We start from the raw sequence: 64,833 nt of genomic DNA, 5'->3' as shown, positions 1-64,833 counted from the left end.
ATCTAGAAATATGTATTTACTTCCTTTTGCAAGTTCTGTATATAGTATTTAGTAATATTTAGTAAACTAATTTTTGATAACTAATTTTTGATTCAATATTTTATATACATTATACACTTATATACTATTTGTAAATATGACTTAAAACTCAAAATAAAACACAACAAAAATATCTTTTTTTTATTGGTCGTGCCAATAACTACTCTAGGGATGTCCGAAATGTTTTTATTATAAACAGATGAAGAAACTCATCCGTTTCCTTATGTAGCACCATAATCTCATACGTTTCCTTATATAGCACCGTAATCCTCCACCATGTTCAGGCTGCATGCTTCTTCTTCTACGTGACTCTTGCTTTCCTTTGTTTTCGTTCAAGTTTTAACGTTACAGTCATAACTATCCTTTACTACAAGTTGCATCTTTGCTTTTTCAAGTCTACCTTACGAGTTACGAGTCTCTTAACTTATACACTAGGGATTAACCCGGGCTACGCCCGAGATTTTTATTTTTTTCTAATTTAAGTTGTTAAATTATTTATATTTAGGCTATGATTTATATTTATATAAATGTTAAAATGCATGTCATAATTAAAATTTATTTTTAAATTTTAACACGTTAAATTAACATATTTTTTACAATTTAAATATTTTTTTATAATTTTATTGGCTATTTAGTTATCATATTTAGCAAAACTATCTTTTGAGTGTTGGAATAAATGTTTTAGAGATTTTATTAAACTGCAGAGTATTTTTGGATCGACCACATGCTCAACATTCGATCGATCCGTAAAAAGATGGTCGATCTCCTTGGCCAGGTAAGTACAATTTTAGCAAAAATATCTTTTATTTTCAAATATTAAGTATATAACTATTCTTTTTAATATTTTTTTAATTGTATTTTTGATTAAATTATTGTATTATAATGGTTATGTAAATATTTTTTGTGATGTTTGAATTTTTGTTGTTCGTATACTTAACCTAGATGATATTGATGTTTAACAATTTATTGTTTTCTGGGAATAGAAAATAATGATATATCAAAACGTATCTAATACTTGTTAAATGATAGTATAATGTAAATTACATCCATTATTTGAAAATAAACATTTGTTGTTTTTATTTTTATTTTAAATCAGAAATTATTTTTATTTAAAAACATTATTCATATATAATATAATAGTTTAAGTTTGGAAGATTAATCTATATATATAAATTATGTATATTTTTTAAAACATAATTTAAGATATTATATATTGAGTATCTGAATAAAAGCTGAATTTCTTTGATTTTACATCCATTATGGAGATAAGCCGCTTAATATCTTAATATATTTCCATTAACATTACATCCAAACATAATATATTTCCATTTTCCACTAATATCTTAGATATTTAAGTTTTTGATTCAAATATTTGCTAATTTCATTTTTTATGTTGTATGTTTACATATTATTTTCTTAAAATAAAAATGTAAAATGGTAATCTTACATATGTTTAATGTAGTATTTCCATTTTTATGTTGTATGTTTTACATATATTTATTATTTTCAAAATTATATATAATGTTTTTTGTTTTCTTTATAAAACGGTAATGTTACATTATGGAGATAAGCCGTCTTTTTTTAAGTGAAAAATAGTAATCTTACATATGTTTAATGTAGTTTTTACATTTTTTTTATGCTGTATGTTTACATATTTTTTATAATTTTCGAAAATAAATAATATTAAAATGTAAAACTATATTTTAATGCCATGTGTCATCTTTCGAGATTATATTATATATTTACTTATTATTTATTTTTCTTTATATTGTGTATTTTTATTTCTTATACTTTCTATTTACTAATAATTTTATATTTTAAGATTGATTTATATTTTAAGATAGATGTTTAAATACTAATGTACTTTTTCTATTTTTTTAAATTGTGTATTTTCTTTTCTTATACTTTCTATTTGCGTAATATCTATATTTTACATTTTAAGATAGATGTTTAAATCTTAATATACTTTTTCCATTGTTTTTAAGTTGTGTATTTCTTTTTCTTATATTTTCTATTTACTTAATATCTATATTTTACATTTTAAGATAGATGTTTAATATTTAATATACTCTTTCCATTTTTAAAAAATTGTGCATTTACTTATTATTGTATATATAATTCATATATTTATATATTTATAATATTTACTTATTATTTATTTTTTTATATATTGAGTATTTCTCTTTTTTATACTTTATATTTAGTTAATGTCTATATTTTATATTTTAAGATAGATGTTTAAATCTTTACGTATTTTTCTATTTTTAATGTAAAACGGCAATGTTTAATAGAAGAACTTGGACAAATAGTCAAACATATTTATGTTTAATGTAGTATTTCCATTTTTATGTTGTATGTTTTACTTATATTTATTATTTTCGAAATTATATATAATGTTTTTTGTTTTTTTTTATAACACGGTAATGTTACATTATTGAGATAAGCCGTCTTTTTTTTTTAAGTGAAAAATAGTAATCTTACATATGTTTAATGTAGTTTTTCCATTTTTTAATGCTGTATGTTTACATATTTTTTACAATTTTTGAAAATAATTAATATTAAAATGTAAAACTATATTTTATGCCACGTGTCATCTTTCGGGATAAATTTTTTCCGCTGATGTGGACGCCCTATGGAGCCTCAAAAGCTCCCTTTTATTAGTAGAGATGAGTATTTCTCTTTTTTATACTTTATATTTAGTTAATGTCTATATTTTATATTTTAAGATAGATGTTTAAATCTTTACGTATTTTTCTATTTTTAATGTAAAACGGCAATGTTTAATAGAAGAACTTGGACAAATAGTCAAACATATTTATGTTTAATGTAGTATTTCTATTTTTATGTTGTATGTTTTACTTATATTTATTATTTTCGAAATTATATATAATGTTTTTTGTTTTTTTTTATAAAACGGTAATGTTACATTATGGAGATAAGCCGTCTTTTTTTTTAAGTGAAAAATAGTAATCTTACATATGTTTAATGTAGTTTTTCCATTTTTTAATGCTGTATGTTTACATATTTTTTACAATTTTTGAAAATAATTAATATTAAAATGTAAAACTATATTTTATGCCACGTGTCATCTTTCGGGATAAATTTTTTCCGCTGATGTGGACGCCCTTGTAAAACTATATTTTATGCCACGTGTCATCTTTCGGGATAAATTTTTTCCGCTGATGTGGACGCCCTATGGAGCCTCAAAAGCTCCCTTTTATTAGTAGAGATTTACATTTTAAGATATATGTTTAAATCTTAATATACTTTTTCCATTGTTTTTAAGTTGTGTATTTCTTTTTCTTATATTTTCTATTTACTTAATATCTATATTTTACATTTTAAGATAGATGTTTGATATTTAATATACTCTTTCCATTTTTAAAAAATTGTGCATTTACTTATTATTGTATATATAATTCGTATATTTATATATTTATAATATTTACTTATTATTTATTTTTTTAAATATTGAGTATTTCTCTTTTTTATACTTTATATTTAGTTAATGTCTATATTTTATATTTTAAGATAGATGTTTAAATCTTTACGTATTTTTCTATTTTTAATGTAAAACGGCAATGTTTAATAGAAGAACTTGGACAAATAGTCAAACATATTTATGTTTAATGTAGTATTTCCATTTTTATGTTGTATGTTTTACATATATTTATTTTTTTGAAATTATATATAATTTTTTTTTTATAAAACGGTAATGTTATATTATGGAGATAAGCCGTCTTTTTTTTAAAGTGAAAAATAGTAATCTTACATATGTTTAATGTAGTTTACCATTTTTTAATGCTGTATGTTTACATATTTTTTACAATTTTCAAAAATAATTAATATTAAAATGTAAAACTATATTTTATGCCACGTGTCATCTTTCGGGAGAAATGTTTTCCGCTGATGTGGACGCCCTATGGAGCCTCAAAAGCTCCATTTTATTAGTAGAGTGAAAAATAGTAATCTTACATATGTTTAATGTAGTTTTCCATTTTTTAATGCTGTATGTTTACATATTTTTACAATTTTCGAAAATAATTAATATTAAAATGTAAAACTATATTTTATGCCACGTGTCATCTTTCGGGAGAAATTTTTTCCGCTGATGTGGATGCCCTATGGAGCCTCAAAAGGTCCCTTTTATTAGTAGAGATTATTAAATGGTTTACATACGAAAATTAACCACAATTAGTTTCTAAAAATTATTAACCACAAATATAAGAATTGGTAAATGATAAAAATAATAGTTTCAATATTATGGTATTAGACAGCTTTCCGCTACGACCAGATAAGCAATGATACACATAGTGCTTGGCAAACAAGTTATTAATCAAACATATATTATATTATGTTTTTTTATGCCCCATAATAAATTTATAGTAAATTAAAAATTAAATTAATGTATTACTCGGTATAGCAAATGGAAACAATATATGAGGTAACAGAATAAGTAAAACATCCACTAATTGTATACTGAAACTGAATAATAAAATTTTATTAAAAATACAAATACATTCAATATATGCAAAATGTAAAATAATCGATGTCTTGAGCACTAAAATTAATCACAACAATAGAAACTCGAATATACTTACTATATATATAGAAATTGAGCAAACATTTAACAATGTATACCATTTCAATCATGCGTATCATGTTAATACAAACTTATAATCTCTGACAATAATAATAAAAATAAATTATTTTAGTTAGACATATCACATATGTAAAGATGATATATAAAATGTTCTCATTAAAAAACATAACAAACAAATAAAGATAATAACTAAAATAATATAATGTCAAAAAATATATTTGACAACAAATAAAAATACAAAAACAAGTGACAAAAATAAGCAAACATCAAACGTTAAGTAAATGGATATAATGTCCTTCAACATTTAAATTTGAGAAATACTTTAGGATATCACTTAAAAAGTTTTTGTCACAAATATAGACTCTAAGGATCAAAATGACCAAAATATTTCATTAAATAGGTAAATATGCACTTATACCCATAGGGTTAACTAATCCAAACTTTGGGGTTTAGAATTAAGGGTGGAGATTTATGATTGAGGTTTAAAATTTTATAAAATAAAAAATAAATATTAAAAATTTGAAATAAAAATTTTTAAAATATTTTCAAAAAGTATTTTCAAATTACAAAAAAAAAATTTTAAAAAAATATTCGAAAAAAAAAATTCAAAAAAAGTTATAAAAATTCAAATTTGAAAACATATAATCTAAAACTATAAAAAAATTATTATTTTTAATTTTTTTAATTTTTATATATCTAGGATGTTAAGGTCTTTTTACCTATTAAATGAAACATTTTGGTCATTTTCCTTCTTAGAGTCTATTTTTGTGGCAAAAACTTGAAAATTGTCTATTTAGGAGAATTGCCCTTTAAATTTTCCTACTAGACAATAAACATTATTATACACATTTCTTGCAAATGCAAACCTAAAACACAAACCACCAAATCATACAAAAAATAAAATCTGAGATCTCAACTAAAATATATCCCGCCCGTAGGGCGGGCCGACAAGTGATTACCTAAGGCTCCTTATGTATTTTGCATTTAAAGATTACAAGACCTGTAGTCTGTAACTAAATCTTAACTATATTTGATGTTACGTTTAAAAGCAAAATTATGATGCATATATTGGAAAATTTACTTTTCACACAAGTATAAGCTAGACAGTTATAAGCTAGAGCTCAACTCATAGTTATTTCTACATTCGTATGTATATGATTTTACTTAACTCATATTCTATTACGTGCTATTTAGTGACTAGCTAATGGTATAATTTTTACTTCAGTCTAATAAACATAATTGTTTCATAATGCTCGTTATTGTTTAACGTGTTGTTTCATAAAGAATATTTTTTGAAGTATATTCTTTTATTAATGTGTGAAAACACCAAAAAATACATATTTCATTAACAGTTAGTAGATAAACATTGAACAATTTTCAAGCTTCGTTTTTAATATATATTCGCACAACTATGCGGGTGATTATTTTCATTTTACACACATAATTATTTATTTTATATGATTAAATCTATATATTTTTAATATTTACCATATTATTAATTGTTTAATATAACATTCTAAAACACAGTAATTTTATAGTTCACATGCAATTATTTAATTATTTGTTTTAAATTTTCAGTGATAGCATATATTTTACATCATGTGATACAAAATTCTATATTGAAAAATCTTATTGGCTAAGGATAAAAAATCAATTGAAAATTATTATATTAATTAATATCACAAATTTTGATTACAAAATTAATTAGATATTTAAAAAGTTTTTTAGTTAAAATAAAATATACATTTAAATTTTAAAGAAACACGAAATTAACTAAATATTTAAAAGTTTTGTTTTAATGAAATGAGAAATATATATTTATATTGTAAATAAAAAGAAGAGAATTTGCCAAAACTAACTCACAACTTGATTTTAACTCCAAACCTATATCCAAACTTGAATCAAATGCAAAACTAACCTAAAAGCCTTGTGAAATTACAGCTCAGCCCCTTGTGACCAAACAAAAAAACAGAAGCTATTTTTACGAATATAGCCCTAGTAAGTCGTCTGAGATGTTGAAAGTCGTCTGGACGACTTCAAAGTAAGTCTTCTGGTGTAGCTGATCTTAAAAAGAATTTATAAATGTTTCAAAAAATATTTTGATAAGCAAAAAATTAAAATCATGTAATTATAAACAGTTTTAAGTGATATAAATTAAAATATAACAAAATTGAATTGTTTTCAACATAGATGAGTGTAGGTAGTGAATCATGGTATTCTTTGGTCTAGGGTTTGGCAACATATGTTGTAGTATTGTATGTATTCTTAGGGTTAGATTTTGGAAAGCTTGAATGTTTTTTTGAAAAATTAATTTTTTACCTATAATTGTTTATTTTTGTGTATAGCAAACACTTTTGAAGTTTAATTTGATTTTATGAAGTGTTTAGTTAGTTAATTAAGTTTAGGAGTTATGTTTAGGGTCTAGACTAGGCCTGGGCGTTTTTAACTCAACCCGAAGTACCTACCTAGACCCGAACCGGAAAACCAAAACCGAATCCGAACTGTTATACAAAAATATCCGAAAGGGACTTATGAGCTTAGTACTTTGGTGTTTGGTTATAATCCGAACCGAATCGACATCCGAACTAGGATCCGAAGATATCCAAAATTAGTTAAATATGTTAAAGTTTTTATATATTTAAGATGATTTAGATATTTTAGGATATTCAAAATATTTTTTTAGTTTGTTTTAATTGTTATTTTGAATACTTTTTAATTAATTTAGATAGTTTAACTAATTTTTAATTAGATTTGTAAACAATTTATATATTTTGAAAAAAAAATTATCAATTTTTAAGGTTTAAAAAAAAAAATTTTGGACTATTTTAAACATTGGTTACATCCGACCCGAACCGAAACCGATCTGATAATTAGTAAAATCCGAATGGTACTTCTGAGTATAACACCGAAAATCTGAAAATCCGAATTATCCGGACCGAAACCGAACGGTACACCGAACGCCCAGGCCTAGTCTAGACGACTTACATTTCAGTCATCTAGTGAAGAAATTAAAACAGACGACTTACATGTAAGTCGTCCAAATATTCCTGCCTAAAATTTTTTTAAAAATTATTTTTCCGCTTAAATAATTTAAACCAGATGACTTACTTGTAAGTCGTTTGGAAAGTCTTCTACTTTAGTGTCCCGCTAAAAATATTTTAATTTCCTGCTAAAAACATTAAACTCTTCTGAACGACTTACAAGTAAGTCATCTAGGAAGTCGTCTGAATCAGAAATATTTAACCTAATTGGATTTTTTGTCTCCCCATATAAAGAAAAATTTACACATTCTCTCTTATCCTATCAAATGGCTGCAACAAAAATGTAACCTTCATCATTCTAAAACATTGACGCAGACGACATCCACGGAGGTCATCTAGCAAACTTCCAGAGAAGTCGTCCATTTAGGTCGACGCGGATGACTTCAATCTAAGTATTCCAGATGACTAAAATATAAGTCGTCTGGTCAACGCAAAGGTTATTTTTGCAATTGGCTTTGAAATCTGTTATTTGAGACGACTGAAAAATAAGTCGTCTACTTTTGTTTGGTTAAAAAAAACTCCAAAAAAGCTAGACAACTTACATTTCAGTCGTCATAGGTTAGTTTTGCATTTAACTGGATTATTTCATAAGTTTGACTTTCCTGGACGACTTACATTTCAGTCGTCTCCAAAAAATTAAAATATCAATATTTTTTTAAAACTAGACAACTTACAATTAAGTAATCATAGGTTAGTTTTGCAATTGAAAAAAAAACTTCAATATTTAATTATATGTAGACGACTTACAATTCAGTCGTCCGTTAGACGACTTACTTGTAAGTCGTCCAGGATTTACGAGGTTTGACCAAAATCTCAGAATAAAATCATAGACGACTTACATGTAAGTCGTCGGGCGGATGACTGAATTGTAAGTCGTCTAGGTATAATTAAATATTGAAGTTTTTTTTTCAATTGCAAAACTAAACTATAACGACTTAATTGTAAGTCGTATAGTGTTAATAAAATATTGATATATCAATTTTCAACAGATGACTGAAATGTAAGTCGTCTGGGAAAGTCAAACTTCTGAAATAATCTAGTCAAATACAAAACTAACCTATGACCACTAAAATATAAGTCGTCTAGGTTTTTTGGAGATTTTTTTTGTAACCAAACAAAATCAGACGGCTTAACTTTCAGTCATCTCAGAAAACAGATTTCAAAGTCAATTGCAAAAATAACCTCTTCGGTGACCAGACGACTTCCAGGTAAGTCGTCTACTGCCAGACGACTTCCCATGTAAGTCGTCTGACGAACAGATCTGGAAAAAAAATCGATTTCATACCTTAAATTGGTGAGATAACTTCCTTAGCACACATAAGGCTTTTCCAAGCACATATAATCTCAAACGAAAGTGACCCACCCATAATCGTTAGCTTCTATGACTTTATGAACCATAAAAAAATATAAAATCAAAATCTTGGGTTTTTTTAGCTCAATGTGGAGAGAAAGTGAGAGATATGTTGTGTTTAGTTCATAAGAATGGAAAAAGAAGAAGGGTAACTCGATTTTGGGAGCATTAAGAGCTTCAAATTGATTGTTCATGGTGGTTAGGGTATTGATGATAATGACAATCTTGTAATTACTTGAAGATGATGAGGGTGAGAGAGTAAAAATATCATTTTCGAAAAAGAAAAAAAAATTAATGGCATTTTCGTGAATTAAATGAATTTGTGGGGTGAATATGGCAAAACTAATTTCCAAAAAAAAAGGAGGTTAGTTTTGTGTTTGACTTTAAGTTGTAGGTCAATTCTGCAAAAAACCCATAAAAATATTAATTTTTTTAATTCAGATACAATTTCAGATAAAATATAAGAATATCTATTTGATTTTTTTTATAATAATTCAAATCATTCAAATTATACAAAAATTAATTTAAACAACTTTCTAAAGGTTGGTATAAATAAAAAATCACACATGAATTAAGTCATGACTTATATTTTAACAGTATAGATATATTTATTTATAAATAAAAAAAATTCAAATTAATGTTTCAGTCATGTAATTATTTTTAAAAATCAAACATATTTTTCAGTTATTTTATGTCTGCACCGGTAGCTATACTATAAACTTGTAAAGGATTTTGTCACGTTCAGGGATATGCCACTTCATCACTTTGAAATAAAATAATAGCCAATCATTATTTTTAACAGTGGTATAGAGCGACAAGGAGATGAGCAGGTATCGTTTCCATTAAAACAGCTGGATTTGTCGGCAATTAAAGTCTGAACAATACCATATTTAATTCACATTAAATGTTTTTTTTGATCCAAACTAACGTAAAAAAACATAATGCAATTAACGATTGACAGAAAAAAGCATGATGCAGTTCGACAGTCAAAACTCAAAACAAATTGACTTCCAGTTACAATTAGAAAAATAGTTCATAATGCAACTAAAGACTTACGTATATATCAAAAATTATAGCTTTTTTCTTAGTTATTTTGTGAAAATCTTACAACTGGGTTTATTAGGGGAAATGGTTTTTAGAATGTCGTTTATGTTTAAGTAAAATTTCTTATTTTAAATTTAAATATACGACTAGTAGTTAAACTATACATAAGAACAATCTTTAAACTCCGTTAGTTTCTTTTGACCTTTAAACTTTCGTCTGTTCATCTAATCTTCATATAGTGTAATAAATGAATGTATTAGTTGGTTAATTACTTTAACTGCTCACCTATTGACAGAAGGAAAAAAAGAAAAAAAAAACTAAAACAAGTTGCCTAATCTCGCAAATCCAGAAACCAACTCGGATCCACTTTACCCCGTCTAGATTCGTACTGTGCAAGTGAACTCAAACACAAAAGAAAAAGACGAGAGAGAGAGAGAGAGAGAGAGAGAGAGGGAGACACTATTCTTCTTGTCAAATCCCTTTCGCATGTTAATCTGTAACGATTTACTGTTTTCTTGTCAAGTCTAGAATCGAAAAGAATGTCTGGATCTGAAGTCTGAATCATTGGGAAGAGGAAGCGTGTAGGTCAGGTTGCTGCTACTATTACGTTGAAGAGAAGCAAGTATAACTCCTTTTATTGAGAGAAAGCTCAAGTATCGTTGTTAGTTTCGGGTGAGCAATGGAGTCGCGGATGGATCAGTACGAGCTCATGGAGCAGATCGGGCGTGGTGCCTTTGGCGCCGCCATTCTAGTTCATCACAAGGCCGAGAGAAAGAAGTATTTAATTTCTCCTTCCATACACTTTTTCTCCATATATATTCGCTTAGCTGTGTTTTTTTTTTTCAAATTAGGTATGTTCTGAAGAAGATCAGATTAGCTCGACAAACTGAACGTTGCCGGAGATCTGCTCATCAAGAAGTAATTCTTGAACCCCAATCCTTCTTTTTTTTTTTTCCAGATTCCAAACACGATTTCTTTCTTATCTCGAATTTGTTTTTTATTTCAGATGTCTTTAATTGCGAGGGTTCAGCATCCTTACATCGTCGAGTTTAAAGAAGCTTGGGTTGAGAAAGTAAGTCTTCAATTATTATTTTTATAGATTTTATTGTTTATTTTTTTTTTAATATGAGTTTAAATTTGAAAATGCAGGGTTGCTATGTTTGTATTGTCACTGGATATTGTGAAGGAGGAGACATGTGAGTTTACTTTCTGTTAAGATTTTCTAGTTAATGGTTTCCTTTTTTTGTTGTTTTGTTTTTTAACACAAAGTCAAAGAGTTTGTTAAAAATCTTTTGGTTCTTCTGTAATGTTTTTGGCAGGGCCGAGTTGATGAAAAAGTCCAACGGTGTGTACTTTCCTGAGGAGGTACTCACTTACTTACTTTCCATCTGAAACATTTTTTTATGCTTTATTAGTGATTGATTAGTGGTACTCTATGGTGATTGTCTTTTTCTTTTTATTGATTTGCAGAAACTCTGCAAGTGGTTTACGCAACTGTTGTTAGCTGTTGAGTATCTTCATTCTAACTATGTTCTACATCGTGATCTCAAGGTAAGAAAAACATTGGCAATGCTACTTGTCTGAATCGTTCTGTCATGCTTTATTCTCTTATGGACTTATTTGTGACGCCTGCTCTTTCCAGTGTTCCAACATTTTCCTTACTAAAGATGACGTCCGCCTTGGTAAGCTTAGATTTGTGCTCCACTCAAATGTTTGAGGTATTTTTAAAATATTGTGTTGTATTTACAGGGGACTTTGGTCTGGCCAAAACTCTAAAGGCGGATGACCTAACTTCCTCGGTATGTCTTAAAGTCTCTGTAATTTTCGTATACAACTTGCATTTACCATTATCAGCGCATTTGACATGAGTTTTGCTAACCAAATTCTATACATGAAGATATCTATTGCCTCATTTCGACAACTGACTATATGAGATAATATCTTACAATGGTTATGACAGTCATGGGTTCTATATACTCCTGCCACTGACAATTGGTCTTCAGAAATGGAACTTCATAATGATTATTCTTGCATTGCTCTAAAAGTTTCGTAATTGATACTTGTGTGACAAAGACTTTGGTGTTTTATGACTCTCATGGATTGGCATTTTATATGTAAGGTCGTTGGAACTCCAAACTACATGTGCCCGGAACTGCTTGCTGATATCCCTTATGGTTTTAAATCAGATATCTGGTCTCTAGGTATATATAATAGCCCTATCCTTTGTTACGTTTAAGAATCTTTTTGTTGCGGTTGAAGCTAAGACAAAACTGTATGCTGTTGAACAGGCTGTTGTATATACGAGATGGCTGCATTTCGGCCTGCTTTCAAAGCTTTTGTAAGTTAGGCATTTCGCTTAGCTAATCTAAATGTTTTGCGTCTGTAATTATATGTCTCTATTAGAGAATAAAATCCTAAGGAGCTATATTTAGACTTACGTGTATAACTGAAATTTTGATTGTATGGAAACAGGATATGGCAGGGCTTATAAGCAAGGTTAATCGCTCCTCAATTGGTCCGTTGCCTTCATGCTATTCTCCATCTTTGTAAGATTCATTTTCTAATTTCAAGCTTAATATATTTCTTGATTTGACATTTTGAGATTTAAGTTTAATAATTCCTGATTAAATAACATTTCTCTCTCGAATATATTAAATTTTTTTTTTTTTTTTTTGATATTGCAGAAAAGCACTTATCAAGGGGATGCTAAGGAAGAACCCAGAGTATCGGCCAAGCGTATGTTTTCTTCTAGGACCTGTCCGAAACTGTCTTCTTAAGGGCCTTCTTCCTTCACTTTTTGGAATGAAATTAACATTATAATACTTGTGTTTCTCTGTTCAGGCCTCCGAGATTTTGAAGCATCCTTATTTGCAGCCATACGTGGAGCAGTACCGTCCAGCCATAAACGCAGCGTCTATAACTCCAGAAAAGCCTCTCAACTCTCGTGAGGGCCGGAGGAGTATGGCTGAAAGCCAGAACAGCAATAGCTCCAATGAGAGAGATAACTTCTACGTGAGTGACAAAGGTAACCGACCTGTGGGTCCAAGCAACGGTAATAAAGTCGCTGAGACCGATTCAGTTTCTGTCGATGAAGAAGACATTGTCGAGCACATGCAGCAACAACAACCGGTTGAAAATGAAAATCTCCAGTGCGTTTCAGCAACGAAAACAGATAGTCATGGGATTCTAAAGCCCTCACAGAGTGACCAACGGCCAGAGATGATTCAACCAAGGCACCCAAAGACTATTAGAAACATCATGATGGTTCTAAAAGAAGAGAAAGCTAGAGAAAATGGCTCACCCATGAGAACTCAAGTTAATCGAGGGAGAACATCTGGTGTTCCGACACAGAAGAACAATACTGAAACTCCTTCAAAGATTCCAAAACTCGGTGACATTGCTCATAGCTCTAAGACTAACGTAAATACACCCTCAAAGCTTGCTTCTGATTCTGCAAAGACTCCACCACCGAAGCATCCACAAGTAACTACTCTCTCCCTCTCTTTTTTCTGTTTCCCAAGTTTAGGAGATATGATATGATAAAAATTGAACTTGCAGATGCCAATGATCGACTCTACTTCCAAAATCAAGCCTAGAAACGACAGAATCCCTCTGGCTCCCGCGGCGAAACAGGAGCCGGAAGAGGCAATGTCAGCTAAGCGAAGACAAAGGACACCTCCTACTTTACCAAGAAGAACGTCCTCAAGGCAATTAGGAGGAGATAATCCAAATTTGGTGGCTAAAGACACCACGAAGCTATTATATCCATGTCAGCCGTCAGAGCACGAAAATAATACTCATCATCAACCTCGTGTCCAAGCTGAGCCAAAGAGAACCTCTGTCGGATCTTCCAAAGGGGTCCAGAGTGAAAGCAGCAACTCCATCTCGTCTTCTTTGTCCATGCAAGCATTTGAGCTCTGTGATGATGCTTCCACACCCTATGTCGACATGTCGGAACACACAACTCCTGATGACCACAGACGATCATGTCATAGCGAATACTCGTCTTCCTTTCCGGAAATCTCATCAGAGATGCTGATCCGGAGAGAAGAACACAGCACCAGTATGCGCCTTGCCGACACTGTTCGTGTTCCTGATGTTCAGAACAACATTTCCCAACACCAGCCAGGAGGAAGCTCCTCTCCTCCTCCTGCGTCTAAGGAGAGTGGTAGCCCTCTAACGTTACAAAGCTACGAGCCAAACGCGCCAGGGGATGATAAATTCACAGTCAAAGAATTCGTCTCACAAGTGCCTTCGGATAACAAAACCACAGGCGTTGTCTCTCAGAACTCAACTCTTGAGAGGAGCAACAATCCTTCGGTGGTTGATGATGTCATACACGTAATCCGGCACAGCAGTTTCCGAGTAGGGAGTAGTGACCAGCCGGTCATGGAGAGTGTTGAAGTGGGTGTCCAGAACGTTGACGTTGGGAAACTCATTAACGTTGTCAGAGATGAACTTGAAGTGAGGAAAGTAGCCACTCCCTCCTCTGATACCAACTCAGAGCCTCCCCCTCCTCCTCCTGCTGAAGAGCCAGACCCCATCACTAACTATTCAGAAACCAAGAGCTTTAACTCCTGCTCTGATTTTTCACCACCTGAGACTAGACCAAACTCATTCATGCCTGAAGAGGAAACTACTCCGGTTCCAGCTGTCAAAGAGACGTTGGACATCAAGTCTTTCAGACAGAGAGCAGAGGCCCTTGAAGGTCTCTTGGAACTATCTGCGGATTTGCTGGAGCAGAGTAGACTCGAAGAGCTAGCCATCGTGTTGCAGCCCTTTGGGAAGAACAAAGTTTCGCCTAGAGAAACTGCTATTTGGTTGGCAAAGAGCTTAAAAGGTATGATGATCGATGACATCAATCATAACAACTGTGGCACTTCCAGGAATTGTTCATGAAGGTACGACTGTATTATACCACCATCTTCAACCAAAACTCTCTCTTCTGTTACCTTTTTTCTTTTTTTTTCCTGTAACGTTTAAATTTGCACAAAGCAATAATTCCTTCTTTTGTTTTAAAAAAAAAGAGAAAAGAATCCATTATAAACCATATTTTTTTCAAAGAACTCATCATTTTCGAAATCTTAAAAGTACAGCCACCAATGTTAAAAAAAAATGGTAAACCATTTAATAAAAAAGTCTCGGTGGTCACGTGTGTGAAAATCTGATGTGGTGCGCATACACACAAGTGGTTAAAACTGTTTTGGATAAAAAAGAGTTATAGTGACTAGATTCCACTGCAAGTAGTGCCCCAAATCCAGAAAAAAAATTTAATTTTTTTTTGGAAAGTTATAATACCACTGTGCCGACAGAAAATCGAACTTTCGACTTTTAACATTAGTCTGTGAGAAGGGGAACCACTCAGATACAAGTCTTTCTCAGCAGCCACCGATGTTAGACGTAATCATCTACGTTATATAGAGATTATCAGGGATTATTGCTTGGTTCTTTTTCTTCTTCTCCATGTTTCTGTTTCGTTTAATAATAACTTTTATTATTTAGGACAAACTGATGACTTTGAGTGATTAACTGTTATTTACTTACGTGACTGTTTTCGGGCACATAAATAAATTTATAATTGTTAAATTATTTCATAATTGATATGTTTGAAAATAGATCTCTTTTACAGACACTGGATTTTCACCCGCACGCCTCTGTAGATATTTTATTTAATTTTTACGTTAGGTATTGGATGCTATTTCTAAGACAAAATATTTCACATTAATTTAAAATATTTTTAATTTATAAAATATTTTACGATAAAATATTTCACATTAATTTAAAATATTTTAGATTATATCATATTTAGTTAGTTAAGATTTTATATTATGATTTGTAATAAAACATTTATTTTTTTAATATGAAGTAGTTTTATAAAAAGAATATTCGTGTTTCAAATATTCTATTAACGATTTTAATTGAAAAATTGACATTACTTTTATATATGTGATAGTATATATATGAAAAGAATATCGTTGTCATTTTTAATTTAGGTTTTCTAATACTTAATTGTTTATCTACTATATGATTTGTCAATAATATAGATTGTATACGAAAGATTGATTTCTTTTTTTAGTTATTTTGATAGCAATAAATTAGGGATACCTTAAATTTGGAATGTCTTTGATATTAGGAATATTTTGTGCAGTTAATTTTAAGCTTTAGGTTTAAAATAGATTTAGGACATATTTATTAATCCATAAAAGACAAAGGCATTGGAGTGTAAATAACTCGCAAAACTAAGGGTATTTTTATTTTGTACTCCTCTTTTAATAGATTAGATTAGTAAATTTAAATTTATTAACTAATTATCAATATAACATTTTAAAACATAATAATTTTATTTATTACTTTGAATAATTATATTTGTTATTTTAATCGTTTATTATATCCGAGTGTATCATATAACCAAATCCAATATTTATAACTAATTTGACTTATTTTTATGAAAACATTATACCAATAATTTGTGAATAGTTTACTTTATATATTTATATAAATTGATGTGTGGTTTTTACTTTTTTATTTATTTCTAATAAATATTGAATTTTTTTTTAATATGTTAATACAAAATATATTAGGAAATCTATTGAAATATCTATTTTGGCTAAGATTTGACTAAAGAAATCTATTATTCAAATTAGGAAATACATTAAATGATTAAATCTATTAATTAAAGGGAAATTATTTTTTTAGAGCAAAAAAATAATAACTATTATACTTTCTAATCTCATATACATAGTTATCATTTTTTTGCTCTAAAAAATAATTTTCCCTTAATTAAATTAGGAAAATACAAACATACTTAAATATATGTTTAATAAATATCTCAGTGGCATAGAAATGTAAATAACTTCGAAAATTAAGGGACAATTTTATTAGTACTTCTCTTTTAATAATAGAGATGATTTTACTTATTATCATTTTGATAGATTTAATAATTTTTGGATATATTAAATCGCAATTACTCACTAAACTAAAGCATTATTTAAGTGATTCTAAATAAGCCAAAATTAGATTAGTTTTGTTATTTGCATTTAATTTGGTTTATTATTTCTGTTTCATAATATATTTTGGTAAATTTCATATAAATTGATATTTGTTATTTTGGGAAAGAAGCACAAAAATGTTAACGGTTCGGAGTTTTGGAAATATAACTGATAATCTTTTAAAATTTTTACTAGAGTTTGATTCGCACACGCGTGCGGATGTCGTGTTTTGCCTTTTTATAAATTGTTTGATGAATTTGTAAACACATAGGTTATTCGGATATTTTTAGGTTACTACACATCATAATCCCACTCACCTGAATATAGGAGGACCCAACTCGAACTCCATCCATAAATTTATTACATCCAAATGGAGCATGATTTTGAATGTCTAACTGATTTTGCTTTCCCAAAACCCATGTCTAACTGATTATGTAGCCAAATAAAAAATTATTTGTTAAACAGTTTGATTTTTTTTGTCACGAATGGAACAACTGCATTAAAACTTGTTGAATTATTATGGTTAAAACGTAAAACAAATGATGTTGAATTATTATAGTAGAAAAATTAATGAATTAGTTATGAAAAGTGAAAAAGAAATTTAAAATATGTAATAAAATGCTTAAAATAGGTAAATTATATTTTACACTTATGTAGTAAATGATGTCGGATTATTTGGAAACTACAATAAATAAAGTGGTTAAACTTAATTTTAACAATTAAAAAAATCAGTAAGAAACCACTTAAAATAGGCAAGTAATATTTTTACTTTAGTTTTAATAGAATAGATGAATGGATATAAAACTTTAAGACCAAACAAAAGTGTAATAATTTGTTAACATATTTTTTTCCACTTATTCATTAGTTTTGAGTCGTTTTTAATTTACATGAAAAAAAGAATAAATAAACGATTTTTGTAAGTATAATATATCTTTAACTTAATTAGGCTTCTAATTTGAGTATATAAATTATGATTGATTTACGTACTCATGAAATATATTTTAAAATTTACATATATTTTCTTTTTGTTGTTAAAAAGGTATTTCCTTATATTTATGTTGTATAAAGTATGAAAAGAAATACGTAATAGATAAATATATAATCTACATATTTATAGATATTTCCTTTTTTATTATTTAAGTAGGTGTTGTAAAAGATAAAAAAGGAAAGGAAACTAAAATTGAAAATCTAATTAGATATTTATCAAGCAAAAAGGAAATAAACATAGTTTTAGTAATTACAATTATGTATAATTTTAAATTCATTAAGGTTAATTTTGTAATTGACCATTGTAAGAATTAACGTGAGTTCGACACATATGAAACTTACTTCTCAAATAAGATTATAGAGATTTTATTTCTAGCATTTGTATCTATTTTGTTTAAATCCAAATTAAAATTTACATGATTTTAATAGCTGAATGTGTAACGGATGTGTTATGTGTGCTTTATTTTTTGCTTGTTCTTGTTTCCTTATGTTGAATAAGGCTTGCAATAGCTTTTACGAGAGATCAAGGATGTAGTTAATCATGAAAATGTTAATTACAGAACAAGGGTTCGTCCCTATAGTGAATGGTTAAATTCACCACTTTTCATCAAAGTATCGTGTAAGAGTAGTTAAAAAAGTCAATAAAAAAATTAAATAGCTGAAAAAATAACAAGATCCACATTAACTAAAGCCGTCTGCAAAATTCTATATTCTAAAAACCTAAATTCTAAAATCATAAATCCTAAATCCAAAACACTAAACCATAAACCTCAATCCTAAAATCTAAACTCTAAATGTTAAACTCTAAACTCAAACTCTAAACAATAAGCTCTAAATCCTATATCTAAACCATAAAACCTAATCCCAAAACTCTAAACCATAAACCCTAAATCCTAAATCCTAAAATCTAAACCCTAAATCCTAAACCTTAAACTCTAAATCTTATACACTAAACCCTAAACCTTAAACTCTAAATCTTATACACTAAACCCTAAACCCTAAACCGAAAACACTAAATTTTAAACCCAAAACTCTAAATCTTAAATCCAAACTCTAAATCCTAAACCCTAAACTCAAACCTCTAAACCGTAAACCTTAATCTTATTACCTAGCAGTTGGGTTTGCGGTTTAGAAGGTTTGGGTTTAAGGTTTAAGGTTTATGATTTAGAGTTTCGGGTTTAAATTTTGAATTTTTGGGTTTATAGCTTAGGATTTAGAGTTTAGGGTTTAGGATTTAGGGTTTAAGGTTTAGGGTTTAGATTTTACGATTTAGGGTTTATAGTTTAGAGTTTTGGGTTTAGATTTTAGGGTTTATTGTTTAGAGTTTGGGTTTAAGGTTTAAGATTTAGGGTTTAGATTTTAGGATTGGTATTTATGGTTTAGTGTTTAGGATTTAGGATTTAGGATTTATGGTTTTAGAGTTTAGGTTTTTAGAATTTTGCAGACGGCGTTAATTAATGTCAGTGTTGTTTTTTTCTAGCTTTTATTTTTTTATTTTTATTACCTTTTTTAATTACTCATATATGGCACTTTTATTGGTTATGAAGAGTGTGGTGAATTTAACTATTCACCATAAGAGTAAACCTAAGTATTGTTCTTAATTACATTGATAATATCAAAAGCTATTCATATTCCTTGTTGAACAAAACTTAGGTTCAACCCCTAGAGTGAATCAAATTCACCTCTCCTTCTAGGACCAATCAAAATGCCACATAGATAATTAATTTTAAAAAAATAAATTCATTTAAAAATAACTAAAAAAAAAGAATAACTCCAATTTTAAAAAGCCGCTAGCTAAACCGTAAACCTTAAATCTTAAATTCTAAACCCTAAACCTTAAATCCTAAACCCAAACCGTATACCCATACTCTAAACCCAAATCCTAGACCCTAAACCCAAAATGTATACCCTAAACCCAAACCATAAACGCTAAACCTAAACCATATACCTTAAGCATAAATCCTATATCCTAAACCCAAACTTTATAGCGTCTAGGTTTAGGGTTTGGGTTTAGGGTTTACGATTTTGGTTTTAAGTCTAAGATTTTGGTTTAGGATATACGATATGGGTTTAGAGTCTAGGATTTGGTTTAGGGTATAGGGTTTGGATTTAAAGTTTACTGTTTGTGTTTAGGGTGTAGGATTTGGGTTTAAAGTATACGGTTTGGGTTTATGGTCTAGGATTTGGGTTTAAGGTATAGGGTTTGGGTTTAAAATTTATAATTTAGGGTTAAGAATTTAACATTTCGGGTTTACTGTTTAGTTGACGGCGTCAGCGTTGTTAAAATTAACATTATTCTTTTTTTTAATTATTTTAAAATAAATTTATTTTAAAATAAATTTAATATTTTTTAATTAATTATCTACGTGGCACTTAATTGGTCATAGAAAAAGAGATGAATTTAGGTTCACCCTTTTCTTCCTTGTTGTTTTGTCAATCATCCAGTGAGGAATCATGTCCAGATGCATGTGTTCAGGTGAATCCAAACATTTCCATCAGTTACACATAATATATCATCATTTAAAGAGCTGATTGCATCAAATCTTGATGAATTCAGTCATCATTAGAATTGACAAAGGTATGAAAATGTCCACATAATCTAGGTCAATTCGCCAACTAAAAAAGAAATGACTCATGTTAGACCAGGTATGAAAGACATGTAAAGAATAGATGATCTTGTAATTCATTTAGCTCTCTGCATATAATGAAGGTTGATGTCATCCCTGAAATCTCATGTCTACTCATGGAATGTTTCACATTTGCTAAACCCGTTATCATAGAACAGTTCTGTAGTATATAGAATATCATGAAAGAAACCCTTCAAAATCACATTAGAACTTATGTAGACTTCCACAACTCTATCTCTACGTGAATGTCTTAAACATTTATTGTCCATAACCCCACAAATATTTAAGAATTCTTTTCAGTACCAAGTATTTGAAACCTTATTTTAAGAACACTAACAAATATTAATTTCTTATGTCATTGATTGAACGTCACTAACATTGTTCAATGTACATAATATAACCATGTGTTCAGAGCTTGATTTAGCCAATTTTAACAATCTTGTAGAAACAATGGTTTGACATCGTATCATTGCCACCAGGTACTGCCACACATTCTGAAAACTACTTTCTCGTCATACTTATATAGTCAAACCACTGTATCCAGAGATCGGGCATCATAAGAATGTGTCTATACGAACAAGAGCAATATCATCATCATATTTGGCTTCATGTTTTGCTACTGCGGTAGATCCAGGCGGCTTATTCTTCTTCAAACAATTTACTTCCAATGTCATTTCTCTTTGCACTAGTTAAAAAAATATATTGGCTTAAGACTCTTTTAAAAACAGCTTCTTCTTTTTGATTTTTTTACGTTTCCATTGTCTTTGAACTCGATGCCTTACATAACAAGTCTCTTATATGAAGTGTTTATTCTGTATTGAATGTATTTGCCAACAACGGAGTATTTTATAAAGTTTACGAAAGAGTGTGAGAGAGGTACTAACATAATAAGGTCATGAAATCCACCTTAACATTGATATTATACAGCTTTAATAATACCATACTTCACTTGTCAAGTTGATCGCAAATGCAGTATCTTTAGGCATTAGGAAAGAGAACATACATTGTTTCAGAATCAATTTACCTGACATTTTGATGATGTTTTTGCATGTTAAACACAACAAAATTGTTGAATATTCATATTGGTTCAGAAACGCCTTCATTTTGGTTTGCTAAAGATTGTAATGGTTTGTCCCAATAAATTTTGTCAAACTTTGGGTTTATCTCATCCAACACTATAATACTAGTTTGTTATAACAACTACGAGAAAATAGTGAGGAAACAAATGAATAAACGAGAAAGTAAAAACACATAAATTCAATATGGTTCAGCAAATGTCTACTTCCACTTGCAAAAAAAAAATATTATATCAGTGGAGGTTAACAATATTTTTTGGTTACAATAGATTAAAAGAACACAATATATATGATAAAATTCCCAAAAAAAAATTTCCAGACAAACTATTTTTTGTCCTCATTTAATACTCAGCCTATTTTGATATCCAATTAACACTCAAGATTTAAAACTTGAAATATTTACACCGTGAAACTAGCAGCGTTAACTCGTTAAAAAATCATTAAAATCCTAAATTTAATTGGATCACATGTGTATATTAAATTATTAAGTAAGGATGACTATACTGAAAAATGCAGTAATTTTTTTTAAATTAGTGGATGCATTTATTTATTATGTTTAAATTATAACTAGATGAGAGTCCACATCTTATACACCCTAATATCCATGTTCGAAATTGCGCTGGGCGTAACGTATGCGGTTGACCGGACCTAACCCCGAATCAATTAATTGGCATTTAAGCGGGGATTAATCGAGGTTTTTTATGTATATATATTTACCTATAAATGATATAAATATTAAATACGTGAAATTATAACAAAGAAATTGCGTAGCCTAGTGGTTTACGCCTAATATTTATTACTCGCAGGTTACAGGTTCGAACTTGGAGCAGCTTTTGTTTTGCTATTTTCGACATTTTCATTAAATAAATGCAAAAAGACGATTATACCCTCGTCTTCAACCTCATCCATACGACTTGCAGACTTGAAAAGTTGTATTTAACACTTTTCCTCTCACGATTTCACTGTTTTTTAACTGATTCTTATTGATTTTATCCAAATATAGTAGATCTATTGCATACACAACGATTTCACACTTCAAATTTCGTTTTTTCATGTTTTTTTTTTCACCGCCTAGTTTCACCGATTATGACCTCCTCGCTACGGTAACCCTCCGATCACCATTTAACCGGGCGAAACTCGGCCAAGCGGCCGCGTTACTAATATATATCTAACACATTTTAATGTTAATGTTAATTTTAATTTTTGTTTAAATTAAAATTACTAAATTAGATATAGATTTTAAATTAAACTATTTAACTTCGACAGGTGATGTTTTAGATTTTATTTTTTTGTGTCATCTTTTTATTTAATGGGTGTAAATTGTGGATCAAAATATTTTTTCTAGTAATAACCAAAGTAGAATTAAATAACTTGGATGTGAAATTAAATATTCTTATTGTTGTGGATTGAAAAGAATCTCAGTAACATTGAATACAATAGAAACTAACAACTTCTAAAACATCAACAATATAACATTAGCCAACAAACATTATATACTATTAATAAGTTTGATTTTATAAACTCTGAGATGAAAAACTAATAAATTATAAAATATTAACAATGTATTTGGTTTCATTATACTTATATTATTTGTCTTTTTATGTTATTTTATGTGTTTATTATAGTTTTTCAACTTCCTTATATTTTTAATATTTTCTAATAAGTTTCATTTTTAATAACTTTCTTTATATACCAATAAATATACACTACAATCTAGAAATTTACCCACTAAGACTTTCTTTACGTATTGATGTCCCAATATTTCTTTACTTTAATAATTTTATTGTCGCTTTGTTACTTTAATGCATTTCTAATAAGTACTTCAAAATTTTATCAACTTAACTTTAATCTTGTAATAATCTCCCACCAGATCAATCTTTTTAATAATAACCAGAGAAGCTGGATGAGGATGTGATATATGTTATTAAAATTATAAACTAATTATAAGATAAACTTACCTATGATATTATCATTACAATTTGTTAAAATATATTATTAATTATTTTAAATATTATGATAATTATTATTATTATTATTAAAACTACTGACTCAACATAAAATCATGGAAAATACTAAAAATAAAATAAACATAACTATGATGTTATCAATAGATGTTGTTATTATTCATTTATCAAATATCTATAATATCAAGATAAATATATATCTTAAGATATAATTTTTAATAATGTTATTATAAAATATACAATTACAACTAATGACTCAGCTTAAAATAATGTAGAACATGACAAATAAATCTCATTATATCTTTAAAATTTTGTATATTTTCATGTATTTTAAAATTTCATCACGTTGATTTTAGTTTGGTAAAAAACTCCTATCGAATCAGTTTTTTTCAGTAAAAACTAGAGAAGTTGGTTATGATATAAACTATTAAAATTATATACTAAATATAAGATAAAGCTAACAATTATATTATTATCAGAATTTGTTAATATTCATTTATTAATTATCTTGAATAGCTTGACAAATATATATCTTAAGATATATGTTCTAATAATAGTATTATTAAAAGTAATGATTCACCATAAAATCATGGAAAACAACTATAAGATAAACATATCTATCATATTATCTTTAGAACTTTTTAATATCCATTAATAATTATCTCAAATATCATGAAATATGTATATATAAAGATAGAATTTTTAATAATAGTATAATTAAAATTAATAATTCAAGTTAAAATCATAGAGAACATGAAAAATAAAAAAAACATTTTTAAATAAAAGTATAAAATGAGATGTACCATTCAAAGTGATTATAGACCGTATTACACTATATCTCAACCAAAAAAAAAAATTAAAGATGCAATCAAGAGTAAAAGTGAAATATATGATGTTCCTAAATATTTACACAATTAAAGAGAAATATAATCTTTAGATTAACATATGTTTCTCATCTTCATTCCTCATAATTAGTTCATCTAATATAAATATAGAACAACCTTATTCTCACCAAAGCTAAAGAGGAATAACAATTTTTTTATTTTATCATTACATAATTTAAATTTATTATTTTCGTAATATATAAATCTTTAATAAAAATTAACTATTTCAATATTTATAATAAAATTAAAAATATATATTTAAATTTCGTTATTTTTAAAAAAATATTGTCATTCATTATTCTAAAACTTTGTTCAGAAACAAAACTCCTATTTATTTCTCCAAGAAAAATCATTTTCTGTTTATTCATTTCATTCAGCTTTTTACAGTCATTACTCGAAGTTATGGGTGGGTACAAGCCGGGTACTTGGTATTTTTGATATACTTGGTACTCGGCTTGGTTTATACGAGTAGTAAAAAAAATTACTTGCATTTGGTTTGCTAAAAACGAGTACTTATAATTTCAAGTACTTGCTAAAAATTGACGGACTTGCAAGTTACTTGACTTGTTTTATTACTTGTTACTTGTAAATAATTTACAAGCTTTTAATAATTATTTGTAATTTTTTTTTGCTAATTCGTCGAAATTCAAAACTAAGTAAGTATATTATGCATACAGAATATTTCATTGTTTTCCTATATTTTAGTCAATTCGAGAAATATAATATCTAAGAAAAAAAAGGTCAAGATATATCACATATGTTTGATTAACTTATGGAAATAGAAATATAAACAAGTTATTTTATTATGATTTTAAAATGTAAATTTGTTCATCAACAAAAACGAGTAACAAGCCAAACAACGCCAAGTAGTTACTTTGATTTGAATATTTGATACTTGTCTTGTACTTGCGAGTAATTTAAATAAATTACTTGATACTCGACTTGGTCAAACCGAATACTCCACTTTATGAGTCAAGTATCAATGAAGTAGCGAGTATGAACCAAGTAACGAGTAATTGTGTCCAGCCCTACTCGAAGTCTATATTAAGTGTTAATGTGAATATATCATATGATTAGTTTTTTAATTTATAAGTCAAACTCTTAAGTTAAAGAAATCATCATTTATCTATTTTTATGTTGGATGGACATAATTGTTTTTCGAATCAATTAAATCACAAACACATACACAACCATGATACCATATTTTTGATGAAATCAACGAACAGAAGATACTGGACGTAGGCTAGAATATCTCTTGGTTATCTAAAGAGATCTCTATTCCAATAAGGAAATTGGGTATAGAGTTACCCAAGTAGGACCTTTCCAAATGATATTGAAGTTATCACCAAACAATTGAATTTACCTATAAATCTTTTTTTCTTGTCTCAACCACCTCTACTTTACCTCTTTATAAAGTCATCATCATTATCCTCCAAGAGGATATTAATTAATGGTCAAGCTACCACTACGCTGACACTAGAAACTTTTATGACGGGTAAATGTGAAAGTCTCCTCAATAGTTTATGCACATTTTATTGGACTGTCTGTGAATTGTTTAGTGTTTATTAATTTCTTTCACCGTTAGTAGTTTACGCTGTTAAGCATTCATAATGGACATATCGCATTTTCAACGATATTAAAACTTAATATTTTAATCTGTTTACATGTTTTCGACGCCTTTATACTCTGTAAGAGAAAAGAATATATACATATACTATATATTTACCACCGCAGAACAAATTCGCTTGCTATGGAAAGAAGATTCTTTCAATTTTTTGAACAAACGGAAAGAAGATTCTTAACCCACCTCCAAAATGCTTTACAGTGGGGAAGCTTTTTAAAAATTTACAAATGATGTCTGTAAACAATGTTTTTTTTTTGGAAAAATGTCTGTAAACAATGTTTCGGAACTGTCTTAAACGATCATAGCCAATATATGAAAATCCTTGTGGTTTTTCCTTGGCGACCACAGATGCCTTAAATATCAAAATGCTAGATTGTTTTATGGGTTAGAAATTAATCTTGGTATTTTTCGGCCTACAACTTATCATGCTTACCCAAGAAAAAAGAAAATCACAGCAAAATAAAAAATCAAAACGACCTTGTTAAGTTTGCTAAAATTCGATACGAATAAAACATATTCTTCCTGAAATCTGCATTATAGATAAAGTTACAAAGTTTGCACAAAAAAGAAGAAAATAAAGTTAAAAGGTGAGAAAAATAAAGTTCAAGAATATTGGTTAAATAATAATGGTTGACAAAACAAAATTGTATAAGCAGAAAATGAACTTACGCTTTTGCAATGATAATCGTTTCGAATATACATTAATTAATTTATCGTCGCAAAGGGTCCGCTTGTTGTATATATATCATCACCATTTAACTCCATACTAACTCTCTGTCTATTGATGTGACAAAAAAGAAGACAGTAACTCTCTGTTTTTTTTTCTTGAAATATAACAAAAAAAATTAGCTCTCTGACTCTCAAACCACAGCACTAAAAAACCGCCAAAAATGACGGAGAAAGAATGTGAGCATCACCACGATGAGGATGAGAAGATGCGCAGACGCATAGGAGCGGCGGTGCTCGGCTTGCTTGCAGCTGGTCTTTTTGTTGTTTTCTTGGTGTGGGCCATTCTTCACCCGCACGGACCGCGTTTTGTTCTTCAAGACGCAACAATTTACGCGTTTAACATCTCTGAGCCCAATTTTCTAACCTCCAATCTCCAGGTCACTCTCTCTTCTCGAAATCCTAATGACAAGATCGGAATCTTCTATGACCGCCTTGACATTTACGCCTCCTACCGCAACCAGCAGGTATGTTGAATTATATAGCGCTTCTTCGATGCAATTCTTGTTAAAACATTTCCTTAGCAAAATCAAAAGAACAAAAAAATTCGTACTGTTGTTCAAAAAAAAATAAATCATACTAGAGTAAGAATGTTATCACGAAAAATAATGGACCGACGAACCTTGTTGTGACACGATCGATCACAAACGAAAAATATGTCTAGCTATACTTCATAATTTGGGTTTAGTTTTCTTTTTTAACATCAATGCATATTTTACGAATACACGAGAGTACTGAGGAATCTTCCCGCGTGATATATTTATCGTACGCTAAAGATTCATGTTAGAAGTACTTATACGAAAGGACCGACGAATCTTAATTGTTAATAGACAGATCTCCACGTGCATGTATTAAAAGAAAACGAGAATTGACTAGATTTTACATGTTGGTTTAAAGAAGTTATAATTTATAATATTTGTGATGTTAAATAATAGTTTGGGACTAAAATTTGGCTAAGTTCTTGAATAGGTGACGTTGGCAACTTTACTGCCGGCGACTTACCAAGGTCACCTTGATGTGACGGTATGGTCGCCGTTTCTCTACGGAACATCCGTGCCGGTGGCCCCATACTTTTCGCCTGCTTTAAGCCAAGATCTAACGGCAGGGATGGTGCTTCTGAACATCAAGATCGACGGTTGGGTTCGATGGAAAGTGGGAACGTGGATCTCCGGAAGGTACCGCCTACACGTCAATTGTCCAGCTTACATTACTCTTGCCGGTCACTTTTCCGGTGAAGGTCCAGCTGTTAAGTACCAGCTTGTCCAGCGATGTGGTGTTGACGTTTAAGCAAAGGGATGATCATTATTCTTTACAAAGACTAGAGTCTAGACTACGATTTCTGTGCTTTTATTGCTTTAGTTAACTGGAAATTCTTATTAATGTTTTGTACTGCGTTTTTATGATTGAGATTTATGGTTAACCTAATAATTACTAGGTCCATACAACTTTTCCTTTTTTATTTTAATACATTGATACAAAAAACTCCAAACTGAAATAATAATAATAATAATAATAACAATAATAATAATAATAATAATATATTTTCTTTAATTTGTAACTTAAAATAAGGATACGTTGGAAAAACAGAAAATGAACTCTTGCAAGAAACCTATTCATATGCATGGACCAATAAAATGTTTGAACACATTCATCCTAAATATAATGAGAGTAAAATATTAGTGCATATATTTCGGCTTTTAGCTTCGAAGCTTTTAAACCGTATGTAAAATAACCTACTTTTCAATTTAAATGATCGGATGACAAAAAAAAAACAATTTAAATGATTCGCTTAAAATGTTTCGATCTTAGGTTGAAGTTTTGACTATTCAAAATATTTTATTTGATTTACAAAAACAATTCCATTTCTTTATTAAGCATAAAAAACATTTCTGTGTTGTAGGATATAAAGAAACATGCCGAAACCCGAAAGATATATTAAGGACAAATCAAACTACGATTTAGTCAAGATTTCTTGCACAAGTGTTAAGAAAACAATTTTTTACTGAAAAAAATTCTATTTATTTCGTCTATCTAGTGATCATAATTACTGATGATCACTGGCAGTCACCGACAAATTGATTAACCATTTACTCATTTTATAAAAAAATTGTATACGAAGAGGTGTGACCTTTGCATAATTTTTGGATCGTGTTTCTTGGAGACATGACACTCTTATACATATTCACTTGGTACTAAAAGTAAGCAGCCTTGGGTCAACTAAATTTCTAACTTAAAAGACGTATGTTTTCTCTTTTCCAGATGAGCGCTGATTTCCCAAGTAAATATATTTTCTAATCCTATGCTCTGAGATTGAATAAATCTGTATGATAATTGTTTAATCAATTTGTACAAACTTTTGCTTAGAGAGGTGACTTTGGCATGTTCAGTATTGTATCGAAACTTTTTTTTTTCGTAAACTGTATTGAAACTTGTAGTGTTCATATTCATGAAACATTTATCTTATAACTTTTGCATAGTACTTTAATTTACATTTTAGAGTAATGTACGTAAATATGGATTCGAGAGCTTTATGCATATTGATGACTTAATACACGTGAGTGGTGAAAATCGTGGTCATGTGTGTGACATTTGCACACCTTCTGGCGCAGAACGCATGACATTTATCCCCTTTTCTAGTTTGAAAGTTTCTTGAGATCTATGCTTCATTTCGATAAATTGGATTAAATAAAAGGAATTAACATCAGCAAAAAAGGTAAAAGAGAAGGCGAATACAAATGAAAGCTGTTTTCTTCTAGATAAGAAATAGTGCTTTCTTTACCTTGGAGCTTTAACTTAATTTTGCAGATTCTTAAAGGAAAAAGATTATGATTCTAATTCGCACCAACCAACTCTCTGGCCATTATTGGTAAACATGCGAAACTTCGTTTTTAAACGTGATTCTACATAGTATTTTACCAATTAGTAAAATTTACCGAATATATAAAAAATCAAAAAATAAACAAGTTTATGTTTTCACTGAAAAACATCTCAGTAAGTGAAAATGAGTAATTAGTAGATTATTTGCAGAGCCAACATTTTTTATATTATTAATTATGGGGGTGATTGGTGTTGGCTGTGAGTGCTCAACACAACCATAATTCTCTCTAGTGCAATAAAATTAAAGCAATCAAGTTTTATTAATAAAAACTAAATCTAGAGTCCGAAATCTTTAAGAAGAAATATAATGGCTCTAGAAATCAATTTTTCTACAACTTTAAGTTTAGTGCTTTTAAAACTTTGAAATAAACCTACAGCAATAAAATTTAAATCTAAAGCCACAAAATCTACAACTTAAATCTTAAATCAAAAACTCCAAAGCTACTACAACCTCTACCAATCAACTTCTATATGACTACTCTAAACTCTTAAATAAATACTACTAAATTTTAAATGATAAATAGTTATGCAACAAAATAAAATCACACTAATTTAATTTTATAATATTATAAATGTTATTATTACAAACGTATTTAAAATAAACTAGCAATATAAAATAAGTGTGCTTGTAATAAATTGAATTTGTATTTATATATAGAAGTAATTAGTTTGATTGTTAATATATTATTTCTTATCATACATTAATTAGTATATAAAATATTTTGATCTATATAACTTGTATTCTCCCTTCCCATCAAATTTATTCAGTCATACAAGAAAATCATTGCATAGTTTTTAGAGAAAATTACTAGAATGTTATAAAAATTTTAGTTTATTACTAGAGTGTTATATATCTTTTTAAAATTAATAGAATGTTTGGATACCCCAAATAAATGACAATAAGGGCCTTTATTTAGTTTTTGTTTTTAATTGAAATTATTTTTCCACATCAACAAAATAGAAATCAAACCGTCTCTTTCTCCACAACTACATAGGGGTTAAAAAAAAAGGAACGAAGAACATTGTGTCTCGAAGAAGGAACCGTAAGGATACTCCCACTCAAGGAACCACAAGGATACTCTCACTCTCAGAAATCCTCGTCGACGTTTCACTTTACTTCGTCTTCCTCGAAATAATTCTCTGACGTTGATATTGTGTCTTCTCTGATATCGTCTTCCCCAAAATTGTTGTCTTCAATCGTTTGTACGAAATCGTCTTCGCCGTGTTCTTATCTACGAGTTCGTCTTTTCCGGTAGAATGTCGCGACTTTATAAATTGTGTATTGGTGGAGTTTGTGGGCCAGTTATATATTATATTTCATCTGAGTTATATTTTTTGTTGCGACTGAGATAGAGTTATGTTGCGGCTAGGGGTGTGTGTTTGGGTATCCGTTCGGGTTCGGGTCGGGTATTTTGGATTTTTGGATATTTCGGTGTAGAGGTATAGAACTCGTTCGGGTATTTCTGTACTTTGGGTCGGGTTCGAGTATTTTTAGTTCGGGTTCGGTTATTTCGGATCGGGTTCGAATATTTAGATTTTGAAATAAAAGTTTAAATTTTTCATTTCTCAAATTTCTTATATTTAAAAATATAACTTTCACTTAACTAATTTTTTATTTTTAATAGATTGAATGATTAATAGATTTGGACATAACATTTTGAAACTAAAAAAGACATTAATTTGGTTATTGTTTTTAAATTTTGAATGTAACTTTTTGTTAATTTTTGAAATAAAAAATTTGACATGCATTTTAAGTGAGTAGCAAATCATTTTCTCTGTAATTCTATGTATATCATATGAACTTAAAATATGTGTAGTATCAATATACATATTTTATGTAAACTAGAAATATATGGTTAACTAAACATATGTTCGGTTATCTTCGGATATTACCCGTTCGGGTTTGAATATCCAATCTCTCCTAATTCAATACCCGTTCGGATATTTTGCTACTCCGGTTCGGGTGCGGCTTCGGATATCTGGTAAAATGTCCACCCCTAGTTGCGGCTGTGATATGGTTTTTTTAAGGGTTTTGTCGCGCCTGAGTTAGGGTTTTGTTGAGACTGAGTTAGGGTTATGTTATGACTGAGTAATTGTTATGTTATGGTTGAGTTATCGCTATATCGTGACTAAGTTAATGTTATGTTGTTTCTGAGTTACTGTTATGTTGTGGTTGAGTTTTTTTTTTGGTTGTGGCTGAGTTATTCTTATTTTTGTGGCTGATTTATTGTTATGTTATGATTGTATTATTGTTATCTTGTGGCTGATTTATTGTTGGGTTATATGATCAGATGGATGTTGCTGAAGTTAAATCACGAGATTACCCTCCAAGACTTTATCCTGAAGGGTCTTCTAATCTAGAAAATAAAGATATTAATCACAATTTTTGTCCAAGACTTTTCCTCCACATTAGAGAAACAATAAGACTTGATGTGTGGGAAGAACTGGTCAACTCTCCCATTGGAATAGTTTCTAGGCTAGCTGGACGCGAAAGCATATGGTCTGGTAGGACCGTACACTATCTACTATGTAGACAGCTGCGAGTACGTAAGAAGGAGATGATATGGTGTCTCGTGGTTGATGAGACTATCATGTTTAGCTTGCTTGGGTTTGGTGAGATCACTGGGTTAAACACATGTCCATTGTCAACAGAAAATTTTGAAATTATAACCACTCCTCTGATTACTTTACAGCAGACGTATACAAACAATGTTCTATTCACTTCTATGAACTTATATAAGCACAAATGTAATGACATAACAAAAAGTTCCATAAAACTTGACCTTTTGTACTTAGTAACTGCAACACCTTTGACTTATATAGCACCAGCCATACCTGAAGAAACCCATCAATAAAGCTCAACACTTTCGCTCATTTCTTATACATCAAAGTTATAAAGGTGAAGAATTTAACATGTGTTAGACAATACAGAGCAAACGTATTTCAGAGATATTACCGAATTGAAAAGACGGAAATGGCGGAGAATCTAAATTTCAGAAGATTGAGATTTTGAACTCGGGTAGTGAGATTCTATTGATCACTTTGGTGTAGTCGGCGTTGATGACTCGATTGATCTACTTTCTCAAACAATTCTCCTCAATTGCTCTCCTCACCGCGTCTACCTCCGGAAGCTCCGACGGGTTACCTTCATGAAACCTCCTTCAGTTCGCCATAACACAACCAAAAATCCCATGTAAGCCTAATTGAATCTCAAGCAAAACTTCAATCTTCATCTTCGTCAAACACTCCAAAATATTGTATATTAGAATTAATCACCTTTGAAAGTTGAAATCCAAATCTGCGATGATCTCTTGTAAACTTTTAATTATGTCAAAGTAACGTGTTTATTTTTGATATAAGTAATTAATATTTAAATAATTATTAATAATTGACATTGGCATTTTTATAAATATAAAAGTATAGTTTTAAAATATTTTAGTAAATATTTTTAAAACAGAAGAGCACCTCAAAAAAAAAGTCTTATGTTTTAATAGTATTGATACATTCCACAATTTGAAATCTCTCCACCATCCCAAGCTTTAATCTTATACTCCTAGCAAATCTCTCCCTTCGATAGACATTAGTTAGGTTGTGAATTCGGACCTAGGAAGAGTCTCTTCTTAAAATTGGGCATTTCCCTTCTGTTCCCACAATTTAGTACAAGCATCCATCCTTTAATTGAATTTGTATATAGTGCCTACTGCGTTTCCGCAAGTCAAATCTAAGAAACAAATTAACCAAAAGATATCCACTTTATAATTTGCCTTTTACTTATATTTATTTCCACAGTAACATTTACTACAAGGATTGATTAAGTTAATTAATTAAATTTAAATTACAAATAGTCGATAATCCTTTAGAACACCTCAAGTCCGTACAAAACACCTGCGTGTTTCTCCGGCCCATCTTGGTGAAAATACAAATCTCTCATCTTCTGAAACGCGTGCCACGTAAGCAAACTATCGGAACCGGCTTGGTGACATTTTCCAACCTCCCGGTTAACCTCAAGCGTCCTTGCCACCCGGTCTAAACCGCCGTACAATTTCCTCTCGCAAAACCTCATCATGTGTTTCATGTCGTACACGCGTTCTCCGAACAACGCTCTCATCACGCGCTGAAACTCACCCAAGGCGCAAGGTAGTTCCCGGCGCGTGAGAATCTTCATCAGGTAAGCAAAATCGTACGCGCTGTGAAACGTCACCCAGCTCACTTCCTCGTTGCAGACAAGCCCCGACGACATCATCAGCTCCGCGAACCTCTCGGAGTCGACGCCGTCGCGGCGGTTCCGCTCGAAATCAATCCCTTGCCGACGGAGAAGCTCGATCGAATCCGGAGCGTGTGCGTCACGCGCCACATCGAAATCCTTGAAATTAAACTCCCAGATGAAGCGCCGGCCATCACCGAGATCGGGGAGGTTACCGTCGGCGTCGGAGAGAGTAAGACCGACCTGGATGAGGCTTAGCGCGTCAACATTGGATTTGAGGAGGCGGTAGAGATCGGCCGGGTTTCCACGGCGGAGATCGGATTTGAAAATCACGCCGGGAAACTCAGTGTCCATCGAGACGAAAGGATAATCGTCTATGATTCCGCTGATTACCTCAAACTCTGATTCGAGATTCTCCGCCCAAACCTCGCGAATCGCGATGGCGCCGCCCAAATTGATGATCGTCATTTGAATCTTATTCAAGCAAGGATATTGGTAAAACTAGATTCTGAGTATTCGTTGAATAGAACGTGTAGAGTCTATGATGTATATATTTGTGTGTAAAGAGTGATAGGGTGTTGCGAGGAAGGAGACGTGAAACGCGTCAAGTTGGACTCAGATTCTGTGACTTGACTCGGTCCAACTTGGCCTCCTCCCTCTTGTCTCCAATTATTATGCCATGACTTAAATTAGTTGATTATTTTATACCTTTATTTATTGAAAGTCCTTCTCGTGTGATAGTCAAGAAATTAACATATTTTCGTGTCAATTCGTTTGGTATATAATTTTGTAGTAAGAAATAAACATATTTGCCTTATCGTTTTTTTTTTCTTTGCGCTTCTTTTTCTTTAAGTTTCTTGATATAGAGAGATAACAAACATAATTTGTTAACGAATGCATATTCTCTGTACATGTAAACTAATATGTTAGTAGTTAACCTAGGATTTAGAAGGTAAATAATACAATGCTTTTACATACTTATGATGTATTATGTATAAGTTAATCTATATTGATAACAAATACATATGTCAGTATCGCCTAAATCTATGCATATCTTATAAAAATAAGATAGTTGAGTTAATAGATATCCGTTAAATAAAAAGTTAACATCTACGCAAAGAAATAGCAAGTAACAGTTGCTAGGGGTGTTACGCATGTCGTTGGATGGTTGCCATGTCGTATGGCTTGCTCAGAAACGGCAGCAGAATAGAGCTCATCACCAGCCCGTCCCTTGTATAAGGCTGATGAAGCATATGCTTTAGGCCACAATCAAATAAATAGTTTTAGAGGCCACATTTTAGGGATGTTTTAGTGTAGTGGTTTCAGATTGTTTGCTAATACTCGTGACATACGAGAGTCAACTATTATGCACTTCTTTAAAAACATACGTATCCTTTCATTATTTTTTTCTGTCAGTTTTCATATAATATATTGCTTACTTAACAATATAATTCTTTTGTTGACAAATAAAAAAAAACAATATGACTCTCTTTGATTATTTTCATTCCTTAATAATTTTCTAATCATATTTTTTACTATCAAGTAATTATATATTAGAATATATTTTTTCTAACTGAATAGTATTAGAGCTATATATATTACTAACTTTAACTGCCATAATTATAAGTTTCCTACTAAATTTAAATAAATATATTATTATCTGCTAAATATTGATTCATCGTTGAAAACATATTTTAAATATTATTATAATATATAGCTCTAATACTATTCAGTTACAAAAAAATATTACTTGATAGTAAAAAATATGAGGCCACATTATGTTAATGTGCTTTAGACCACCAAATTAATAGGGACGGCACTAATCACCACCGTCGTGGAAGCAGAGGAAGAGTTCGTTGTAGGTACAAATTAAGGAATAGATCCCATTTTTAATCCCAAAATGTATTCAAAGATGTCATATTTATCGATGTAGAGATATTGAGGGCGAGGTTCTTCTTCTTCTACACTTATTCTCTACTTATTTTATGTCTGCAAATAAGTTTTTCTTTTGTTTCTCTTTTTTTATTATAAACTGAAATCTATTTTTAATTCTAGAAAGCAATGGAGTTTTTGCAAGCGAATGTAGTGATAAGGAAAGAATATTATGACGCAGACTAGAAAGTGTAGCTAGTAGAGTAGACATGTCTGACGCAGCACAGAGGGTCTAGGTAGTAGAGTCAGTGTAAGGTATATGGGTAATATGAGAACGTTAAAGAAAGGAAATAGAGAAGGGTATATCTCTAATATTAGACTCAGTTAGAGACATTCACACCAATTTTTCTATTTTAAAAGAGAAATTTGAAAATGGATTTTAAGATCTTTTGTATCACTTTTTAGTTAAAAATTGCCTCCATAGAATATCACGTCTATATGTGGTATTTGCGAAAACCTAATAAAAATTTCTGAGAAACAAACATACATAAACATTCATTGGATTTTTCAATAGAATTACCACTTCCAATTAACAAGAGTTTCATTTGATTTCTTGAGGTTCCAATGATTAATTGACATGAAGAATATTGTAATTGAGTTTCCATCAATGATGGTGTGAGAAAAACAAGAAATAAAAATTACAATGCTTCAGTGATTTATTATCGTCATCCTTATGTCAATGAGCTCTACAATCAAGTAAGAGATGTAAAAATCTCAGGGTCAACTCTGAGGGATATGATCAACCCATGAATTTGGTTATCAGAGAAATAAAATAACAATTCAAAATTGTTACGGATATGCAAAAAAACTGGGCATAAATGGCTAAGAGAAACATAACCGTGTCTCATGTGCCTATGAAAACTTAAGGAATAAATTACTGGAGATATTTTTGGACGTCATGAGAACACTAACATAGATGTTGCAACTATTGTTTCTGTTACTGCAACCATCAAGGGAAAGATGTGGGATGTGTTAGACGATTTGTCATCATCACTATTGGATTTAGGATTAGTTTAATAAATTAGCTTGCTGCGAGTGGTTTTTGAATCTTAAGACTTGATTCATTTTGTGTGTGATGGGCCTTAACATGTAAATTAATTCTGTTAATTTTTTCTTAAGACAGTGGTTCGCTTACAAGAAAATGATCTTCAAGCTAGATACAAGTCAAGCAATCTCTTGCACAAACACATTATTCATGCTTCTCATGATCACAATCACAGCTTTAGAACAAGTACAGTCCACTTTGAGATGAGAATTTTATAGAGCTTACTCTGAACACAAGGCTTCAATGTTTTGGTGGCGTTGCAAATGACAAGTTTTTGGACATTTGACCGAATAGATACTTGTTACATCAACGAAATATTGCTAATAAATGTATAATCAGTTTTGTAAGAAGATGAAGAGTAGAGAGAAAAAAACTTAGAGAGCCTTTGTCTTCAAAAATTACGATGTCGAAGTTTACCCAAAAGAAAAAAGTTACGATGTCGAAAGCAAAATATTGGAGTTACAAAAATGATGAGTTTAAAGGCAATTAATTATCTTGTTGTGTATACAGATATCAAATCACTTAAAACACTCCGACATTTAGAAATACATTCTACTAGAACCATCAGTATTTACGTTTTCTTCTGTTGAGTTTCATTAAAATCACCCAAACTTCCTCCAAACCCACCTATATATAAAATCCTCTCAAGTCTTCTAAAATACTCAGTCCAATACACCCTCATCAGAGGTTTGTGTTTTAATTTTAAAAAGAGTTTTTTTTTATTCACCCCTCCCTAGGATGAACATGTAGGTTCACCAACCATTAGGATTTAGTTATTTGAGATTCAGTATCTTTAAAAACAAAAGAAATAAAATAATAAGAATTTGTCAAATTATATTATGTTTTTAAAATATATAAAAATAAATAATAATTACCAAAAATAACTTTTTTAATATTGTTAACGTTGTCAGCAAAACACTAAACTTTAGATTCTAAACCCTTGGATAAACTATAAACTCTTGGGTAAATCCTAAACCCTAAATCAAAAATATTAAAAAGTAAATCTTTAAAATTATAAATCCTAAATACTAAACCGTAAACTCTTAGATAAACCCTAAACCCTTGGGATTTAGGATTTACCCAAGGGTTCAGGGTTAAGGATTTATTGTTTAGTATTTTTAAAATATAGTTTTAATGTTTATGATTTAGAGTTTAGGATTTATCTAAGGGTTTACGTTTTACCCGAGGATTTAAGGTTTAGGATCTATGGTTTAGGGTTTAGTGTTTTGTTGACCGCATTAACACTATTAAACAATTTTTTTTTTGGTAATTACTATTATTTTTTATTTATTTTAAAATTATAATATAGCTTGACAAATTATTATTATCTTGTTTCTTTTTTTAAAAGATATTGAATTTTAAATAACTAAAATTTATTGGTTGGTGAACCTAGAAGTTCATCGGGATGAATCTAAGAATTCTTTTTTTTAAATGCGTCTGTTTACAAACGTATTGTAATCCAATTCATTTAAAGAACTCTAACAGTAAAATTTTACAATCGTAAGTCTTTAAAAAATATGTAAAATTACCGATTAAAATTTATTTTTATAATTATTCTACAAAAAACAAAATTGTTTCAAACATAAAGTTGAGTATCCTACTATATATTAATTGAGAAGTCACTTGTGCTTAGGTGTCATTTTAGGTGAAGTTTAGAATTAATTCTCAAACTTGATTGATTGTTGGTATTTGAATTTTCATTTATTTAATTAAAGTTTTAAAAACGAAACTAATCCTAGAACTACATAATCTAATCTATATCACCATAAAACAATTAAATATTTTAAGAAAACAGAATTAACATAATTTTTTATAGAAACAATTAAATATCATAAGTTACATTATATAATTTTAAACAAATACATATGGTATGACATAAATAATTATATAAACGATTTTAACATATTTATATTAATAGTGGATACAATAAATTATAGATTACAAAAAACTAATCAACCTAAACCTAATATTTTTTTGTTATACTCACTATATATATATATTTTTTTTTTCTTCTTCTAAAATGTGTCCAATGAATGCAAAACAGTCAAATATACAATTTTAAGAACATTCATTCATTTTTTAGTGACAAATGTTGATTGTATAGTTGGGTTATTACTTTCAGAAATGATTAAAATATTTGTATATTAAAAAACATAAAAATATATAGTAAGTTGGTTAAAATAATATTAATAAATGAAAATATTTATTATAATATAAAATTGAAAAATTGGAACATCTAACACTACTAAAAGCCGAATAAGGAGAGCAACGAGCGTGCCACGTAGGATTTTTTATTCAGGCCAATAAGATTTATTTGCTTCGACACGTCAGAACAGCATTGTCTACAGAAACTGGGCCTCTATGTGGTTTCCAACAAAATTAACATGGCCATGTGGAGCCCGACAATTACAATTCAACTTCTCAATTCTCTGTGATCGACTAATCCACTATATCTTCTATCTCTGTAACCCCCTCTTAATCAATGTTCTTTTTTTGTCCAAAAAAAAAAATCAATGTTCTTTTTATACCTTCTGGCTGGTTTCGTTCCACCTTACGTTCATCCTCCTCCTATATAAATGGCTTCGTCTAAACCTAAATCCTATCAAAATCGAAACCTAGCAGTAAGATCAACTGAAACCACTAATCACCGTAGAGCTCCTTCTGATCGATGAGCAGGTATGAGATTGACTTCCTCATATTCATTTTTTTACGACTCAATTCCACTTACCCATACGATATGAAATCGACTTCCTAAAGTGCTAGATTTCTGTTTGTTAAGATTTGTTCCACTGTCGTAACGATTCAATCCCTCTGATTAATTGGTGTGGTGTGAGCGTGATTGTACCTCTGAGCAATAATATTTTAAACGATGGAGATGACCACAATCTATAGTGTGGAATTGGAAGAGGATAATTTTGGAGGAAGCTTAAGGTATCAAGGGGCTGCCACTCGCCTAATAGATGCCTGTTGGACTCACGTTATGTACTTTGAAAGTAAGCTTTATCTCTCCCTCTCTTGAGTTTTAGTTTGTCTCATACTCCTGGTTTCTTTATCCACTTACGGACGATTCACAAATTCTCTGTGAGCTTATCAGATAGACTCAACACCAAAAGATACACCTCTAATTTGGTGTTGCTTTGTTTTAATCCTCAATCTAGAATTTTGCACTACCTTACATGTTCTAAGTAAGCTTTTTTTTTAAAAAATAAATATCTTATTCGTTTAACTACAAGTGAAACAATAGAATTACAAAGATTAAGTGATTGTGAATAGATGGCTAATATATATAGTGATATGTATTCCTGTGAAACTGTTTGGTGTCACTTTGTCCCCCTTTGACAGGAAAGATTGAATGGCACTTTCCACTTTTATCTTCTAGGTCCCTGAATCTACGATCACACTTTGATGGTCTAATTATCTTACTGCAAAATTGAATTATTCCAGCTTTGATTTACTTTGTATATGTTGTGTTATGTTTCATGGCTTTCTATGCTTGAACGTGCATTCTATCAATCATATTGACTTATTTTCCTGTCTGAAAATATTTTTCTACATTATTTTTCTTATGGATTGGCTTCCTACTTCTTCAGGGAGGAGTATATTTTAAGTGGCTCACAATATAAAAAAAACTCCCTCAGAAAATGTTTCAGGTACTGCAGATGTTAAATTTCAGCTAATGCATTTGTACGCGGCTAAAGTGAGAGTGACTTTGTTTTTCCTTCTCCTGAGTCTCCCAAGGTTTGGGATTTTTTTTGCATAAAATGGGTAGAGGGAGATGAAAGTAGCGTAGAAGATATTGCAGGGCACATGAAGAAAAATAACATATTTGGATTGACGAGTGAAGACATTTTATTGGTAAAATCAAATTCAGCATCAATTCAACGTTCATGAGAGAGAGGTATGCTTAATTAGTATAATGTGTCTTAGATTGGAAGTCATTGTTATTATGTTTCTTTAGATGGAATTTTATAACACAATGGTCGAGAGAAGATGTTGATGGTTAAAAAACTGCAATGCAGGCATACAAAGTAGCTAAAAAAATATTGACCAAGGTGAAGTTGTTGAACCAGACAAGGTTTCCTATGGACTAATGGAAAAGGTAATGACTTCAAAACTGCTTTAAAAGAAACTTGGGGTTGATGGTCACGGTAGATTTGTGTGCCAAAACTAACTCTTCAAATTTACTTTTTAGGGTTGATTTGATGGTCTGATAACAATATCTCAAGAAAGAGAATGACGATGTGGATGTCAAATTTGGTAAAGGCTGGCTGCTTCTTTACAGGTATATATAAATATTATACATTCTCCATTTTCTTTTATTTCTGATACTAAGATTCTAAAGTTGTGACGTTTTTAATGCACACAACACAAGGATTGACATAGAAAGGTCACACATGATGAAGTTGCAGCTGCCGCGATGTACGATCATTCAGATTCAATCGTGTTTCAGGTATAAACAATAGAGAAAAGTGAGTCTGCAGGTATTATTCTTTGGGCCATATGTTTCTGTGTGACCCATAAAACATAGTTGACTCATGTTTGTTTCTCAGTGGTGTTGCTGTGTGAATGGTGATGGAATATGCAGACAATATTGTATATTTGATAAACTGGCAAATACATATTCAATTCGCCAGCAGATCCTTGAGCAGTAGTTCATTTTTGTACATGGAATTTAATCTTTATCAGTCTGTATCTAGGTTTATTTCACATAGTGGAACTGCTTATCACTGCAGTTCTCTCTATTGTCTATGTATACTTATTCAGTTTTCATGTATCCTTAGCTTTCTACCTGGATTCAAGTAAGTTAACCGCATTTTCCTCTGTCAATACAATTCACATTTTACTCATATAGTAGCCCAACATAAGAGCTGTGTATACTGTGTTTGCACTTTGCAGGAGAGAGAGAGAGAGTCCTTACTTTTGTTCAGTTCTTATTGTCTTATTTGCCAAACCATATTCTATTGTCGGATTGTCTGCACTATCCAAAATACATCTATGTTTATAATCAACTTCTGTATCTACCAACTTACAACACACCAGCAGTTTAAAAAAAAAAACTTACAACACACCTATTACGTAGTATTCAATTTGTATTTAATCATAAATTTTGATTTTTAAGAAAATAAATAGAAGAAATAGTTTAATATAAAGATCATCTCTGGTTGATTTTTATAAGTCTCTATATGGGTTAACTAGGTGTTTGCCCGCGATGCGGGTTTAAACTATTCATAAATTTTTAAAAAGTTCTTTGTACACTATATTCATTATACTAAAATAAATCTTAAAATAACTTAATATTCTATTTTTAATTATATAATTTATGTTTTTTTAACTTTTTACTAAAATATTTTTTCAGATAACAATACAATATATATATCTATATATAAATAATCTTCTTTTTTTTAATTATATTTTTAGATTTTGGAAAATTCAATATTCTATTTTTAACTAGATAATTAAGAATTTTATTTGATTAATATATAGTTATATAATTATGTTTTTAACTTTTCACTAAAAAACTTTTTCAGATAACAATACAACATATACAAAAATTATCTCCTTTTAAAATTATATTTTCAGATTTTGGATAATTCTTACTATTATTAATTTTAATCAATTATCTAATCAAATAAATTGAAATTTTGTTTTTATTTTTTAATTTATTTATATATTTTATTTATTCATTAAGGGTAAAAACTATTTTAACCACTATAACTTTTAACTTGAGAGCTCGATTCCAAAAATTTACTTCGCAAATAATAGTATAGATGAAACGAAAAATTTAAGACAAATATAAAGCATCCAAAATCGGAAAAAAAAATTTCATAACTAGCATTAACCCAAAACAGATAAAAATGTGAAGATAAAAAAAATTTACATTCATATTAATATTATAAATAATTTATGAAAGTTGTTACTCGCTTCAAACACTATGAACAACATGGATCAAATCAAACCACTCACAACAAATCTAAAAAACAAAAGAGCACATAAGACCAACATCAAATTTATTAGAACAATAATATATAGATGTAAGACAAATATACATATATCAGTAAAATCATATCTTAAATTCATTTAAATTGTAAAAAAAATATTAATATTTTTGAAAATGGCCAAACAATTAAAAATGGTAAAACAATGTAGTTTTTTTTCTAAAACATATGTAGTTATATTCTCTAAACACATAGGTTTATTATTATAAAATTATATTGTCACATGTAAATTATAAAATTATATATTGTATTTCAAAAGGTCAGTTTTAAATTATTTGGCAAAACAAATACTCTTTCCATTTCACAAAGATAGACTTTCTAGCGTTTTCGCACATATTAAAAAAACACATTAAGTCACTATACTAAATGTATCGCTTTCTGCAATTTCAATTTTTAATATTTTTTAACCAATAGTAATTCAATAAAATCAATTAATTTTCTTGAAATTTATAATTTTTTCATAGAAAACATAAAATATCTATCTTTGTCAAGAAAAAAATTCTCTAAAATATCTATCTTTTTGATAGTGAGGGAGTATAATATTAAAACGTCAAAATATATAATCCGCGCGAAGCGCGGAGATAAACTCTAGTTTCCATAAAAGGAATACAATATAGATTTATCAGCTTCAGGAAGTAATTCCCTAATCAGCTAATTTTATGAGAATTGCGAAAGAAATAAAACATGTTTTACAAATATATCTTAAACCATGGCTAATACACGAACATAACCAAATTAAACCAAGCCAAGTGGAAAGAATAAAAATGATCATTCATGACTTCACAAGATCAGTTAAGTTCTGTTCAAACTTGCTGATATAACCATCAGCAAACCCAGAGTCGCTCAAAACACATCTCCATTTGTCATGATTCTTCCTCACTTTCTCACCAACCTCACTACCTTCACCCATCACACTCTTCACGGCATCCTCCAAACTCCGCCGTGAAAACCACCCATTCTCTTCCCTCTCAACCTCCACCGCCACCTCCATCTCCTCTGCCATCAGCCTCGCGTTCAATATCTGTTCACCGTGCTGCGGCACCAAAACCATCTGGCAATCACTCATCAAAGACTCCCACATCGAACCAAACCCACAATGGCTAACGAAACACCCCACTGAAGGATGGTCCAATATCATCGGTTGCTGAACCCAACCTCCGTACACAACGCCACGTCCACGAACCCTCTCTTGGAACCCTTCAGGTAACGCTTCCTCCACCGTTGACACACCTGAAGGCGGCTTTATCGCGACCAGAAACGGTAAACCGGTTGCTTCAAGCCCTAAACAGAGTTCTTGAAATTGATCTATCTTTTCTACAACGGGTTGGCTACCGAAAGCGCAGAACACAACAGAACCAGGCTTGAATTTGGCTAACCAATCAGCCCATCGAGGCTCTAAGGAAGTCTTATTAGGTTCGTCTACGGGGAGTACCGGTCCGGTTAGATAAACCGGTCTGTTGTATTGGCTCTCGATGTAATCGCAGAATTTGCCTTCCGTCTCACGGCAAGTTCTTATAGCGATCGCATCGCAGTTTCTCATCGCAGTAACTTTCCCATCGAAGAAAGAACCAACGCCCTCGTGTCTCCTCCAGACGAAGCTTAGGGTTTTTGCTTCGCGCGCAAGCAAGACGACTTTTGAAGACGGGTAACCTAGAGGCGGTTTAGCTAACTCCTCCGCTGACATTTCCTTCCCATCAATGATCTCTCGCTCCGCAGCAGGGACAAGAGTTAGGGCTATTGACGCAGCGCTGACGGTATTGTAGCAAACCGTTTTAGCACCGACCGGTCTAGCGATTTCAGGTATCCAATCAGCGGAATCGTAGAAAACCAAATCCGGTTTGTTTGTACGCAGAATTGTCTCTACCTCGGGCCGGGTTTGGTTCATTGCAACCGCAAGCAAATGGGTCAAGAAAAATGGTATGTCGGAGTTGGTCTCAGCACCGGGAGGGAGCCCTTTGACATGAGGAATTGAGATGGTGTGGAAAGTGATGAGATTTGGGTAGAGGTTAAGAGGTTTGACCTGGTCTAGAGCTTTCTTGGGGAGCAAGAAAACGATCTCGTGCCCTTTTTCTGCAAGCTTGTTGGAGAGGTGAAGAAAAGCAGTCATGTGACCAAATGCTAACCACGGATACATTACAATGCTCATGCTTGACGATCCATCGGATCCAAAATCGCCCATTTCTTTGTTTTTTCTTCTAGCTTTTTTGTACCTTTTTGTACTTTCTTTTACTATATAAATAAAAAACTTTTTTTCCTATGTGTTTGCGTGTTTTCGACGTAAATAAATACACGAACCAGGATTGGTGGGTCCCTCCTGGTGGTGGCTGATAGCCAATGAAGTGACTTGGCAAGTATAGCTGCCGGGTAAGTGGTAAGTGCAAACACGAGGTGTATCGTGTCAGCAAACAAAAAGACAAGACCGGAATTTATGTGTTGTGCCTTGGGTTTTGGATTCAGCCCATTTTAGTTAATGGCCCTATTTTTTTTTTCATATGTCGACTACATCAATATTTTTTTTAAAAAAAACTAAACAGTATTTTCAATTTAAAAAGAGTCCTGCTGATTTAATTATTTTAAAACGTAACGTTAAAAGAGTTTTGTAGATTATTAGATTTTTTTAACTGAAGAATGAAGATAGTTTTAAATTTCTACAGAGTTTATCTTCTTCTTTTTTGTCAACTAACAGATTTCAAATATTTTATAATATTATTTTGTGTTTGTTATTATCCTCTCCATTTTCCGTTTCTTTTATTGCTAAATCCATATTCTGTTTCTTTCGTTGCCTCTCTCTCTCTCTCTCTCGTATTGCAGCAGTTGATCTTTTTCTCATGGCTGGTATGTTTGAAACTTCTTCTTTTTGCTTTTGATCAACATTTTTGTCCACTTTCCATTAGTCTTTACCGTTTCATCTACAATCGTTAGGTGAACAGGTTGAACCGAGTTCTGCAATCGGGTGAGCTGATTAATGTTAGGATGTACTCACATTGTCGACATAATTAGCAAAGTCAATTTCATAACTGAACTCAAAAGGTATTTACATGATTGATTAGAAAAGAGTAAGCATATCTGAACTTCAATTTTTTCTTAGAGCTTGGTGAAAGAAGGGAAATGAGTGATGATGTTTGAATCAGTCTTCTCGCATGTTATCGTAACTGAATATGAAACTAAATCTCTTAAAGCAAATAAAAAATTCGAAAGAAATGGATGATGAAAAATCTATACTATACTAAAAGGCAAATATAAGCCATGGAGAGGGTGTCCACGTATGATAAAAAAATCAACCAATCAGAGAGCCCGAAATTACCACGTCATCTCATTTATTTTTTCGTAAAAAATGAAAAACAATGCGAAGGAAAGAATCGAACCCGAGTTATTATGAAATTAATATAGGACAGTTACCACTAAGCCATTGAAACTTTCTTGAACACATATACAAGAATCACTAAGTATGTAATCACAAACTCTTATGTACAATTACAATAATATGAATTCAACTTTCAAGACTCCGATACTTTGTTTTGTAAAAAAAAATAAGTAAGTGACTAAGCTAATATATTTTTTGAAAGTGTGAGAACATTGAAGAATATGAAAAAGCATAGATTTTTGTTTTCGTGACAAAGTTAAGAATTTTGTAAAACTAAGTTTAACATATAAATTTTCGTGACAAATATGAAAAAACATAGATTTTTGTACAATTTTGATAAAACAACTCAAAACATAGTTCTCTAATGTCTTAATAAAATATTATTTAAGGGTGCAATAATTAAATATATCAACAATAAATTTTATAATTTATAGACAAAACAATAACACAACAAATTTTGAAACATTTGTTTAACCTATCGATTTCTTTTCATGAGAATCCAACTGAACAAGATAAAAAACAATTAGATTTACAAATATCTAATTACCATTTTATTCAATTTTGATTAATTTCAAATTGTAATAATGTACCTTTTTGAAGTTACAAAAAATAATGTTCTTTCTTTATTACACTAGCATTATATATAGATTCTATATACACAAATAAATATAATATAACAACATAAGATTGGTTTCCCCGATTCATAAGTTATCCACCAAAGCAAATTAATTAAATCAATCAAATTGTTAGAATACAACAAATTAATATATAATTTTATTTTAAATTAAATTATTTAACGGTGTATTTTCATTAAAAACAAAATAATAAATAAGTAAAAATGATTTGATGGTAATTTTTATGACATATATATATATCAATTCAGTGAAAGAAATAGAAGCTTAATATGGAAAAAATCTTAAATACAAAAAACTCTAAAAATTAACAAAAAAACTAACAAAAATTAAACTATGATATCACTTGAAAGCTTTTTAGACGATATTAATAAAATATTTTAGCGATAATTAGACAAATTTGATTTTTTTTGCCAGCCAAAATTTTATTATTAATTAGCATCAATTATTTCAAGATGTTTAAGAAAGGATAGACAAAAAAAATAGGATGGACATAAATGATATATGAACTATGAATAGTACTTTGTAAAGCTGACTTAGATAACACATCTGCACATCCATTTCCAGTCCTTTTTGATGCCTAAATTCAATTACTTTAGAGTAGTTATTCCACAAAGAGATCGTATGAGATATTGTTTTGATATTCAGATTTGTTTCTTAACTTTTAAGAAGATTGATAACTGTAAAATGTTTTCTTCGAATATGATATGTCTATAACCGAGTCCCCAACATGAGACAAGGTTGTTTAAAAAGTAAATAATTTTATTTTTCTTATATTATATAATAAATATATATTATTTACTGATAATAAAAATATAGTTATTCATCTATCACATATATCTATGCAAATATGCGAATCAAGTACAACAATCAAACAACATAATAATTTTCACAAAGAAAATTAAAAAAATATTTTTATGTTATGTAGTCTTATTTTATATTCTTTAAATAATGTAATACAATATTATACATTATTATTTTAGAATTGAAAAATACATATAATATCTTATCCGCGCGTAGCGCGGTTAAAAACTCTAGTTATACTAATATGAGACTAAAGTCAATATACTCTATTAATATAATTCATATAGCCGTGATTATAATAAAATTATATGGTAAATTCTTTAAAATAATATTAATCAATGAAAAGGTTTATTATAATTAAATTAAAAAAATGAGAACAATATATTAATACATGACTAGAGTTAAGACTCTATTGATATAGTTTTGATTATAATAAAATTGACATGCTTATTTGTAATAGGAAAAAAGAAAGGATACATATATAAAACATCAGTGAAGAATAATAAAACTTGTATGTTATATTCTTGGTTGTATTCTTTTTAATATTATACTTTTGCGTACTAAATTTTTTATATGTTTGCTGAAATGTTTTACGTATTACTATAACTGTTAATTAATTATTTGTAACTATTTTACTTCTTAAAAAAATAAAGTTGTAGACAAAATAATGCGAAAATAGAAAGTGTTATAAAATAATTTTTGTTTATTAATCTCTGTTTTTTTTATTAATCAAAAAGTATGTCATAAAAGACTTTTTGGAAACTTATAATAAAATTTATAGAATTAAACAATATATCTCAATAGTCTTTTAAAATTATATAATACCAAAACTTTTGATTTTAAAACTATTTAAAATAAAATAGTTTTTTAATAGTATGATTATTATTCAAAATTATAAAATTATAAATATGATTTAATTTTCATAAAATACGTATATCCGCGAAATCGGGGTAACCACATAGTTTAATTGGACAGACTGCAAATAGTCACGACTCAACTTCATGGACGCTTGAAAGAGTTCAAACTCCATTATGTTGCATTGCGTATGTAAATCGTGTCGCAAATCCCACTTCTCCCACTTGGATAAGGAAAATATTTATTAACTTCAGAGTGGGTTTGAATAATCAAATCAAACACATGATTCTTTTTTCTCGTGTCTGGACGAGTGTGGCAACACGAGTGTTGACTAGATTTTTTTTTTGTTTGCGTCAAAAGTGTTGACTAGATAAACACAAGTTGTCTTCTTGTAACAGTCTTAGAATGGATGATTTTTAGAATCAATTGCTCCAGTATTCCTGGTAGGAAAAAAAATTCTCGCGTACTCTTAGGGGGCCTTATTGAATTAGGGATTTGAGAAAGTTTTCAAGATTTTAAGATTTAGAGGGTTTTGTTGAATTCAAGGATTATGATGGAGGGTTTTGTTGAATTCAATGATTTTGATGGAGATTTAAAAAGAGAATTTGGTAGGATATGGTAAAATCTTTTTAATATTTTTTTAACAAAAACTTAAACCACTAAACTACAAAATCGTAATCTGATTGTTAGGTTTATATTAAAACATATATTATCAAATGATATTACTATACATTATAAAGAAATATAGTCTTGTAACGATTGCGCGTACGGTGAAAAAAAATTAAAACGTTTTTTGATAGGTTGCAGAGTTCAAACAAAAGTCCAACTCTTCTATTTCTCCTCTGTTATGTGCTCCCTATGTGCTCCTTCACATCTTCTCTCTGTCGGTAATCCGCCAATAAGAGGATTGCCTATGTAGTTTTTTTCTCGTTGAAGGTGCTAAATTGTCTTCTTTGGAGAATGATACCTGATATATTGTTCATGAGACTTGAATACCGCAAGAGAAGTAAGGTTTGTTAGCTGAAGAGGTATGTTTCTATGTAACATGTTATAAGAAAGATCAAGGTCTCAATGTCCAGCAGCTTTGAGAAGATATCCGGTATAGAGCTCGACAAGAAATTGTGAGATAGATTCATGGCTTCGTAGTTTTGAGAGTACTCCAATTCTGATGGGATAACACCACTTAATCCATCGTTAGACAGATCCAAACCATATATATAATCAACTGTTCCTCTACTGAACTCAGATTTCAGTGTAAGAATCGCACTTTGATTTGTTCATTCTCACAGCACAAGAAACAACATACCTCTATTTCTTCTCGAAAGTACAAAACTTAGGCCTTCGATGATGATTTCTTCTTTGAAGGACCAGCTGTTTTCTGCTCTGCTTTCTTGAATATATTGGCTACAGTAGCTTGAACGAGCTACCGTCTTTGATGATTGTTTTTTCCTTTTTAGCTGGAAGTTCATTAAGCAACTTGCCTGCTGATGTAATAGTAATATCAGCTTGAGGTTCCTCACGACCTTTTATTGAAAAATCAGATTCCAACACAGGTTTCCATCTTCTTCATCAGATGTATTGTCTTAACTAGTTCACTTTGACCTGAAGAGTTTTTTGGAAAAGTATCTGCAAAGTTGAACTTCTTGCCAGAAATTCTCTGAGACTGTTGAACCTGAGTTAGTTGAACTGGTGTAACTTGAATCTTATCAGCCATATACTCTCCATCATCAGACAAAAGCTCCTCCATTTCAACTTCAGGTGAGTCTGTCTCTGTCTCCGTTGGTTAGCTACCAGTTTCAGGAATCGCAACCGTCTTAACCGAAGCTGCTGTTGCTACTGCTCCTGCACCACCTCGGAAATCAAACTCAGTCTGCTCTGCCTGAGACAATTCTTCAGGGAAATCAAGACGGGCTTCTTCAGGGTTTTCCTCTTTAGTCCCAATCCACCATGATTTTCATGTTATCAAAATAGTTATCGCATAAGACGTTTTTGCCACCTAGAGAATTGCAGAGACAAGTATCTGTTCTTCGGATACAAGATCGTTCCAAAAAGGTTTATTCGACCCTGGAGGGAAGGTGACGTAGAGGACGGGGTTTTGGTGGAGAGTCGATCGAGATCGCGGATAGTGACGCCGGAGATGGGAGCGAGGATACCAGGGATGGAGAAGAGGAAGCTGTTCTAGAGCTGTGACTTGAGGATGATGTTGGAGCCGTAGTGCTTCTCTCTGATCCGTTCTCTTGTCCCAAATATGAAATAATTGTTTTTTCTTAAATTCCATCTCTTTAGATGGTATTCTTTTTATTGGATTTGAAGAGTAAATCATAGTTTTCAATAATCTAAAATAATTTCTGATAAATCTCATTGATGAAATCCATATTTTACAATAAGAGGTGATTTGGTAGGGTTTTTATAAATGCTACATTCAATAAGGGAGGATTTGTAGAACTTTTTATAAATACCTAATCCAATAAGAGAAGATTTGGCAAAATCCTAAAATTTGATGAAATCCCTAATCCAATAAGCCCCACTTAATGATTTATTAAATCTTTATTTAAATAGAAAAATTTAGTAAAAGACAACAAAACTGAAACTAAGAGAAACTTAAATAATTACAATTCTACCTAAGATTATTCAAACCCGAATCCAATACCGACCCAACAAAATTGAATACCACTTCAAGAAATTGAATTCTCGAATATGTTTCCCATTTCTTTCCCTTATCGGTTGAAAATTGAGGTTTAAAAATAAAGTAATAAATGAACTTGTAAAAATAAAAATAAAGACAGGGTTTCACTGTCTCTAACTTATTTCTCCATGTGTCGACCGTTCGCGTTTTTCTTGAAATTCTGAAAACCCTACTCAATCGTGAATCTTCAATTGAGAATCAAAACCCAAATAGTGTTGAATCGAGACGATCCGAAGGCGAAAGAAGACAGCTCGAATAGTGTAGGAGGAGAAGAAACAGCTATGGTTCCAGAATCAGGAGAAGCAAGTAGGGATGAAGCAAACCCAAGCACCATCGACAAATCTGTCGCCCCGGGAACCGAGTAAAGTCCCCGAGATGCAGATGAAAGCGAAGAAAATGCAAGTGAGAAAGAGGAAGAGAAGGAATCAAGTGAGAAAGAGGAAGATGAGGAATCAAGACAAGTAGAAGAAGACAACGAAGGAGAAGAAGAGAAGGAAGCCGAAGACGAAGAGAAGGAGGTCAGAGAAGAAGAGAAGGAACCCGAAGAAGAAGTGAAGGAGCCCAAAGAAAGAGATGAAATGGAGCCCCGAAGAAATGATGAAGAAGCTGAAGAAAGGACGACCCAATCAGTACGAGAACATGAAACTGAGTCGCATGCAGAAGAGGTAAGCATTCAAATACGAGAACATGAAACTGAGTCGAGTTAGTGTAATATTAAGAAACAAAGTTAACGTTGTAATGTGTTGATGATTTTGTAAATCTAAGTTGAACTTCAACAATATAGATGTACGACCTTTGTGAAACCAAGAAAAACTTCAACTTTATGATTGCTTAACTAAGTCCAAGTTTGTGAAACTTTATGTTGATGGTTGTAAGATGTCGTATGTGATATGGTTTTCACTTGAGTGCAGCTTGTAGATGACGAAGAAGAAGGCATGCAACCGCTGAAGTTGCACTTTCTTTCAAGCCAGTATCAAAAGTCTTTAAAGCTTTCAGGAAAATGTTACATTGACACGGGGATAAGAAATATATAGACGATCCTGACAAAGGAGGAGGTGGAATGGTTCATAGAGCACCCACAGTTCCAACATTTCTTCCGTATTAAAAACCGAAAGCAAAAGTGGATGGGAATGTGGCTTCTCGTTTTGCGATCAGCTTGTGTAGCGAAGAAGTATGAGTTATGGTTTATCGTTAATGGTGTCCCAATCTGATACTCTCTCAAAGAAATTTAGACTCATTTCTGGACTATACTGCCATGAGTATCCCCCCAACCATGAGAGGTTGGGTGGTACAACATTCATGAACAAGTATTTTTTTAAGGGAAAAAGGTTCCATACGCTGACCTGGAGAAGCATATGTTGGCAATGAAATCAAAGCCATCTCAGGATCGTCTAAAGATGGTCGCAGATGGCTGCTCTGTTCTTCTTAGCCAGCATCCTCGTCGGAGGCCGAAAGAGTGGAGAGGGAGCATCACCTGTAGACAGTTTCTTCCAGACTGTTGCTGATGACCTAGATGCGTGTATAAAGTTCCCTTGAGGGCGGTATTCATTCGAACATAACTTGAAGGATGTCTCTAGCTTCTTGGAGAAATGCGACGGGGTTGTGCTGACGAGTTGGGTTTTTACAAGCTTTCCTATTCCTTTGGAGATATTCTTAAGCTCTCTTGTACTTAGTTGTCTTATTGTTAAGTTGATGTTAATGTCTTTTTGCTGTGTGTTCGTAGTTGTTGGCCTTTGAGTCAATTCCAAGCTTGAGAAACCATTTCAAGAAAGTGTGAATGGTGCACACCCTAGTTGCCTGCGGATGTGCAAGATGCAGTACAAACGCAAAGGTGGAACCAAGGCATTCAGTCTGAATGCAGTGAACGTGAATCTTGGTGATAGTAAGGTAATTGATGTTTTATGTGTAGTCGAATTAAGGAGAAGAGACTTATGAAAACTTGGTGAAGCTAAAGTTTTATGTGTATTTGGCACATGATATTGCGAGTATCTTGGCAGCAACAGTGGCTGAGAAGGAACTTCTGGAAAGCATAGAGATGGGCAAGGAAAGTTGCTGGGCCGATGAAAACGATGATGCAGCAGTTAATCGTTGGACCAAGATAATACGGAAAGGGAAGAAACAAGTTTTCTTTGAAGAACAGTTCGGCATCGATTTTGCGGCTCGTACAGCTCAAGTTGAAGGTCCCACCATTCCTGCTATTGGAAGAGGATCCAATAATGCAGAATCTGGACATGCTCATGCAGATTCGGTGGAGGCTCCTGGAGTTGAGGCTTTAAAAGCGATGGAAGGTCGGCTTATGAATGCAATCTCGGATGGAATGAAGGAAGTGAACAAAAAAGTCAATTCATTATCTAACCAGCTAACTTTTCTAGAAAACAAAATGAAAAATCTTAGGGTGAGTGTTCCCAGAATGAGTGAACTGCCGTCGGAAGGGGAAAGTGATAATCCGTCCGACCAAGATGGTAGTGATCATCCGTCTAACTTCGTGAAACTAAAGTAATTTGTAAAAGAGAAAGTAAAGAAAACTTTATAAAGTTAAACTTTCATCTTAGTCTTACTTCGTGAATGAGCAAGTAGGTGAAACTTTGAAATAAAGTCTTCGATAACATGACATAACATAGGATAATAGGAACATAATCTGATCTCACATCATCCTTAAGCAAATAACAGAGTTATTCCACAACGACAACAACAAAAGAAAGACTTGCAAAGCGCCAACGCATGTCGTGGACTGGACGCATGTCATGGACTGTTAGGATTCGGACGGGTAAGCTTATACTTGAGTTCCGCAATCTCTGCAGCCATCACATCCACATGCTTCCTTAACATTTGAACCTCTTCCTGGACACCGAGGACCCATGGTTGACGGAAATGGAAGCCATCATTCTACGCATAAAACCCGAAAGTATCAAAATCTGTACATAAAACCCGAAAGTATCCATAAAGTATCCATAAATTACCTCGAAATTTTTGAAAGTAAAGTATTTTCTCCCTGGTAAAGTGTCAAAATCGGTTGGATACTTCAGATCCCGAGACACCTTGTTGATGATTCTCCCCCCCACACTCGGCATCTGCCACGAAGCTAAGCATGTCGATGTCATCCTTCAAAGCCTTCATCTCCCTGCCCTCCTCGTATGGATGAGTCATGATTCTGAGTATTCGAGTTAGGAAGAAAGAAGAAAGATCGCGAAGAAAGGGTTAGAAGAGAAATCTGAAATCTCGAGAGAGAAATCTAGAGAGAGACTGAATAGTGGACATAAATGGGGGAAACAAAAAACAATGGGTTTAATACACGTCTACGTCGATTCCACATCGATTTCGGGGAGAGTCAAAAATTCAAAAAAATGGGTGGGAAAATTCAGGAAGCTGGGCGGGAAAAAGTTTTCGTGCTTCTAGTTTCACATAGTTTGTAGTTATACAAAAACCTTTAAAGTTTTACTTTTCTGTTTTTGCTATTGTCTTAGTTTTACTGTACTTAGATGATTAGTGTTATGGTTATACCAGCTATATTCTGTTTTCTATATGCATTTCTGATGTGGACATGTAGAAATAAATTCAATTTCATGACATATATAACTTTTCTAATCCCACAATGTAATGTCTACGAAAAAAAATATATAATAACAATGTATTTACTCCCCGGTTATTAGAAAATGTGATCCAGATATTAAAAATTTCCAGTTAACGTGATCCGGATTTCAGAACTATGAATAAGTAACATGATCGAATAAGTAACGTGATCTAAAGCGTAAGTAACGTGATCCAAAGTGAAATATAAATCATCAATAATATAACAGAAGTTTCACCAAGTTATACAATCATACAGCGCAGTCACATAACACAGGTTTCACAAAGTTTTAAATTCATATAGCGCATGTTTCACCAAGTTTTACAATCATATAACGTAGGTTTTCACCAAGTTTTTAAATATTTCCCTTACAACCAACTCCTCTTCCCTATCAATTTTCCTTGAGTTCCCTGTGTTACTTAAGTCTCTTGTGATCCATGTGTTCCTTGAGTCCTTTGTGTTCCTTCCGATCCTTGAGTCCCTTGTGATCCATGTGTTCCTTGTGTTCCTTGTGATCCATGTGTTCCTTGTGTTCCTTGCGATCCTTCTATTCCCTGCGAGCAGTTGAAACAATGACACATACTTATTAGGACGAGGCCGACTTTCTCCTGCAAAAGGAAGCCTTTTTTCTTGAATTCTTCCTTTTTTTCGTATTTTGGAGGTAATGGACACTTTTCCTCGACTTCTTTTGGAATGATCCAATCAGACATATGAGGGACTGGATATATAGTCCTTCGATACGTCAAAGCCCACATACTAATCAAGTAATAAGGCGAGATTACATCATACATGTCACTCAACTCTATTGGTCTATCATGCTTCAAACACTTAATGGCAGCGCCTATTGCATGGACACATGGGTATCTATCTATATCAAACTTCCTGCAACTGCACGTTTTATTCTGCAAATCCACCAAATAAGTATTCCCGTCTTTTCCAATAACATTGTATTCAAGCTTAAAAATGTTCAGCGGAGTCACTTGTAGTTTTTCACCTTTTGTTACTCTCTTATGCATTTTGTTCTCCACTAAAGGAACCAATTTTCGAGATGACGGTCCGGCTGCTGCATCCTTCCTATGTCTGTTGAACCACTCAACCATTTTGTCAATAACTGTATCAATCATAGGCAGTAAAGACATCATTCGTGCCTTTTCAAATAGCGCATTCAAAGACTCCACACAATTAGAAGTGTATATGTTGTACCTTGCACCGGGGAAATGACACTTCGTCCAATTTTTGACATCGACACTTTTATCAAGATACGTAGCACACCGTGGATAACTCTGCCTAAACTCTTGATACTGCTGTTCAAACTCAGCCTCTGAATAAACTTGTGCAACTTCCTGAATTGTTCTGCAACCTCGTCCCTGCCGTATTTGACATGACCTTTCACATTGTGCGATAGATGCCAGATACAATACTCATGTTTAGGCATCAGATACACTTCAGCAATGACTTTAATGAGACTTTTATTTCTTTCTGAAACGAACACCAATTCCGTCAAATCTGATATAACAGTTTTCAGCATTGTGAAAAACCAATTTCAGCTTGCATTTTTCTCCCCATCAACGACACTAAAAGCTATAGGATAATGGTGACGGTTTGAATCCTGAACCGTGGTAATAATTAAAACATCACCTTCAACAATCTTCAGAAAAGTTGCATCCACAGTGATGACTTTCCTCATGTATTCAAACCCTTCAATAGAAGTTCCCAACGCAACAAATAGGTATTTGAACCTTTTTTTCATCCAATAACAAACTTGTTTTTGTATTTGGGTCCACCTTCTCTAAGATATGCAAATAAGAAGGATATCTTTTGTATCCTTCCTCGGGACTACCACGCAAATCCGCAACAACTTGTTGTTTCCCTCTCCAACATGTCGCATACGACACTTCCACACCTAATGTCTTTTGCACCAGACCGACCAGGATTTTCGCAGTTGGTGTCTCATATAGTTCCGGATAATCCTTATGCACTATAGCTGCAACACATCTTGGTGTAGGTTTCCTTTTCGTTCCAGTACTTGACGTTGCGCGAGAGCAGAATGCATCCTTATGTATGTTATAATCGAGAACGCTTCAGAATTCTTTATCTTTGTAGCTCTCACAACCCATTTAACCCTCAGCTGCTCCCCGACTGTGACACCCCCGATCATAGCTGACCGGAAATAACACGATCGATGTTCCTCGATGGTCGATCCGAGGTTCTCAGAATACTTCCGATCACCTTAGACTAACAACCAAAGAACACCAACGCTCCTATCAGATATCACTCTAGGCTTTTCAACCCGAAAAAACAATATCCGATAGTTAGTTCGTCCGGACAAGGACTAATATCATATGGAACCTGTACTTTAAAAACATTCTTTATATATCATTTAAAGCATCTTTCAAAATTTGTTATAAATTAACCTCGAGGTTTTCGGTCTACAAATCTTATACATAAGATATATCAAAATGACTTTGCACGGATAATAAAACTACCGCTGGCTAATGATGTTCATTCCCGTCCTAGAGTAAGGTCTCCCGTCTACTGGTTACCTGCATCACAAATGAGTCATGAGTAACTAGTTTACTCAATGAGCCTAGTCCCGCACCCCAACGTATATTAGTAATATCTCAAGCAATTAACTCCATTTGTATGCAGTGGAAATACATTCCATAACTAATAAGAATGCATATATAAGGTCTACCATTCCATCGATGTGAATCTTATCTTAAACATCATCTCCATGACACCCGCCATACACTCATACTTATAATATATATATATAAACTAAACCCGAAAAATCACCAAGGCTAACCGAGCCTAGCAGGGAAATAAATATAACCATCATTTCCCTTAGATATTCCAAGATCGAACATCTAACGCTGCATGCAGTTACACGGCCTCCAGGGTACGACCCCATCATCGTGTCTTCGTATCCTTGTTCCGTATCGCAGGAACAATTCATGGTAATGCGGAAACTTTCGGGAGAGTGAGTATACAATAAGACTTCACATGATTTATACTCATTTATTTAATATTATACATATGTATTAATACTTGAGAACAAGTACTAAAGTTTGGAGTAAACCTCTATGATCATTCATAAATATTTATTAAGTGTTTACACTAAGTAAACACCTCGCCAATTCAATATTGATCAAGAGACAAAGCCTATCAATCATCTACATTCAGGATTGATCAACCATCTATCTAGACTCACCTTTTAGTCCTTGAGATTGGCTAAGGTAGACTAGACACGAGCTCAAGCTAATCACATTCCACTACTGGTACACTTCAGATTCGGAAGGATCAACAGGACATGTCTGGCTGATCCAACCACTCTCCATTACATCTGATCCGAGCAAGACAAAACACTCCAATCGACCAGTTGTATAAAACTGATTCAACCATGCAGTTCATGATTCAGGACAGCTACTAAGGGAAGTTCAGAACATGTTCAGTTCAGACTAAGTTTGGTTCATACTATAACAATAGCTAAGAAGTTTCAGAACAATAATCTGATCCATCTATCAGTTCAGTCTGGTTCAGAGACAAATCGTTTCAGCTAAATGATTTAGTTACTAGCTGACCATGAACTGGACTAATATCAATCCACATAGGCATTAATCAAACTGATCCAGATAGGTTATTCATCAACCAATAACCGGCTCTTTTCAGAACTTATCTAAGAGCAAGAAGCTAAGGCTTACCGGCTATACTAAACTGATCGGTGAACACAGCTGATCCTCTCCTTCAATCTCTACTCACACTGACCTGAGCAGCATAAAGGTTCCACAGTAGGTTTAAGATAAGAAATAGAACATGGCTTAGGTTTTAATCAGACATGAAGCTTCCTTAAAACTGATCTGATCAAACTGATTTAAAATCTTACCGGTTTAATACTTGATTACTAAGCTGTGAAGTGATCTCATGAATCTTCTAGACAATCTATTAATTTTCCACACACCCTAGTCACTGATTCAAGGCACAAGAGGGTTAGGAAGGGTCGTCCATTCTCAGGTCTTCAGAATTTTCTCTGAATGTTTCTTATGGTTTTATGTCAGATTTTCTCTCTTCTATCTCTCTGATTTTTCTGAAAGTTTTTCTCTGATTTTCTTGTGGTTATGGACGACCAGAAGAGAGAAGATGGTGTTTTATAACATAAGAAGTTGCTTCAGGTGAGGGTTTCACTCAGTACAAAGCAAGGCTGAGAAAGGACATGTGGAGAGCAACTTCAGCACTTCCAACAACAAGCTGCTGTCCTTTCCCTCCCAAGAAGAAAGCTGCAAGCAGCTGGTGACAATCATGTGACTGAATTAATGAGCAAGCACAGCAAGCAGCTTGTGACTTTCATGTGCCCATTACTACATAAGCAAGCAAGCAGGAAGGTGCATGACATGTGACTTGATAAGTAAATAAGCATGCTGGCTTAGGAGGTGATGGCATTAGATGGGTCAAGATTATTAAGGAAGCTGGTTGATAATTCTGAATAATATTTCGACCAAATATTCCTTGTCCCTTGGCTCTTGGAAAATCTCGTTCAGCTTAATAAAAATCGACCAAAATATATATAAGACTCGACCAAACTATCAAGGGAAGGTCTTTCGACCACAAGACAGTCCCGTCGAGGCATTAATTTATCGGGTCGATTTTTATTTAAATTCTGATCGATCAATCTTCAAACTGATATTAAAAAAATTTCTCGACCAAAATTCTATCTGCTCGTGAGGGTTATTACACCGATATTTCACCACATATCGACTCTTATCCGAGATGGCGATACTGATTCCGAAAGAGTTCTTTTGTGATGCTCTATCAATAATATCTTTGACAACTTCTTTACTCGGAAATTCTTAAAACAACTCAATACCCAAACCATCTTCCCACTCAGTAACCACTAGAATTTCTTTTGCAACCGTGGCAGCTCAATATAGTCGCAAATTGGACAAACACCCATAGAGTTATCCACTTCGCCCTCATTCTCCATGCTGTCCATGTTATCCAAACCAATGCCTCCTTCGTCGCCTTCTCCATTAACAACATTCTCCACCCTTTCAGCACCCACTAGATTTCGTTCTGCTTCTTCAATGTGAGTAAATAGAGTGAGTGCACCCGGATTAACTTCAATTTCGTGTAATCCACTCGCAAGCTCACTATAGTTCCCACCATATGAACTTTCTTTCTCAACACTTGATTGTTGCTCCGTTACTGGAACTATTTCCATTTCTTCAATGACCTCTACATGCAAAATACTTCTTCTTTCCTCTTTATCCACTGATGTCAAATACACAAACACATCTTCATCATCCATAATATATGATTGCCTTTTAGGTTCTACTACTAGTGGAATGTAACTCAGAATCAGCCTCTTTATACATGGATCCATGGTCTTCTTCTTACATATCCTCTCCTTCAAAAACGAATAAGTGATCTCATCCAATGATGCTGTCTTAAAGAATATAGCATACAAACGACCATCGCTTGGAATCCATTCAAAATCATCTCCAGATTTCTTATAATGTCCATCATAGTCAAAGTGTATGTTTGTAGAAGAATAACCCATTATATGTTGTACAAAAAAAAATTAAACTCTTAAAGTTAATCCTAGTAATACAATTTTGCTATTGAAGTTATAATAAGTTATATCTTGTTACACATTTTTGTCAGGGAGTAAAGTTTCACCTACTTACACTTTTCTAGTCTGCCAGTTTCACACTATTCATTCGGGAAATTCATCTTTGATTCCCGAATTTTCTTGTTGATTATCCAATTCCACACACCACCCGACACCCACACTTTCCCATTCTCCCCTAATTGACAACCCAAATATAATATGAAATCTACTGTCTAATTAACCGAACGAGCATTTCATTCCACTTTGATGGGGTTATAAGATACATACCAATATAATGCTTTACCTGAAGTTGATTTGACATGGGTTGGGGATCCTTTGCTCAATAATTCAGCATCCAAGCGAGCAGCCTGCAGTATCCTTTAGGATTGAAGAATCGTTGATTTCGGTTTCAGGACATGAGAGCTCCTCTCGTGAAGCGCCAAACCCGTATTGGAGGAGAGAGAAACAATAAATCCGAATAAGAAATCCACCTGTACAGAAGAAAGAGAGAGAGAAAATGCGCTTTCTTTTAATTGGTCATATAGAGAGGGGCACTTTCGACTTTGCCCATCGATTTGAAGAGTATCAGAATAGACAAGAGTACGCCAGAATTCATAAGAGTATGCCAGAATACTTTTTGCCTCATTAAGAACATTTGAGATTATGACTCGATCTTTCTCTCTCTACTTTTTATCGCTATCACCTCTCTCCTTTTGACCAACCACTCTATAACGCTCCAACCGTCTATGGCTAATAGGTCATACACGCCAGCTTTTTCGGCCCGTGGGATCATCTCGTTCCAACAGCCGGTGCGTAAATTTTCCAAAGGTTTGAAATAATTGTTTACTGACCCTGCAATCACCACCCGACCTTTCCCCGTGCTTAGGCCTCACTCGCACGGTATCGCGAATCACTTACGAATAGATACCCATCCTTTCACTACTCCAGCCCAAGCACACTTAACTATGGAGTTCTAAACAGATGTGTAACGGAATAAGTAAGCCAACTTTAGTGACATAGGTAGCCAAATCAATCCTATTAATCATTTTCCATATATAACAACTCGGGATGTTACACAATCTTCAAAGCTTTTCACCGGCGACGCGTGAGAGTGCGTGCATCGCCGGAGGATTTCCTTCTTCTTTATTCATGTTCACCGGTTTCTACTCTATCGATCTCTGCTCTTTTCTGATATTCTCGTGTGATCTGGGCAAGGGTTTCTCTTCGGCAAGTACTCTGCTCGCGAGTAGTTTCGAATCGGATGTGTCTCTGTTATGTCTGACTTCGCGGTGAGGTTTTGAAGCGGTGGTCGTGACGGTAGTCGGCTCTTAGGATTTGTAGAACATATCGGTTTTTACTCTCGAGACCTGTTCTAGTTTCATTGCCGTTTACAGGGAGATGTGGGTTGTGTCATCCTTCGACTAAGCGGTTTTCTCATGCCGTTCTCGTCTGGTGGTTGCAATCGATAACAGGGGTTGGTCGTTGGTCTTTTCCGGTGTCGGTGAGGCCTAACTCCTCCTTCCCGTAGTCACGCGAGCTCTGGAGTGTCATTTTCCTTACAGACATGTCTTGAACCGCAACTCACATAAGGAGTTGGAACTTGGTTTAGTTTAGGCGTGTGTGGGTCAAATTGGTAGCTGAACAAGGGGTCGTCTATGGGTCTCTTCGTAGCTACTGGTTCAGCCTCATCCCTTCATTCCTCCTCTACACGGCGTGCTGTCTATTTCTCCCAAGTGAAGGTGACGGCTTTAGATTATGGAGTCGGGCCTCTGGTTTAAACTGAATGTATCTACCTATGTCGACACTGGAGTTGGGTCTACTCAGCAAAGTAACCGGCCTTTGGTTATCAAGGGTGGCAATTGGCGAGGCGGTTCTCGGGTTGTCATTGACCGTTTCGATGTTCCCAATTGGTGTTTGCTCACCTCCCAGGACATCATAAGTTTCTCTTGAGACTGTGTGGTGATGCATTTTGACTAATCTTTGCAGGTGTTTGAGACTATTGACAGTATGTGGTGGTGAAACCAACCCGTTTTCTTGCTCGTGGTGACTGAGGCAGGGCTTGGTCCCGGGAATCAATTGGTAAGTGTTTTTGGTGCATCCATCTCTTATTCGCTTGTACTTCAAAAACGATGATGATAATAAGTTTGGATGAGATCATCAGGAACCAGCTACTCCAAAAGTGGCACGGGAAGACCCGTCATCCGAGCAACAAGGTGAATCTCTCCTTCTTATGATTAGCGCTAATGGTTGAGAACGGTAACCTTTCCCAAATTAAAGACTTGAACTACGATCTAGCGGAACGCGCCGGGAACATGGGTCGAGCGAAGCTAGTTAGAAATCTTGGAATTAGGATGCTTATGTTCAAATCCGCTTGTAATCAAAATCGTATTCCCGTTTACAGGTTGATATTTATAAAATTTAATATCAGAAAAAAAGTTATCGAATCTTTTCGCGCCATTTAAAAATTGTAATTTTTATAGTTTATTTTTTCAATAATTAAAATTATTAATTGACTATAAAATAAATTTATCATTTACAAAATAAATAAAAATATTGTAATTAAAAATAATATTATAGGGGATTTGATAAAAAAATAATTCTTGACTATAATCAAAAAAATAATGAATAAAAAAATATAAAAAGTTTTAGATGTGAAAAAAATTATTTTTCAAAAAAATAATACAAATTATAAAACTTTTTTTATACAAAAAATTTTGATAATCATTTGGTTGGGAAAGATGATTAAGGACCAAAAATTTGACACCAAAACACCAAATTTTATGTAATTTCTATTGGTGGTGTAATTTCAACACAAAATAAGATGCAAAATTAAAAAAAAAAAATTGGTGACTAAATTAGCAAAAATATTTGTTTGTTATCTTCCAAGAACAAATACTTGAGAAAGTTAGAGATATATAAATCAGTACGGTTAGGGATAAATCACGAAAGCCAAATGAGAGACTTCGCGAACAAATCTTGTTGATAATGAATTTACTTATAAATATATAAAATATGCCTGTTATATTTTACGTTCATCTATTTATATGCTACATCGCAAAATTTTATATATATATATATATATATATATATATATATATATATCTAAATCTATCTTTTATATGAATCTCAGAAAACAAAAGCGTGCGTTAAACTGGATCACACGGTTCATAGATGACTCACGAAATATCGTAGAAGATGTAGAAGGACTAGTAGCCATTCCTACTATTTATTTCAAAACACTTTCTGAATACACAAATCCAACAAAAATTGATTCTATTTTGGTGAATATCGCCTCCACAATCACAAATGCAATGAACGAGGACCTAATTGCTCATGTTACAAAATGGGAGGTAAAGCTCACCCATTTTGCGATGTATCCAAAAAATCATTTGGACCAGATGGAATGAGTGGTTTATTTTACTAAATTTTTTGGGATATTGTGAAGGGAGACTTGACTCACATGGTAAATGAATTCCTTTTTGAAGATATCGTTGCTCATGGACTGAATGATACAAATATTTTTCTCATTCCAAAAAAAAGATAAGCCTTCTGAGATGGCGCAGTTTCATCCAATCAGTTTATATCAGAGGCTGAAGAACTTTTTCCCAGAGCGTATCTCGGAAACCCAACCACCGTTTGTCGCGGGTAAGCAAATTACAGATAATATAATGATCGCGCAACAGATGTTCCATGCTCTTAGAAAAAAACTGGATGGATGACATAAAAGAATGGTCATCAAATAAAGTGGATTTTATCCAAAAAGTTATGGAAAACTGGGATATCTGAAAGTTGGATCAAATGGATTATGTGATGTGTTTCTTCGGTTGAGAATCAAGTTCTTATGAACGGCCGACCTAGAGGAAATATTTTTCCAGATAGAGGTTTACGTCAAGGAGATACTTTTTCTCCTTTCATCTTTATCTTATGTATGGAAGCGCTCGTTACCCTTCTAAATCACGTAGAGAATCATGAAAAGATAACAGGGATGCGCGTAGCACGTGCTAGAACCTGGTGTCTCACTTGTTATTTGCTGATGATGGCCTTTTCTTCTGTAAGGCAGAATCCCGTGAATTTGATGAAGTAATGAAAGTAGTTAAGGTATATGGGAAAGTATCGAGACAATGTATTAATTTCGAGAAGTCGTCGCTTCTTTTTGGAAAAAGAGTTCTTGTAAACATAAAGCATGAAATATAATCCAGTTTGGGTATTGATAATGAAGGAGGAATGGGCACTTACCTTGGAATTCCATAAGACACAAGTGGATCAAAGTGCAGATAATTTGCTTTCTTTAAGGACATAGTTGATTATAG

General features: G+C 32.0%; 4 protein-coding genes, 1 long non-coding RNA gene and 1 pseudogene across 11 annotated transcripts; 3 read left to right on the top strand and 3 right to left on the bottom strand.

Annotated features, from left to right (window-relative positions):
* Positions 1-10,425: 10,425 nt before the first annotated feature.
* LOC106347689 (serine/threonine-protein kinase Nek5) lies at positions 10,426-15,128 on the top strand. Its single transcript, XM_048734809.1, has 14 exons — positions 10,426-10,855; positions 10,930-10,996; positions 11,085-11,150; positions 11,228-11,274; positions 11,398-11,443; positions 11,549-11,629; positions 11,721-11,760; positions 11,828-11,877; positions 12,198-12,279; positions 12,367-12,416; positions 12,551-12,624; positions 12,763-12,814; positions 12,920-13,561; positions 13,637-15,128. The coding sequence occupies exons 1-14, from the start codon at positions 10,758-10,760 to the stop codon at positions 14,975-14,977; spliced, it is 2,736 nt and encodes a 911-aa protein (XP_048590766.1). The 5' UTR covers positions 10,426-10,757; the 3' UTR covers positions 14,978-15,128.
* Positions 15,129-26,996: 11,868 nt separating this feature from the next.
* On the top strand, positions 26,997-28,400 carry LOC106347688 (NDR1/HIN1-like protein 1). Its single transcript, XM_013787276.3, has 2 exons — positions 26,997-27,422; positions 27,925-28,400. The coding sequence occupies exons 1-2, from the start codon at positions 27,120-27,122 to the stop codon at positions 28,240-28,242; spliced, it is 621 nt and encodes a 206-aa protein (XP_013642730.1). The 5' UTR covers positions 26,997-27,119; the 3' UTR covers positions 28,243-28,400.
* Positions 28,401-33,579: 5,179 nt separating this feature from the next.
* On the bottom strand, positions 33,580-34,857 carry LOC106347687 (probable CCR4-associated factor 1 homolog 9). Its single transcript, XM_013787274.3, has one exon. It carries the CDS (start codon positions 34,502-34,504, stop codon positions 33,689-33,691), a length of 816 nt encoding a protein of 271 aa, XP_013642728.1. The 5' UTR covers positions 34,505-34,857; the 3' UTR covers positions 33,580-33,688.
* A 4,628-nt stretch (positions 34,858-39,485) lies between these two features.
* Positions 39,486-41,860, top strand: LOC106347685. 7 transcript variants are annotated; one of them, XR_007314308.1, is made up of 7 exons: positions 39,486-39,689; positions 39,793-40,006; positions 40,604-40,911; positions 41,033-41,112; positions 41,206-41,295; positions 41,386-41,463; positions 41,564-41,860. It is a non-coding gene; the product is annotated as an uncharacterized LOC106347685 (long non-coding RNA). The 7 variants fall into 7 exon arrangements; XR_007314309.1 differs by having other exon boundaries at positions 39,488-39,689; positions 40,604-40,663; positions 40,752-40,911; positions 41,386-41,860; XR_001270776.3 differs by having other exon boundaries at positions 39,490-40,006; positions 41,386-41,494.
* Positions 41,861-43,546: 1,686 nt separating this feature from the next.
* On the bottom strand, positions 43,547-45,269 carry LOC106347684 (anthocyanidin 3-O-glucoside 2'''-O-xylosyltransferase-like). Its single transcript, XM_013787273.3, has one exon. It carries the CDS (start codon positions 45,186-45,188, stop codon positions 43,782-43,784), a length of 1,407 nt encoding a protein of 468 aa, XP_013642727.1. The 5' UTR covers positions 45,189-45,269; the 3' UTR covers positions 43,547-43,781.
* A 4,564-nt stretch (positions 45,270-49,833) lies between these two features.
* Positions 49,834-52,023, bottom strand: LOC106350267 (annotated as a pseudogene).
* Positions 52,024-64,833: the final 12,810 nt, after the last annotated feature.

The sequence above is a fragment of the Brassica napus genome, chromosome A6, assembly GCF_020379485.1.
Source record: "Brassica napus cultivar Da-Ae chromosome A6, Da-Ae, whole genome shotgun sequence".
Lineage (NCBI taxonomy): Eukaryota > Viridiplantae > Streptophyta > Magnoliopsida > Brassicales > Brassicaceae > Brassica > Brassica napus.
This window is presented reverse-complemented; position numbering and strand designations above follow the sequence as displayed.

Coding starts and splice junctions, on each gene's coding strand:
- LOC106347689 (XM_048734809.1), top strand. CDS start 10,758: ATGGAGTCGCGGATGGATCAGTACGAGCTCATGGAGCAGATCGGGCGT. Junction 10,856..10,929: donor CACAAGGCCGAGAGAAAGAA/GTATTTAATTTC, acceptor TTTTCAAATTAG/GTATGTTCTGAAGAAGATCA. Junction 12,417..12,550: donor GGCCTGCTTTCAAAGCTTTT/GTAAGTTAGGCA, acceptor GTATGGAAACAG/GATATGGCAGGGCTTATAAG.
- LOC106347688 (XM_013787276.3), top strand. CDS start 27,120: ATGACGGAGAAAGAATGTGAGCATCACCACGATGAGGATGAGAAGATG. Junction 27,423..27,924: donor CCTCCTACCGCAACCAGCAG/GTATGTTGAATT, acceptor GTTCTTGAATAG/GTGACGTTGGCAACTTTACT.
- LOC106347687 (XM_013787274.3), bottom strand. CDS start 34,504: ATGACGATCATCAATTTGGGCGGCGCCATCGCGATTCGCGAGGTTTGG.
- LOC106347684 (XM_013787273.3), bottom strand. CDS start 45,188: ATGGGCGATTTTGGATCCGATGGATCGTCAAGCATGAGCATTGTAATG.